The 72,089-nt window shown below is 38.5% G+C and overlaps 2 protein-coding genes across 2 annotated transcripts; one reads left to right on the top strand and one right to left on the bottom strand.

Annotated features, from left to right (window-relative positions):
- Positions 1 to 18,577: 18,577 nt before the first annotated feature.
- On the bottom strand, positions 18,578 to 24,325 carry drc9 (dynein regulatory complex subunit 9). Its single transcript, XM_079465256.1, has 9 exons — positions 24,067 to 24,325; positions 23,902 to 23,948; positions 23,603 to 23,731; positions 23,409 to 23,490; positions 22,975 to 23,136; positions 22,370 to 22,444; positions 19,798 to 19,929; positions 19,605 to 19,706; positions 18,578 to 19,291 (listed from the first exon to the last, which is right to left on the bottom strand). Exons 1-9 carry the CDS (start codon positions 24,160 to 24,162, stop codon positions 19,190 to 19,192), a joined length of 927 nt encoding a protein of 308 aa, XP_079321382.1. The 5' UTR covers positions 24,163 to 24,325; the 3' UTR covers positions 18,578 to 19,189.
- Positions 24,326 to 27,375: 3,050 nt separating this feature from the next.
- hipk3b (homeodomain interacting protein kinase 3b) lies at positions 27,376 to 63,625 on the top strand. The gene is made up of 16 exons (XM_079466406.1): positions 27,376 to 27,733; positions 35,200 to 36,469; positions 51,471 to 51,594; positions 54,263 to 54,382; positions 56,027 to 56,113; positions 56,779 to 56,963; positions 57,049 to 57,205; positions 58,916 to 59,033; positions 59,138 to 59,259; positions 59,339 to 59,466; positions 59,580 to 59,747; positions 59,947 to 60,231; positions 60,563 to 60,709; positions 60,896 to 61,125; positions 61,901 to 62,043; positions 62,151 to 63,625. Exons 2-16 carry the CDS (start codon positions 35,202 to 35,204, stop codon positions 62,631 to 62,633), a joined length of 3,765 nt encoding a protein of 1,254 aa, XP_079322532.1. The 5' UTR covers positions 27,376 to 27,733; positions 35,200 to 35,201; the 3' UTR covers positions 62,634 to 63,625.
- Positions 63,626 to 72,089: the final 8,464 nt, after the last annotated feature.

Genomic DNA, 72,089 nt, shown 5'->3' with positions numbered 1-72,089 from the left:
TCACCACACAAATCGCCTTCCTCGCCCAAAACACACAGGAGACTCACAGCTGATTCCAACGGGTTTTGGCATTTGCATCTGTCTAAGGTCACAACATGGCGCACAAAAACATAATATGGCCAATTTTAGTTAGACTGGATTATTTTTGTTGTTACGATTTCTAATCCTAAAGATGATGTGATGGCTCAGTTACATGATCGTGTGTTGGTGTGTATTTCATACTGAGGGTAAATGCGCATTATACTGTTTCACCCCCAAGCACATTAACAATCTGTTGGGCAGGGGCCATTCGACCTCTGGGGGCCATGATCCCTGACCTCTCTTCGGACTACTGTATATGCCATGCAAAGTGCATGATGAAAATCCACAGTGGACACAAAGGATTCATATCTGATGTGCATGCATCAAACACGTATTACACGGCTCGTTGGAATGCTTGATTCTGATTGGCCAGTCACTACATTTGCAGGTTCCTTATTCCCAGATAACAACCTCTCAGTACTATTAACACACAGTGACCCGGATGCAGCGAATCATTTTGACAGTTTTTCACGAATTAATTATAAATATGTATTTTAATAACATATATGACATTATATTTACAACTGATTCAACCAAATCGCCTGTTCCAAATATTTGAACGTTGTTTCATTAAAACCGAAACTAAAGGCCTTTTCCTCACGGAAGGTCTGCATTATGTAAAAATGTGCTAATAAAATATTTCAAATATTAATGTACAAGCAGCCGGATGTTATCTTCAATGTGATACGAGACCCTTATTTCTGCAATAACAACCGGCTGCCTGTACATTATCCTTTACTTAAAATATTTTAGTTGAAGCATGTCTGTTGAAGTCAGAATGTCGAATTATTGCACTTCAACATAACTGCACTTTTAATCTGCACATATCGCCAGTTTAGACTGTTCATACTGATACATCTGGTACTGTACAACATTTAATATTTATGCATATGTATATTTCTTATATATTCATATATGTCCTTAAACTAATATATATTTAGGGTTCGAGCCCGTAGGGCTAGAAACCTATTGTATTTGTTGGTTTTATTCTTCTTCTTATTATTCTTCCCTAAAACTGAATGGGCAGCCCAAACCGTAAGGCCGACAGAGCTGAGACTTGGTCAGATGGTAGTAGTCTTGCTCGCTACTCAGATACACGGAGCCAGCCATGTCGGCCCATAGGTGGCGCTACAGTGATAAAAAGCGCCTTTACGCTCATTACTCCTAAACCGTTTGTCGCACACCCAAGTGTCTTATATCATTGTAATCATTGGCTCAAAACTTAAAAAACGTATAGGTCCGATTTCATTTCCGGTATGCAAATTTTTTCGGTAATTTGCATTTTATGCAAAAAAAAAAAAATGAACTAGTCTCTGGATTTTTGCCGGATCGGAACCAAACCAACGCTGATGAATTCTGTGGAGTGTGAATGTAAATAATTATCGAAAAAAAGTTGAAATTTCGATCCGTGGTGGCTGGGGGGCGACAAAACGTCTGAACCGGAAGGGGCATATTTGATTAAAATGGTTATAACTCGTGAACCGTTTGAGCTATCTTCACGAGGCTTGGACCATATGTTTATACTCTCAGTCCGAGGTCACGGTATAAAAAAGTCGGCGTTTGGCCTCAAGGTGGCGCTATAATATACATTTTCTCGAAAAGGGCAATAACTACCCAACAGTTTGCCCGATCGACTAATTTCTTGGTATGGTGTGTCTTTGTGTCATGTACCATGATTCTAGAAAAGGACATTGGCGTATCTAAAAAAACATGGCCGCCATCGGCCAATGAAGTTTGAGCACTCCTTAGACCGACTTAACGGAGGCCGATCGAAACGACACTCGCTGGGCTTGTTCCACTGATGGTCAAGAAGGTCTGTAAGAAATATGAAGTCATTCGGCCACTGGGGGCGAAATAACGTTTTTGGAGTCCTTTAACAATTGTGTGTCACGTGACATTTGACAAATACTCAAACTATTTACATCAAATGATAGCTCTTCTCATTCTGAACAACTTTGCCTCTTGAACCACTTCTGTCGATTAAACGGTTCGTGAGTTATCGCTGATGATGTCAAAAACCTACTTTCGCGAACTCGTCCTAGGTTTTTCGATTAATCGGAACCAAACCGATTCAGATGACTTCTGTGGAGTGTGAATATCAATAATTATCGAAAAAAAGTTGAAATTTCCTTTCAAGGTCGCTTAGGGGCACCAAAATAAAAAAATGGGCGGGGCCTATTTCATTTAAATGGCCATAACTCAATAACTATTAGAGATATGATCATGGGGCTTGAAAAATATGTGAAGACCATCACTCAGAGGTCACATACGTAAGGGCGCGGCGTTTGGACACTAGGTGGCGCTATAACAGTAAAAATGGCTAAATTGACGTGTTTTTGGTTTCAAAAACAATTGTGTATCACGTGAAATTTGACATATACGCAAACTATTTACGTCATATGATAGCTCTCCTCATTCTGAACAACTTTGCCTCTAGAACCACTTCTGTCAAACAAACGGTTCATGAGTTATCGCCGATGATGTCAAAAACCTACTTTCGTGAACTCGTCCTAGGTTTTTTGACCGATCGGAACCAAACCAATGCAGACGACTTCTGTGGAGTGTGAATGTCAATAATTATCGTAAGAAAGTTGAAATTTCCTTTCAAGGTTGCTTAGGGGCATCAAAATAAAAAAATGGGCGGGGCCTATTACATTTAAATGGCCATAACTCAATAACTATATGAGATCTCATCATGGGGCTTGAAACATATGTGAAGACCATAACTCCGACGTCACAAACCTAAGGCCGCGGCGTTTGGACACTAGGTGGCGCTATAACAGTAAAAATGGCTAAATTTACGAGTTTTGGTTGCAAAAACAATTGTGTATCACGTGACATTTGACATATACTCAAACTATTTACATCATATGATAGCTCTCCTCATTCTGAACAACTTTGCCTCTGGAACCACTTCTGTCAAACAAACGGTTTGTGAGTTATCGCAGATGATGTCAAAAACCTACTTTCGCGAACTAGTCCTTGGTTTTTTGACCGATCGGAACCAAACCAATGCAGATGACTTCTGTGGAGTGTGAATGTCAATAACTATCGAAAAAAAGTTGAAATTTCCTTTCAAGGTCGATAAGGGACGTACGCCAAAAGTTCTTAATATGCGGAGCCTTTTACATTAAAATGGCCATAACTCAAGAACTAGCTCCGAGGTCACCTACTAAAGGCAGCGCCTTTTGGCCGCTAGTTCTCTTCGTTCTGAACAATCTTGACGCTTTAGACTGCTCGAACCCGGGAATCGCTGCTTGCAGCTATATTTAGGGTTCGAGCCCGTAGGGCTAGAAACCTATTGTATTTGTTGGTTTTATTCTTCTTCTTATTATTCTTCCCTAAAACTGAATGGGCAGCCCAAACCGTAAGGCCGACAGAGCTGAGACTTGGTCAGATGGTAGTAGTCTTGCTCGCTACTCAGATACACGGAGCCAGCCATGTCGGCCCATAGGTGGCGCTACAGTGATAAAAAGCGCCTTTACGCTCATTACTCCTAAACCGTTTGTCGCACACCCAAGTGTCTTATATCATTGTAATCATTGGCTCAAAACTTAAAAAACGTATAGGTCCGATTTCATTTCCGGTATGCAAATTCTTTCGGTAATTTGCATTTTATGCAAAAAAAAAAAAATGAACTAGTCTCTGGATTTTTGCCGGATCGGAACCAAACCAACGCTGATGAATTCTGTGGAGTGTGAATGTAAATAATTATCGAAAAAAAGTTGAAATTTCGATCCGTGGTGGCTGGGGGGCGACAAAACGTCTGAACCGGAAGGGGCATATTTGATTAAAATGGTTATAACTCGTGAACCGTTTGAGCTATCTTCACGAGGCTTGGACCATATGTTTATACTCTCAGTCCGAGGTCACGGTATAAAAAAGTCGGCGTTTGGCCTCAAGGTGGCGCTATAATATACATTTTCTCGAAAAGGGCAATAACTACCCAACAGTTTGCCCGATCGACTAATTTCTTGGTATGGTGTGTCTTTGTGTCATGTACCATGATTCTAGAAAAGGACATTGGCGTATCTAAAAAAACATGGCCGCCATCGGCCAATGAAGTTTGAGCACTCCTTAGACCGACTTAACGGAGGCCGATCGAAACGACACTCGCTGGGCTTGTTCCACTGATGGTCAAGAAGGTCTGTAAGAAATATGAAGTCATTCGGCCACTGGGGGCGAAATAACGTTTTTGGAGTCCTTTAACAATTGTGTGTCACGTGACATTTGACAAATACTCAAACTATTTACATCAAATGATAGCTCTTCTCATTCTGAACAACTTTGCCTCTTGAACCACTTCTGTCGATTAAACGGTTCGTGAGTTATCGCTGATGATGTCAAAAACCTACTTTCGCGAACTCGTCCTAGGTTTTTCGATTAATCGGAACCAAACCGATTCAGATGACTTCTGTGGAGTGTGAATATCAATAATTATCGAAAAAAAGTTGAAATTTCCTTTCAAGGTCGCTTAGGGGCACCAAAATAAAAAAATGGGCGGGGCCTATTTCATTTAAATGGCCATAACTCAATAACTATTAGAGATATGATCATGGGGCTTGAAAAATATGTGAAGACCATCACTCAGAGGTCACATACGTAAGGGCGCGGCGTTTGGACACTAGGTGGCGCTATAACAGTAAAAATGGCTAAATTGACGTGTTTTTGGTTTCAAAAACAATTGTGTATCACGTGAAATTTGACATATACGCAAACTATTTACGTCATATGATAGCTCTCCTCATTCTGAACAACTTTGCCTCTAGAACCACTTCTGTCAAACAAACGGTTCATGAGTTATCGCCGATGATGTCAAAAACCTACTTTCGTGAACTCGTCCTAGGTTTTTTGACCGATCGGAACCAAACCAATGCAGACGACTTCTGTGGAGTGTGAATGTCAATAATTATCGTAAGAAAGTTGAAATTTCCTTTCAAGGTTGCTTAGGGGCATCAAAATAAAAAAATGGGCGGGGCCTATTACATTTAAATGGCCATAACTCAATAACTATATGAGATCTCATCATGGGGCTTGAAACATATGTGAAGACCATAACTCCGACGTCACAAACCTAAGGCCGCGGCGTTTGGACACTAGGTGGCGCTATAACAGTAAAAATGGCTAAATTTACGAGTTTTGGTTGCAAAAACAATTGTGTATCACGTGACATTTGACATATACTCAAACTATTTACATCATATGATAGCTCTCCTCATTCTGAACAACTTTGCCTCTGGAACCACTTCTGTCAAACAAACGGTTTGTGAGTTATCGCAGATGATGTCAAAAACCTACTTTCGCGAACTAGTCCTTGGTTTTTTGACCGATCGGAACCAAACCAATGCAGATGACTTCTGTGGAGTGTGAATGTCAATAACTATCGAAAAAAAGTTGAAATTTCCTTTCAAGGTCGATAAGGGACGTACGCCAAAAGTTCTTAATATGCGGAGCCTTTTACATTAAAATGGCCATAACTCAAGAACTAGCTCCGAGGTCACCTACTAAAGGCAGCGCCTTTTGGCCGCTAGTTCTCTTCGTTCTGAACAATCTTGACGCTTTAGACTGCTCGAACCCGGGAATCGCTGCTTGCAGCTATATTTATATTTGTATCTATCATTATTTTGTTGTTCTTCATTTTATATAAACTTTCCTAATCTATTGCTTGCACGTTGACCTTTTTTCTTGAAAATGGTCATTTTTATGCAGAAAGATCTGAAAGCTCTTCATCAAAACAACTATTTTAGCCATTCTCTCATTTCTGCATTTTATTCCGCACTTTTATTAATATAATTGTCCGTGGCAACAGTTTTGATGACAAGACCAGAGAAAAATCTGATCCCTTAATAGTCTGTGGGTTTCTAATGCGTTTTATAATCTGATTTATCAGCGCCTTTCAAGTTAATATCAGAAAATATCATAATCAATAACTGTCGTAACTGTGGTGTTTTGGCAGAAACTACTCTGTGGTAAAGGAAATGTTCAATCCTGAAAAATGATGCAAATGTTTTGTTACACAGATCAGTCTCATGCAGTGCTGACGTTTGCATTATTAATTATAATTTAGATTTCTTCATTGATCAGAGATTGTAGATGAGTGAGTCTGCATTGCTTGTCTTGCTAGACAGACATTGAAACAGCCGGGTTATCAGAGTAACAAACTCCTGTCTGATACCCACATTTATCAGCAGCTTTTCTGTACAAATAGGCTCTTATTCTTAAATTGCTAATGCTAACCCCCTGGCTCGAATCCAGTCACGTTAAATGCTAATAAACTGGCCGTAACCCAGCTATGCTAATGCTAACGTACTGGCCGAAACCCAAAACTGATAATGATGAAGGTCTGGCTCCAACCTTCTTACTGCCTTTACTGTATTTCATAGCATTCTGCATTAATGATCAGATCAGACCATGTTAACATTTAATTCCACTGGGTTAAATGATTTTATAGCCTAGTTCCAGTCAGCAAAGACCAAAATATTAACCTCCGATAAACAATCCCTTACAACTGACAAGCGGTAGTTAAAATAGCCATGTAAGCTAGTTAAAGAGATCTCACACGAAAATGAAAATTCTTACATCATTTATTCACCCTCTGGTTATTCAAGCCCGTATTAATTCTTTTTATTGGAGAACAATAAAAAATACGTATGAAAAAAATTGGCCCCCATAGGAGATTGCTCAAAATATTTTGTGTTCCAAAAGAAAACTTCTAATGACTTTTTGTAGAACTATCCTTTTAGTTGTTTTTTGTGACACTTATTTTTTATCATTTTCGTCTAGAAATGATAATAAAATCACTCTAAATGAATAGAAATCTGACATTAAAGGCTAATAAATAAACCACCAAAGTGTTTCTGTTACAAAAAGGTTGAAGTCGTGGCATTATACTGTACTGCAAGTATCGGATCATAGAATCCACAATTAAAATAGGTAATATAATAAGCATCATGTCTACAGTTACGGTCCATTACTACAGCAAGAACATATTGCTCGTAAAAAATCTGACACTATACAGTCAAATGAGACTCTTTATCTTGCGTAAATAATTGAGAAAAAAATATCCTCAGCACGTGGCGGACCATATTGTGCGTGTGTATTAGTGACGGCTGTGCCCAGATGTCCACTGCACTCATCTAGCGGCCATAAGGTCAAGGGCCATCCTGACCTTTGTCAGTTAGGACGATCAGCGTGGTCACTGCTTTAGTGCCATATCTGGAGGAACAGATGGACAGAACGACCCCCCCTCTCAAAAAACCCATCCCACTTAAAAATCAAGACAGATGAAGCTATGCTTTCCTACTCTCATCCAGCGTCTAATATCATATAGATGTACAGCAGGGAAACAAGTGGAAAATGATTGTGGTAAATAAACATTAAGTAAAACCTTCTATCAGCTGCATGTAATTTTTGAAGGTAACTGCAATATTATTGTGCTACCAATATGTGTTTGGCTTTAAGAGTGGTTGTGATATTAGAATGCCAGTATGTACGCATGCATGGATACGGAGGACGGAAGCTGTTTCTGAGAATTAATACTGCAAATTTATTCTGGAAAGTATTATTTACTTAAAGTGATAGTTCATCCTAAAATACAAATTCTGTAATTATTTACTCACCCTCTTGTCATTTAAAACCTTTATGACTCTTTATCTGCAGAACACAAAAGAAGATATTTAGAAGAATATTGTTAATTGGACCCCATACACTTGCATTGGTTTTGTGTCCATATACAGTAGAAGTGAAGGAGGTCCAGTGCTGTTCAGTCACCAACTTTCTTTACAAAAATCACCTTTTGTGTTCTGCGGAAGAAATAAAGTCATAAAGGTTTGAAATGACAAGAGGGAGAGTAAATTATGACTTTTGGGTGAACTATCCCTTTAACACTGGTAATATACTCAAACCATATAGATATTTAATTGAATACATTATGTAAGGTTACAAGAATTTACATTTTTCCTATTACACTCAAACATATACGCAAAAATACATCTGTTTTAAAGATGTCGTATAGTTTGGCAAAATAAATAGGTTGAAATGTTTTTATCATGGCAAAATAAAAAGATATACTGAATCCTGAAGACGTAAAAAACAATTTTGTTTAAAATGAAAAAAGTATTTCCTCTGAGTTTTTATGATTATGGGAAAAATACACAGTATTCAGGAGAGCACATTCTCAAAAGGATTTATGTAAGAATCCTTTAAAATCATAAAATAATTTGCACTTAATGGACGCTTTGAGGAACTGCTTGAACAAATGTATTTAAATTAAATACAGATGTGTACCGCTACACTTTATTTTACAGTGCCTGTGTTACAGTGTAATAATACATTAAGTACAGCGTAATAAACATGGACTACATGTAATTACTATAGGATTAGGGTTTGATAGGGAGTTAGATGTGATTGTGCATCATTTATAGTAAAAACAATAGTAAATTCATATAACATGTGTAACAAGGGCTCCGCAAAAATAAATGTACTGCATATTCAAAGACAAATATTGGTTGACACATCCATTATTATTAATATTACTGGTATTATTATCACAACATTTGAATGAATGTGACATAATAAAAAGTCCTGCATATTATTTAGTCAATTTAGCTAAAAACAGACACATACATCAGCGAGCATTTCTAGAGTTAAGCTGTAAACAACTGTAGCAATTCATTTGAAAGATATGGATCTTAATGGCGCGGCTTTGAGTATCTGGTTGTGGCTTCTGTGTGTGTAGACAGTTACCGTAAGACATCATAACAATAATGAGAGCCCGGGACCTGTGAGTCTTTCACGGTATTAGTGAAGTGTGCAAGACAAAACTATAGTATAAGTGACAATTTAACCAGTAGGGTCATTATCCTCTCACTTTAACCCTCTTGCAGTGTAAGTGTGTGTGTAGCACCCCCGGCCTGATAGCCATTGTAAAGCCTCAGGGAACAGCTCAAAATCAATACTGTTCCTCCATCTTTCTCTTCATTTAATAACTCGCAACCTTTGCATCATTGTATCAGCTGATCTTTCTTCATCTACGAAACCTGATTGTCTCAAATTTAGCCTGTACCCTTTCAAGACGAAAGAGGTTTTCTTTCCTTCTGGCTTGTGTTGTCTTCATATTTTCTGCCTACTTATTGAATGACATGGGTATTTGAATGTGCACATGAGCGTTTTATTATCATCTTCTAGATTTTAGATGAAAGTGAAAGTGTGTTTTAATTTCTGTAACGGCGCTCCTTTACAAGTTAAAATAGTCATATCAATTGCGTGGTCAACTGAAATCATAAAAGCTGTGTGCCTAGCAATAAAAAAAAAGAGAAATGTTTACAGTTTAGCATGTCTCACGAGACAAGGGTTTTCATTTGAAAAACATGTCATTCAAAATTATAAACAGCATGAGGTTGGTTGATAAACGAAACGTCCTCAACGTTTAATATTTAATATCATACTTTGTTTTTTTTAATTCACGGGTGCACTTGAAAATGTAAACACACATTTCAGGAACCTTGAAAGGTCACGGTTGAACTGTCTCTTTCTGTCTAAATAATAGTTCTTTTATATATTTTGTATCTAAATATATTGACTAAACAAACAAATCCTTTGCCTGGCTTTTTAGACACTCGTGGATAAAATCAATACAAATAGGTTTTATTTATACATATAGCCTTCTGTTATGAAACCCTTTACAATGATGTTGTTTTACGCAGAATGTGGAGACGTATTTTTTCAGAAGCGTTTGAACCTTTTTTCCTCACACAAATGTAAGCGGCTGCATTCTTTCCATGGAAAACCCAAAGGTTTTCTTGTATAAATCAGGGGAGGGGAGAGACGCAGGCTGCCATGAACAGGAGTCTAGTATTGATTTCTTTTTGTGGTGCAGTCCTATTTAGCTGCTGTCAAAGCTACTTTCCACCAGCCGGAGTCAAATTGCCGTATTTACAGCAAGAGCCCTCGTGGAGTGGACAGCAAGCATTCGAACAATAAGCCCATTCAAACGGCATCCTGGCAGACAATCCAGCAGATCTGACAGAAAAGCACCCACTACAAAGGATTTGTGCTCCAACTTTCTTCTAAACAAGTGTCTCACTTATTATCATACAAAAATAAGAAACGCACCGGGCCGAGCAGATTCACGGAGCGGGTGCGTGTCAGATGCTTAGAAAGTTTACACAAAAGGAAGTGTGTGAGGAGGAGTGATTGGTCACACTGCTCCTCGTTCCCTTCTGACACGTGCGAGGAGAATAGGACGCACAGGGAAGGCGTCGAGTGTGAAATCACGGCACTCATCCATTGTCTTTCTGATGTATTGTGAAGAGAGGCACCCCTCTTAAACACACACGTGCACACAGGGTCATGGGGTGGTGGAGGTCGCTGCCGTGGACACGCACATGTTAAACGCGATTTCTGATGCATTGCTTAAATAGTTCTATGAACAACATTATCTAGTATGGCTTTTATTGAAAATAACCATCTTTATTTGTAGTTTATCCATGAAGAGCATATTTGCCAAGACTCTGTTATGTTCAAACATCATGTTTTTATTGTGCATTCCAAGTCATTTCAAACTGCAGTTGGGTTGTTTCCATTATGTAATAGTAACTAAAAAAATTCTGTGCAAAAAACATCATCATATCTACTGTATATATCTCTATACATCTATATATCTATCGATCGACCTATGTTTCATTTTTTACAGTATAATAATGTAACAGTAAAAGTAAATGTGCCGCATCAAACTTGATGTAAAATATTAAAATGTTGCTTGAATAATATAAGCATGATATTTAATAATTGTACTGGTTTTAAGAACATATCCTCTGACCCGTTGATATAATAATAATAACAATAATAATAATAATAAACTACATTTATTTTATGTTTGTTTGTCTCAGTATTTGTATAGAAGAAACATTTTATTTTGTGATTTGACCAGTGTACTTGTTTTTCTACAAAGAACTGCAGCATGTGTCATATTCTTTTCGTTATTACTATATTTTGACTGTGATCTATTCATTTTAGTCTACAGAATTACACATCTTACAATTCTGAAAACAATTAAAAGCACATTCACGGTATAACATGCTTTATAACTTGATAATAGTGAATAGATATTTTTTAAATCTTACAATTTTTTATATTGTACATCGTTGGATAACTTATTTTGTTTATTTTCCATAAACAGTATAGATTTGTCGAAACTAAGTGGCTGCTCTTCAGCAGATTTATATATATCATGCATTAGATGAGAGCTTCTCATTGATCCGCCTGTCTGTAGACTTCAGTGTTGGTGCTTCTTTGTTAATTTGTAAAATGTGATTACAGAACGACTGCTTTACTTCAAATAATAGAGTAAAGACATGCTGTGCGAAAAAATTAAAAAGGAAAACATCACATTTATATATGTACACACAATTTCAAACAAAAGCCTCGAGTGCTAACCGTTCTGCTTAATTTATTCTGTGTTATCATTCAACTCCATCTAATTTCGGTTTTCGCATAACAATTTGATATAATTCAAAATCGGCAGGATTTATGGGCAAAAATAACTACTAAAATAGGACATTTTTATATTTCTTATTTATTTATTTTACTACGGTAAATATGTTTCGATATTACATGTTATTTAAGGAAATGTTTGAACCATAAGACATTGGACATATTTTATTAACAATTACAAATTTCGTATTTCTCTACAGCACCAGTTTTCGATGTCGAGTGCACAAAACCAAGCGCTCTGTTAATACATGTCCCTGTGCTACACAAAGACAGGCAAACACACACACTAGAAAAATCATTGATCTGCACACATAAGCTGCACATTTGGCTCCTCCCCTTTCGACAGCATCTCTCTCACAGACACACACACACAGGCATAACACAGCATATTGAATCTGCAAATCTTGGCTGATTCACATGTAGGTACGTGTGAGTCATAATGGTTTTAGTTTGTGTGCTGTCTGCCCAGTGTATTCCAAAGCCTTCTAAAGCATTCACAATAAAATAAAGATCCCGGATTCTTACCTGAGACGGAGACCGCTGCCGTGTGATTGTTCCTGTCGCCGCATATTGTCTCGCTTTATTTGCTTGGCTCTCTCTTTCAGCATAATGGTGGTAGCCCACCAATCAATTAGCCCTGCCTTTGATTGATCAGGCCTTGTTTTGGTCACACGCACGCACGCGCACACACACGCACACACACACGGTTTCATCAATTGGTGGTTGAATTGACACTGGTGTGGAATCAATGATTCTTTGCAATTCTGTGACTAAGGGAAAATGAGGAGGCTGTGCATATGAGAACGGTAATGTCCCCATCACGACTTCCAGAGGACTTCTGTTGTTTTGTTCTCAGCTCATCATATTTTGTGTCCTATAGCCGTAAACCTAAACCTCACACAAACCACTCTTTATTAACATTATTCAGAATGGTTGTAAAGCCATGCGCATCATGAGCTACTGAAATAACACAATAAAACATTTCAGGAACAATCTAGGTGAATTATTGCTACTGTAGCAAACTTGATACTACACATCTGGTTTAATAGCTCAGAAATGTTAAGGTATGCAAGTAGTAAGATTCGTTGCCACCACAATAGCGCATAACCCTGTTACATACTTGATGTGCAGCAGGACTGTTACAGAATGCAACAACAACAAAAGATCTGTGAAAGACCTACAGGTAAAAATGCTGTCATCATTTATTCACCCCTGTGTTGTTCAAAACCTGTATGTGACAAAAAGAAGGTATTTTGAAAAATGTCCTAACAGGGACCGATGTTGTTCGGTTGCTAACGTTCTTCAAACTATATTATTTTGTATTCTGCAGAAAAAAGAAAAGGCATACAGGTTTGAAATCAGAGTGAACATGATTATTTCGTTTTCGTTTTTTGAGGGAACTACCCCTTTGATACAACAGGATTGTTAACATGTGCAGTAAGGACTCCGCATGTAACACACTTAACACTGGGTAAGCATTGGTGTAAGGTTCCTAAACAGCGTGATTCTCCTCTTAAAACTGCAAGTTTCCTCACTTGAGAACAGAAATGTGTTTCTCGTCTATTGTGTGTCCGTGTATATTTGTGGTCGGTTGTTTATAAGTCACCACCGCGCCAGAGGTAAACCAGCACCATAACAAAATGTTACATTTCTCTCTCCGTCTGTGCCTGGTTTTATATTCATCCATACGCTGTTCATTCTTACGCTTTATTGTTTTGATCCCACTATTTCTGGCCATTGATCGATTGTGAATGAGATCAATATCCAGCCACTCAGGACATTTGCGGTATTTTCAGGATTTATGGTGCTGCCCATTCAAGTACGATTGATACATCATAAAGCAGTAATAGACAAACACCCTCTTAATAACAAAGAGCTGGAGGAATTCTGATGGTGTTCTGCTGGAGAGAGTATACAGGCTAGAACACTCAGGGATTGTTCATAAGTGATTTAAAGTTGTGATTGAGAAACATTGCGTTGGCGAAAAAACCCTGAAGAAGCAGTATTCCTCTTTACCATAGGAATCGCAAGGACATTCTCTGAATATGTTTGCTACTGATATTCCACATAGGCTACAGAGATGGAGATGTGAAGGTTTTTGTGTTGCTCGCTGTCCAGACATAGGCCTACAAAGCCGCTGCAGATTAAATAATATACACATCTCAATTGAACCTATGAAATATTGTCATGCCAGTTGTGTTGTGGGCATATTTGAGCAACAGAACTTTGGTTACAAGCTCACGAATGTCATTACAGCTGTACAGTATAAATGCTCATGTAACCAATAAGGACAACACCACAGAAAGGTATTTTGAATGCTATTCTGCATCTTATCTTTTCATATTTTACCTGCATATACGTAGATCCACTTCTTTGTAATATTCAGCTGTACATATTCAGAGAGTACGACAAGTCCAGTCGCATCTGCGAAACAATCGCCAAAACACACGATATTAAAGTACTACTTTGCTACTACAGTGTGTAAACCCATTAGATATCGATTACATCATACTTATTCATATTAATCTATATTACTGTGGACTCTCTGAAGTAGAAATGTAGAGACCTGTGTTTCTGGAGGAATTAAAAGGACTAGTTCGGTCACCAAAGAAAAGTCTGGAGGGGCCAAAGGGGGTAAGTTTGCATTCAGCGCGGTCACGCCTCTTAAGCCTTCGATATGTCTTGAAAACTGACCACTGGATCTGGAAAACTGATGGTACATATTACAGAAACATGGCAAAACAGTGATGTACCACGTACTCCAGGAAGCAGAAAATATTACGGCATTGTTGCATCACTTGACAAATCAGAGGGCGTTTCTAACAGCTTTTGTTATTGTTCAGGAGGGTGGGGAGAGGAAAGCGAATAATGGAGGGAGAAACAGTGTGATGTGTTTAAGCGCGTACAACTGAACCATATGATGAATACTAAACAAGGAATATTTTACTTTGAGTGGTTCTCATTTGGTGGATCATGATCGCTCGGCCGCAGGCCATTTATGATCAATTCAAACTAAAAAGACATCCAGAAATATGCACAAGTGAGGGCAAGATTAAGACAATATGGCAATTATTATGCATACAGCTCAGTAAAAGCACATTGTTTAGAGTTAATCTATAAGCTGACATTGACACAATGGGGGTCAGCTTTGACCCTTCTGAAACCTTGACCTATGACCTCTGCAGGGAGGTCAGCCTGCGCGATTATATTGTTCGCGTGGGTGCGGCAGGAAAAAACACGAGAAGATTAAGAAAAAATAGGATTCCATGTCACCACGTGTTTGTTAACAGTTTCACACAGCACGAACACACCAAAGCGGCATTCAGTGCATGCAAGCTAACTCAAACTAAAAACCACAACCTTCTGCACCGCCATGGACAGGAACACGCGTCCACAAACAGTCAATGTCAAAACCCCATATAATTAAAGTTTTACATGGAGGTTCGCCAGCTGAATGGCTCATTGAAAGCGCACACACACCGCGTAAGGCTCTGTTGCAGTGGTGCACGTCAGTAAATCATCCTTGTGTATTGATCAGGTTTTGCTGTTTTATGGCCCGATGTTGTAAATGTCATGTTTTAACTGTGCGTGTTTGATATCAATCTGATTAAAGCAGTTACTTCCACACACAGCAAATATTGTGAATCTGTCATCAGTGATTACTCAGTGATTAAATAGCATGTAGATTACTATATGACCATCAATTTGTCAAAGCAAACATTTCTCTGGCTTTTCTGTTTGTACTGTAGACTTTCAGTAGCAAGAAAGAGTAAGAATCAATTCAGCAGGCTTGCATAGCAAACAGTGCTGTCTAATCTGCGCTTTCTTACGCAAAGAGCAACAGTTAGCCGATGCTTACTGGGCAAGAAGGGACATTTTAGACCTCCCAGGTAAGAAGAAAGGGATCTTTTTCAGTTCTCTGAGACTTTAAGGAGAGCAAATAAAAACCTGCATGTTGTCTCACATGTCTCTCCTAGAGTTTTATGCGACGGCTCGACAATGTCGCACACTGTGCTCAGATTTACAAAGAGACCACGTTCATTGAATGCATTTGAACTCAATTGACTGAATGGTCCATGAGCAATAATGTCTTTCCGGACAAACACACACAATGAAAGTAGAACCATAATTCGTTGTAAAATGGTAGAGACTCCTGATGATATGACATTGTGAAAAATGCACCGAAACCGTCACGGCTAAGCCTCACGTTAATGAAAGTTTATAGCGATGCACACATTAATGCTACACACACACACAATGTACAACAGCTGGTGTGCACAGTACAGGACTGATACCAAATCTCTGCAAACAAGTGACCGGACTGCAAGATTTAGCAAATGACCCTTAAACAATGCAAACACATATATTAAGCATTAGGGACACTCGTGGGCTCCTTCACGCTTAATAGGCAGCCTTAACTATCAGCGCATATAATAGTAACATTTCCAGGTTATGTTCATCAGGCTCCGAGATAACAGACATGAAGCGTGAGCACTATGTCAACATGCTGCTAGTGCTCTTATCATTACGGCTTAGTGGCACCTTAATAGGGACAGTGAATGACCACCAGCACTCCAGCGATTCATTCACAGACTGAATCTATAGAAAAAAGAGCCTTTGCCATTCATATATTCAGAAGAAATGTAGATTAGAGATCATCGTCCAGGGGAAATTATTAAAATTCAGATGTCGTCCTTTCATTGCTGAGGAGATTCGATGGCGGTCTCAGTTGTGTTTTTTTACCTGGTCTCGTATGTTTCTCCTTAAACTCCGAAAGAGGAATAAAGGTATAGAAAAAAGACAACTCGTAAAATAACACGAAGAGAATGGAGGAGTACAACGAAAGTAGATTGTACTCTATAGGTCAAATCATCTGGATTTATGTAAATGTGATGAGAAATGTTTGTGACATTGTGGACATCAAAGCATACGCAGTTCATTTAACAGAAACAAAAATGTCCTTTTCCTCTAAAACGCCACTGATGTCAAGAAGAAATGATTGCGATTATACAGAGATCGTGTGATTTTTCTATCTTCCAGATAAATGTGCCGTGTGTCCTCTTGTTCACACGGAAACCAAATAGCTCACGTCCAGTTTATATTTATTTACTTCATTTTTGTGACAAATTGATAATGATCTAACTTCCAGTGTCCAGTTTGGTCCGTGTACATTTTATAAGTGACTGGATATTGAGTGAAGATCACACACGTGTTCGGTGTCTGGGGTCAGTTTCATCAAAAAGAAATGAACGGAACATCGCGAAGGAGACCTGGTGACAGCGGCTCATAAATTAGGAGTCCAAACTTGGACAGCGTGACCCCAGAATCTGTCAGCTGGAGGAACGGATGGCACGAGGTGCAGATATATTCTGCTGAAGGCCTTGTTTGGGTTCTCACTGACCTTGCGCTCGTAGTTGAATCCTGACACTTTTATTGATCAGCAAACCGAAGTGAGGTTCTGCTCAAAAGACTCTTACCTACACACTCTGGACGCCCAATCCCTCAAAATGAACCATATTACGTTGAGGTAAACCCGGGATCGGCTGACTGACTTTAACATGCCAATCGGAACATGAAACATTACAAACAGTAACTGGAAGGAATTGAGAAAGTCTGGTGATGCTGAGAAGAATGAAAAATACACAAATAGAAACTCATCCGCAGAAAAAGTAGTCCCTTTACATATGCGCTATTTAGACAACTGAAATTATGGAAACAATGGCACAATTCACAGTACTTCCATTGTCGGTGTGTTACTTTGTAACTGCATTTTACACTAATACCATAACACAATGTAATGTAATTTTATATCCATGCCTATCATGAATCATTTCATTGCTCAGAGGTTGCTCTTTCAGAGGAGGAGGTTTTGATGGAGCTCTCTGTTGTTTCAAGAAGAAACTTAGTCTCAGATGGTACTTCCATTGAGCAATCAAAATAGGAACAAATAAGAGATATATTAAAAAAAGGTGTACATTATATTGAGATATTAAAGAGATCGGAACTGTGACTTTTTATGGGTCTCTACGATAAGAATGTGACGTGTAGTGTCACACAGCGAGGGGGGGGTGGGTGGTCTTCACTCTGATGTCTTGCAGAGAGATAAAACAGAAGAGGGACAGATGGTTTTCGCTTCCTGCGGTCAGGAAACACCGGATCACTGATCAGAACACAGGTCACAGATCTCAAGCACACGCCTGACGTAATGGCATTAATTTACAGTTTGGCTTTGTCAAAAAGAAAAAATACAATGAATGCCAACAACAGTCTGTGATCTTCTTACATGAGCTTCATAAACTGAGTGCTGTGGTTAAAGTGTTGGTAGTAAGAAATTGCACTTTAATGCTACTAAAATACGATATCAAGCATTTGTGGAAATAAATGATCTCCAGTTTTGCGATGTGACTTAGTAAGTATTTTGATATGCTACAAATGACATGCTTAAACCAGTCTTAAACTATTCTATTAAAACTATTTTATTTGTGAAATATTGCTTTAACTTATAAAAAAGTTGATGAGTTAATTTAGAGAGTTATTATTTTAAACACTGCGATCTTTTGTGAATATATTTACAGTAGGCTAAGCTTTTATCAGTAGACCTACATTGGCATGCATTATTCCTCCAGAAGAAAATCGAATTGCAGGAAAATATCCTTTACAGCTCGCATGAAGCTATGCTCTGAAATATTTAAGTTTTTACGTACTACTTACCGACATCCTCCTGTTTGTTGTATCATGCATCAGGCAGCAAGATAAATAAACCGTTTTTTTTACAAAATTGATATGATGTACTACAAAGACTTTCGACTTATAAATTCAAAAGTAAAAATTGTCAGCAGGCCCATATGCATGTGCCTTTATATTTATAGATCTTATGACACTCGATGGTTTTTTTAATCATACGACATGATGTTGACGTAGATGACGCAGAGACACGCTCTGAAATAAAATATGGTGTTTGTGCGCCATCTAGCGTCAAACAGTCGGCATTGGCATATTTTCTGCTTGTATTACATACACGACTGTAGTGATGTTTTATGACAGTTGACATGTTAAGCATTTTTGGATTTGACAGTGGTGTAAATACAATATTTTGGGGTCATATTCTGGGAAACCTCTCCCAATTTCTTAAGACACTCCTATGAAAAAGACACAAAAATAAAGGATTTGTCATTTCCTAAAGTCTGTTTTTAAAAGTGCATACTGAGGAGCACATTACTGCAAAAATCGTTCTTGATTCCAACAGGTCTTAACTAAAAATGATTTTTTCCTCTATCCTGTTGTATTCAGTTATTATTTTACAGTAACTAAAGTGTAATATCCACAGAATTACACACACATGAAATCGAAGTTTAATTTAAATGTGTATTTGGATTATTAAATGTGGTTGAAAGACTGTAGAGAGATGTGAACAAGAACCTCCTGGAACGTTTTGATTCGATGTTATGACATTCTTCAACAAAAAACTTTCAAATATTTAGTTGGTGGTAAAAATTGACATCTTTTCTAATAGCATTTTCTTATTGATTCAAATACTCCTACATGAATTGCATTATTATTTAATACAGTCGCCTACAGTATAATAACTATTCTGCAGCCACTAAAATATCATAAGTCATTTCTTCTTCTTTTTGCCTTTTTTAGGCTTAGCTTGATCGGATTTCTTAGGAGAGCCCAGTCCCCTGCGAACAACAGTTCCTCGCCACCACGACTGGATCTGAGAAGAGATACAGAAACGAATTATGTCAAAGGATCCAACATACTGTACCTATAGTTCATCTGTATTATATTACATAATGCAAATCTGTCTATCAAAAAGCATTTCTGGAAAAGACAACTTTTACTGGAGGTATCCTTGAAACTAAAATAGCTATACAGTAAATTTGGAATTTGGTTACGGTGCCACCTTTTGTTTAAAGATTGTAAAGTAACAATGATATACTATAATGTATTTTGGTATATCCGATTATAGCTTTTCAAATGCTTCAAGCACCAAGGATGTGAGAGGTGTGTCTGCAGGTGCGTTTTACCTTTATCGCAGCATCTTTCTCTCTCTGCTCTTTCTCCAGCTGTATGCGCAGCCATTCCTTCTCCGTCCTGTCTTCAATTATAACCTGCTGCATGTCTCTGCACTGTAAGGGTGAATTCTTCATGCGTTACGCTGACCAGCTTACTGAACATAATGACTAAATATGTACAGCAGGTTTTTGTTTATTTAAAGACCTTTTTGGAGAGCTCGTGAAGTTGTGCCAGGTTGTTGGCTCTTTTGTTCTGCAGAGTGGTGAGCTCTTGCTCTTTCTCCTCCATGTCTTTTTCATACCGCTTTATCCAAAACGGCTTCTTCTCTTGTAAGCTCTGCAATATCAGCAATTTATCATAGTTTCAAAAGATTCGCCTTCATTGCAACATTATAGAGATACTCCTTATTCTCCAATATTGTTGGTGGGTACCTTTTACATCTACCCCCAACTAAACAACTGCTTACAATCACGTTTAGAATGTTATTATGAAAAATAGTTTGCTTGGCTAATCGCACCTCGGGATATGGAACACATACCACTTATTAAACTTCTGTAATTCATTCTGAATACACCCCAAACAATGCTGGGGTGTTTCAACCAGTGGCGCCCCCAGGATTTTTTTCGGGGGGGGGGGCCCAGTATAAATGTTGACACAATACAAAATATGTACTACGCCTAAATCTAATGGTATAGACAACAGTTTTGACATTGGCATTAATACTGAGAGCATACAGTTACTACTATTTATTATATAGAGCCAAATAGACCCCATTAGCCAAATAAACTTCATGTTGATTTGGAGTGCAAATTCAGAGTTTAAAAAAGAGTAGACAAGAAAAAAAGGATGCTTAACCCCGACATACAGTAAAACTGCCATTGCATTGTTGCAGTACATTTCAAGACAAGTGCAAGTCTTGCAACTCTGATTCAAAACTCCTGCATGCATTTTACAGTAATGCAAATTGTGATCGGCCACAATAGTTATCAGCCCATCAGAGATGTGTCTTCGTCCGTATGTCAGGAGCAATAAAATAACAGGGGAAAAAATATTTCCTTTCGCACAAGAAATATAGGGGCTAACCGCTTCGCTAAAGTGACAGTGTTGCCAGATATTCATAGAAAAAACTGCAAACAATGACAAGCCGAAAATAAACCTTAAATCTACAAATATTTTATATTTTATAAGACCAAAATATAAGATATCTGCAACTGATCATTTTAACATCCAAAGTGCCAAGCGATATGATCTAAGAGCGAAAAATAAGCACATAATAATAAGCGAACAAGGAGCAGCTTTCCAAACAAACTAAACGAAAAAGAGCAGATGTGTGCCAATCATCATCATCCTAATAATCATATGTCATGGATCGTGGAAGGAAGAACCCAAGTGCAGGCAGACACGGGGATGAAGGGGTTAACAATAAAGACTTTAATGACTAACAAAACAGAGTGCACAATAAACTGATGACTGGAACTTGACTAGAACTTAAACTACAAAAACACCTAGACTTACAAAACACTCACACTGACTAGACTAGACTAGACTAGACTAGACTAGACTAGACTAGACTAGACTAGACTAGACTAGACTAGACTAGACTAGACTAGACTAGACTAGACTAGACTAGACTAGACTAGACTAGACTAGACTAGACTAGACTAGACTAACAACTCAAAGACATGGCATAGCATAAAGCATGAAGTAGCAAGGCATACCAGTACAACGAACGAGCACAGGACAATAGACAAGAGGAGGCTTTAAAGGGAAACAAACACAGGATAATTGACAAGGGTCAGGTGCGGGTACTGAAACACTCAGGGAAGGTTAACGAGGAAACGAGATGGCGGGAAACACTGACGAGACACGAGAAAGCACATGGCAGTCAGAATCACAACAAAGCCATGTCTTTCTCACACAAAACCTAAGGCTATGCCATGACTCCGCTGCAAGACCAAGAATTAACATGACATGATAGCGGAATCATGACAACATATTGCAGAGTTTTACATGTAACCTAACTTGAATGTATATATGAAGAGTTTGGTTCCAAAATTAGATTACTGGACAAAAATCTAGATTTTTATGATATTTTCTTTTGATTTATAGTGTTAGTTAGCTGTATTTCTTTTTGCTATTGTGGCTTAAATCAAAACAAACCAACTGCAGATTGATTGATATTAAAATAACTTTCTATTTGGATCAACATCACTTATTGAACTCTTTTTTTATTGACATTGCAACTTGCACACAGCACAGACGGCTCTTTTTTTGTGGCTGGTAAGTATCCACCTTGTGTGACCATCTGTTCTCTTACATTCTCTTACACATTCCTGCTCATGTAAATATATACAGTTTCATTCTAACATAGACTATACCTTTATCTTTATATGATTTATATTTTTGTCTTTGGAGCTCACCTGACCTAAATTCCACTTCTGGTTGTTTATTCTCAATATAAATGAGTATGTGAAAAATACAATCTTGATCTATTCATTGGAATGCACAATAAAAAAAAACATGATTTTTGGGGGCGCCATTGGTTTCAACCCATGGTTGGGATAAAAATTTCCAACGAAGTTGGGTTTGTCCATAAGTTTCTCCAAAATGTCTTTTTTTTGTACAGCTGCTTTGCAACACTACAAAACTGAGCTAGACTGTGAATTCGAAAATCATTTCTATAATGCATCTTCACAATGCATCATCAATCGGCAATGTAAATTGAATACTTGAAATATTTAGGATTCTGAACGAAATGACATTGTGCTTCACTCACTGCGAGTTGTCGTTCAAGGAAATTCTCCATTATTGTGTGAGCGCTCTGTTCCTCCTCTAATTTCTCCTGCAGCATCTGAAGAAGCAAAAAAATGAAGAAGATGGCATTATAACAGTTACTGTACTGACTATGAATGTTTGTGGGAACTTGACTTGTTGTGACATTATCTCAAATTAACCAATAACTTCGCTATTGGAGTTGCAGTTAAAACATATAAATAAAGTCATATAAGTTGGAAAATTGCATTGTAATTTAAATAAAATTACTTGTTTAAGTGCGCAACGCATCAGGGGTCACTTACTCATTCTTTATTTATTTTTTTACATTTTTGATTTACAGGTATTAAGTTTACACTTTTATTCAAAGCGAATTGGGGAAAACGATAAATATAAATCATAATAAGTGGCCTACATGACAGGAAAAAAACTAAATGAATGTTATATCTTTAGTGTTCTTCATTGTTTGATCAAAGTAAACCATATCAAATAAATACACTTCTTGTTTTGTAAGATAAGAACAAATGTTTTGCAAACATAAAATATCAATAAACACATCTCAGTCAAGGGACCCTATAACTATTTTAAACATCAGAGTTATCTACACACCATGACTTCGTCCTCCAGCTTCTTCTGCTTATGGGCATTAATGTTCTGTCCCTCACAGATCTGCTGTTGGGCACAGTTATTCACATACTCCACCTGCCATTCAGTCCTCACTCTCATGTCCTCAACTTGCTGCCTCAGGTGAACGATTGACTCCTTAAGCCTCTGGGGACAGAACAGCCTTTTCACATAAGACAATTAAAAAGAAATGACATATGACACCGTATGACTTTATTATGTGTGACTTTTTTCATTTGAGGTGAGAATCACTTCAGGGGTGAAGCACTTTCCGAAATTACTTTTTGGATTAACATCAAAAATATGTTTCTTTGCTATGAAATAAGGTGCACAAAAATAATGTGTGTGAATAATTTAAACGGGGTTCACTTCGGGTTTACTTTGTAGGCAATGTACAGTAGTGTAAAGGAATACATTACCTCACACTCTTCTGTTTTCTCCTTCTGGATGTTATGCAACTGTTTTTGAAGATTTGTTACCTTTTGTCTGCTTTCTTCCTCTCTACAGTTAGACGAATATGTACAGTACAATGTAATGTAGGTTAGCGGATTGAGGTTATGAATTATAGCACATGACATTTTGCTGTAAATATGATGTCAGTTCTTGTAAAGACCTGTTTAATATGTCAAGAAGTTGTGCTTTCTTCATCTTCTCCCCCTGCACTGCTGTTATCAAGCTCTTACATGTGTTAGTCTCCAGCAGCTCGACAATTAAACCATTAATAACATATGCAACAAAGTGCCTGTGGAACAGTTTGCAGCAATGAATGTGTGATGATGACAAAACATAACAAATCTAATATGAAATCAACACAATCACATAAATTATCTTTATACAATTCATTACTTTTGAAATAAGCACCCGGGTTTGTTGCAGTATGGCCAGCAAGACGTTTTGATATAGGGACTATACCTGTCTCGCTGCAATTTGTTGTCAGGAGGAGGTGACTTGCTCCCATCCTTCAGGAAGCAATAATGATACATGTAATGTAGCGCTGCAGTTGCATAAGTTGCGTTGCTTTACGAATGAGTGAAAACGGAAGAAATCGCGTTATTTATATCCGCAAACATTACTCACGCTGTCCGCTGCGGGTCGCACGATGTTTCCCAAAACTGACAGCTGATCGGCGCAGTCTTGCAAAACTACACACATCCTCAACGCATTTAAAGACATCTTGTAATGATATTTTAAACAGCCTGAAAACAAACAACTTTAGCTGGGTTTTCTGTCGGTAGCTATTCAAAATTCCACGGGACAACACCGTTCCAAAAAGACGCAAAACGTGCTGTCGTGGCAACGGCGTTGCTGGTCGTGACGTCATGGGTCTGCTTACGTCACAGGGTTTACGTTACAACAGATTGAAATAACAGAGCGTCTGTGTGCGCGTGTACAGGCCACGTCATTCAATTCAAATAAATGTATCGTAACATCGTTACCCTAATTGTTCATAGGTTATACTTTGTGCACTCAAGGTAGTAGGCCTACTTTTGATCAATTCCTAAACAAAAAAATGATAAAATAACGTAAAATATGATGTGTATATATAGTTGATGTGTATTTATTCATTTACCTGTTTGTTTGTTTATTATGTTCGTTTAATTGTAAGCATACGTGTATAAAAATAAATGTTGGATCAGTAAAGGGCAGCAAATGGAGAGTGGAGGAGTCACACATGTCAGGCTGTACTAGACGAGCCCAGAGTCCCTCGTTACGGAACTTCCCCACCTTGTGAAAGTCTGTTTTAAACGTGATTGCATTTATTTTAGCATATATAAGCTTATATTAAGCATATACAATTATTATAATTTTTTTTTATAATATATACCTAGCGGGCGTATTTCTCTAAATTAATTAAAAAAAAGGACAAACATTTTGAAGCAGTTCAACTTCAGGCAATAATATATGACAAAGTAACAGAGTTTTAACAAATGCCAGATACCCATTCATCGGGTTGTTTAGAGACTTTAACAGGCCGTTGTTGAGTGACGGAGATAGCACTTCACCAGCTGGCCAACGGTGACTGACCAAACGCCTCCAGTGTGTTCTTATGCACACACAGACACTCATGGCATCTGGCTTATACTAGAGCAAAGGAAGTGCATCACTAACAAATAACTGCAGCTGCTTTGTTTCGTTTCAGCTGCTTCGAAATAAATAAAAGTCAGGATTTAAGAAACAGGTTCACCATTCCGTGAGTTTAAACAACCTGGATTAAAGCACACTGTAGTCATGTTCATACTTTCATATCATGACTATGGTCATTTAGTTTTTAGTCCCTTTAAGGAAAGAGATTGCATTTAATGGCCATTAGAGAATGGGAACGTGACGTCAGCGGGGGACACCGACATTGCAGTAGAGGAAATAGTGGAGGTGGATGTTTAAATTAATGTTTATATTATACCGTTAAAATTACATTAGAATGTAGAACGCTTGCTGTGTTATGAACTGCTATATCTGATCTCATGACCGCAGGGGAAACCGATCTGACAAGAAAGTTTCCGCTTTATTGTAACTTTAGCTTAGAAAACACACAACGGTGAAAGTGCTTTTACTTTTCAGTTCAAATAAAATGTGGTTTAAATAACTGCTACATATTCATAATCTCTAATCCGCTTGAATAAATTCTCACACCATGAGGAAAATGCGAAATACGTTTAGAAATGTAAATTTGTGATATAAATTGGCTCTTTTGCGATCACTCGTGTCCATAAGGGAGCTCTTTTTGACCGAACAAGGGATTCAAATATTAGTCCATTTATTCTGAGCAAGTGCAAGTGTAACCGGTTCACTTCTGATCGCCCAGCTCGGCGCGGGCCTCGAATCGGCGTCGGTACGGATGGCAGACTCTCTGTTGGTCGGGGAGTGAGGTTGACCTTTCACAGCACTCTCTCGCTGGCCTTCGTAACACGAGTACCTCTTAAAATGTTTGACGCAAATACAGTCGTTTATTACTCTCGTATATTTCTATTTGCTGTCATTGTACACCGCTGAACGTGTCACCAAACATGGCGGCGACTACCCAGAATGCAATGCATTTAGATACCAAGCTCTTAAAAACAACATTTGTACGAAGAAAACAATGAAACCCGACATTAACGGTAATGCAACCCTTCACTTTTCCTTAAACTTATAATTGTTTCCCGGTTTAACGTTACTTCTGTTAATGCTCATGAGCAAAGTTCTACACGAGCGTCATAATGCCCCATACAGAGCTCCTCCCCAATGAAATGATTGATTTAAGCCCTTTATTCAAAATTCCTGCTTGTCACGGATAAAACGGTTGAGAAATGTTAGCACGCTTGTAATTTTCAGCCAGTCTTGACACCTGTGTCTACGCTTGTTCTTTTCCTCGGTTACAGGTAAACAGAACCGCGGTGTCTTGTTTTCATCTGTCTTTGCTTATGGCAAGCCGAATTAGCTTTTAATCATTCTCATGATATGAATTCTTGATATCAACAATGACGTCATCATTTGCAGTAATGTATATTCTTGATATCAAAAATGTCATTTTTACAAGTGAAATATCACAATAGACTGCCATTCAAATTCAATTTCTGATATCAATAATTCATTTCTTACATGTTAATTCAATTCGATTTTTATTTATTTAGCGCTTTTCACAATTTGCATTGTTCCAAAGCAGCTGTAAGCTGATATATAAGATATCTGTTAAAAATCTTATTTTAGATATCAGAAATGCAATTCTTACTAGAAAAAAAGTACGTTTTTTATATCAACAATTAACTTGTTACTAGTAAAAATGATAAAATTTTCACTAGTTGAAATGCTCATTCTAGATATCTGTACATTAATTTGAACATGTTGCATAAGGTATTTCTGATATCAGGAAATATATTTCAGATATAAATAAATCTGAGAGTAATCACAATTCATTATTGATATCAAGGATTAACATTGTCGTTTGTGAAAATGTCATTTTTACATATAGTAATTCAATTCTTGATGTCAAGAATAGACATTACCACTAGTGACCACACCTTTATTGATATCAAACATTATGTTTTGTACTAGTAGGAATTGCATTTCTGATATCTGGAAAGACTTTATACATGAAATAAATACTTTTTTGATATCTGAAATTGAATTTGAATGGCAGTCTACTGTGATATTTAAATAGTAAAAATGCAATTTAAAGATATCGAGTATTACGTCATTTACTATTTGAAATACAATTAATGATATCAAGAATGTACATTTTTACAAGTGAAAATGTAATTACTGATATCGAAAATATAAATTGTTACCAGTAGAAATTCTACTCTTGATATCAAGAATTATAGTTTTCACTGGTAAAAATGTAATTTGTGATATCAAAATTGATATCGTGAGAATGATTAAAAGCTAATTCGGCTTGCCATATTTGCCAGGCTTGTTGTCATGTACGACTCGAGTACTCGTCGCGCGATTGTTCTCGTCTGACTGCAGTGTCATAAGCAGCGGACATGGAATGCTCCCGCAGCGGAGAGCCGATCTCCTCGCACACATCATGAGCTCCTCCGCCCGCATTACCGTCAGCAGCGCTCCCGCTTCACTGATGTGTCCTGGCCTTGCGTCGCTGTCGCCAATCGGCTCTACCGTCGACGTCTTTGACGTGTAAAGTGCGGCGGATCGAGCTGTAGACTCGGGACAAGATGGCAGCAGAATGAGACGCACTCCTCTACGTGCTGCGAGTTCAGCTAAAGTGTGTACGATGAGCGGAGTACACCTGGATTATATCTGACAGGTGAGAAATTTGGGATCTGTGATCTGAAATGACTCCCCTTCTTGTCCGAAGTCTTGTTGAGTGTGGATCGGTTTCAGATTTCAGTGTGCATGGAATGATCTCTTACAGTTTCCTACATAGACATCATTTCAGGAAATCAGTATGTAGTGTAGCCATCTAAAAATAAAACCAAGTTCATTTAGACTCCCAGTTCTTCGTCGTTTGCTTTAATAATGTCGCACGAGTTCGAATAAAATCTCACCATTACTACAGCGATCATTATTCCCATAGAATGTTGTTGTAGTTTGACACATAACAGTGTTTTGAGACAGCCAGCATGTAGCATGTAAAATAACTTGAATCAAGCCATTTTTGTTATCGTCCTCCAAAAAGTTAAATTTTTTTGTTTATGTTTAAAGTCTGGCTTGTGATGCGTAACCAAGCATTTCACAAGCTTTAGTGTTTGGTAGGTCAACAGTACCAGGAGATCATAAAGATCGGTCTGTTACTGTGTGCATGTTACAGAGTTTCTAGTGGATCTAGAACAGCACAGGTGAAACACATTCTTCATTATTCTGCCAATAACTTGTTGTTGCATTTATTGGTTCACAATCCAGAATGTAGATCTCCAGTCTAAATAAAGCTCAGAGAAAGTCACACAAGTATTGAGATGACATGCATCTGCAGTGGGATAGGTCAAGTGTTAAATAAAAATAGACTGCTTTACTATACACGAGAAGAACTCATGCGGGGTGTTGTTAACACCACCCAGAGAGCTCTACTAGTTAACCTGATTTAAATGAAGTCTATTTGGTTAGAGCCCAGTATAGTCGATGGTTTTGATTGCGAAAATTATAGATGTTTAGAAGTTTTTAATCGTGACTCAAAAAGAAGGGTTCTGTGTTTCTTTCTGTGGGGTGGACTTAACTCTGACCCGATGCGTTTTTGCTTTTTATGGAAGAATGAGCCGTTCAGTAACGATAACCTTGCTGCCGTCCACACCACGGCTTTGGTCTGTGTTACTCACTGTGGTGAAGCCTGCGACTGAAATAGACCTGACCACAGTGCATGCTGTGACTCCATGGAGATGGTTTTAAGGGACGCCACAGAAATGACCTCCTTTGTCTTTGCCTCCCAGGATAGTTTGCATTAGGGTCTCTCTATGATCTGAATTCTGGCAAATGTGTTTGTTTGGAGAACCGTTTTTCCCAATGGCCCTGCGTTCCTGTGTGAGTGGTTGAGATCACCAACCTCCCTTGCTTTGTTAACCCTGTTATAAGGGGTCCGGCCCTGCTTGAAACTAAATGTTTTTGGCAGTATATAGTCAACCTGGTTTGAAGCTCCTCACTTTATTGTTGATTTATTGCTTAGTTAAGCATTTGTAGCCAGAACGAAAGAAGTTAATACACGCAGTATGTAATGACCGTGCCACGGACCTACCGTTTGCATTTTGAGGAGATTTTTGCAAGTGATCAAACATGCAATGTTCTCAGATTGAAGGAGGCAACCGAGCCATGCCTAGCAACCACAATATCATCGAGATTTGGGTGAGAAAGCAAGCAAGCAAGCAACCGGAACACCCTCCAGCTTTCATGGTAACAAGCTGAAAGAGACCCACAACACTTGCATTATGGTGGTGATTTTGCATGAAAAAGCACCATTTACATATTTCTTTAGAATTTATTAAAATTTGATTATTATTCTTCTTGGAAGCAACAGGGAACATCTAAAGTGTGGAGTTTCCGACAAACGTTTGTTTTCAATTGCAGAAATAAACCTTACTGCACTCTCCGACTTTGCAGTTTGACATTATCACCCGGGTGATTCTCACAAAATCTTGGTTTCTATTGTGAAATTTCCTAAAACAAGGTATGACAACATTTTTAACGAAAAAGGCCTTAACAATTCATGTTTTGTTCAAAATAAAAGCGAAGCCAGGATGCCTGATGCCAAGTTTTTTATCATAATAACTAGGGCTGTGCAATATGGAAAAAATAATCACATTGCGATTTTTATAAGCAATATTGCAATTGCGATTTTATTTGCGATTTTGGTAATTGTTTTACTTTTTCAAGCATGTAACATTCTAAATGTACCAGAAGTGCATAACAAAACATTCCACAGTGGAATAACATAGTATTAACAGTAATAGAACTTTAAATAAATGTCTTTAAAACAGACAACATAAAATAAATTCTGGTTAACTTACATAAATAAAATAAACTTGTCACAAAAGTGTGATCTTCTGGAAAGAATGCTGTTTGCAAGCATCGACTTTCCATTTCAAAGTTGTCATTAATATAATGCACCGTTAAGCTCATATACGGCTCCATCGTTCTGCTGGACCACATATCTGTGGTATTGGCATGTTTACCTGCTAAGTTCGCATTCAACGTCTGCCTTACATTTCTCATACACAATGGCGGTTCTACATTGAATTGCACCCCGGGCAGGAACACCTTTAAGCTTCCAAATAACGCACATCTTCGGCAAATACCTGACAGACAAATAAAAACAAAAAAAGCTTTTGTTGAAACTAGTAACTTTGTATATTGCTCTTTGTATGACATAGGCTATCGCTTATTGCTCCCCGAACTCTTTGTAAGTCGCTTTGGATAAAAGCGTCTGCCAAATGACTAAATGTAAATGTAAATAATCACGGCACTACTAGAGCAAGCTCCTGATTAGCAAATGTTCAGATTTTTCAACTCGCGCGGAACAGTGCGTTAAAATCAGTGTTTTTAACAGTGTTTTCATCAGGTCTGGTGATTAAACTCTCTTGTTTCCAGCATCGCATGCATCACATATAGATTATTCATAGGAGGGATTTCCAAGTTTTATGCGGGGTGTGTGAAAGCAGACAGGGAAATTCTGCGACATGTTAGCGTAAACGCCCACAATGAACAGAAATGAAAGTACTGTGGGATTACAAAATCCTCTTTTGGAAAGAAAATAAATTTGAATCCGTATACTAAAATAAGCTGAAACTTTTCAATGTTGCTTTTTGCTTTATTGAGTGTTTTAGAATACTTGATTCTGATTGGTCGGTCGCAACATTACAAAGTCAGTTAACCATTTAATGGTTTCTAAAATTGATAACATATTATTGTTTATCCCTACAGCAAGTCCTTTTTACCGGTTCTTATAGGTGTAATGTTTTACTCCGCCGTCTCTTTTTTTTGTGCCAGATTGAAATGTGTTATTTTAAAAAGTTATGGTTGATATTAAACATTTTAAATCAAATTTTTTGTATTTTATTAAATCTTTAGCAGTAAAATTAATAAAAGCGTTGTTAGGTTGTACAACAATCTCATGGCAGTGTCTTGCTTATAGACCACTTCAGATGACGTAACTTCCAAGATTACACAAAAGTTTGAACAAAATACAACCAACAGAACATTTATAACATGAAATATTGACTTAATATATTTAAGATTTAATTATGTAAGGTTAAAAATTAAAATGTAAACAAAATGATTGCGAAGTTCTCCATAAGGTGTCTAATTCATAAATGTGTGATCTCTACTGTACTGAGGATTTTGAGCTGTAAAACTCAGCCCTGCCACGTACCACTACGTCCTGAGATTTGAGAGGCAAAAATGTCTTATAAGTGCTAGTGCACTACTGAGGCAACATGTTTCCGGTATAGATGAAAAATGTCAGTGTAGTTGATAAGAGGTCATTTCACTGGAAAAGGAAGCTGCCCTCGCACTTCGTTTAGTTTGATTTGAGCCACGGCATACTTTTTGAAACTCAACATCGTTTTCCGAGGTGCAATGTTCGGTGCTGTCAACATAACACAAGGAAAATGTCCCGGGACAAATCTGCAAAGTGCAAGCTTTGTCATACCGCGCAAGCAAGATAAAAAGTGACCTATGTAATATAATTGTGCAAAGCTTTAATCCTTTAAAGTTATAGCTAACAATTTGTTTGGAGACAAGGGCAGCCAAAAGACCCCCGTTATACCTAAAACGAAAGATAGGGATGTGCATTTTCCACAAAACTGAATATTTGAGCTCATAAAAAACACGGACCGTTGCTGGTCATGCGTCTTACTCGCTACACCATTGAAGGTTGTTGGTGAGCATGTGTTTTAAGTCAAGTGTGCTGTAAGCTGCTGCAATTGTTTGCCTACTTTTCTAACGTTAACACCTCCATTGACTCTTTTTCTCGATGTTTTTATTTTCAGTTTGCTTTTCTTGTCTAGTTTGCTTGTCTTGTCGTTTGAAACTGGTGTCAACTGAGGTCACGCAGCAGGAAATTAAGTTCAGTTGTAGCTTGAGGAGGGTTGACCCTTAGGTCATTTAGAGTATGTTAACGCGATACATTTTTTTTATTTCTCATTTATTTCATATGGTATGGTTATTGGCATTAGAGTGCAGCCTCTGTTATATCGCTTGGCCTTTGATGGCTGTTGCTCTGAGCTCACGAGCTTCAGCTGAGCGACAGCATCTTCTCAAAATTACCGTCAAGTCAACTTTATTTATATAGCGCACAATACAAATTTCATTGTTACAAAGCAGCTGTACAAGAGAACATATTGACTATAAGCAAAACATATAAGGTTATACAAGTCAAAACAAAAAGGTGAAAAAGCAAATGACAGACACAGACACACCCACACACAAAACACTCCTGCATGCAGACTCACACGCACAGTTGCCATCACCTCGAACCACACACCCAAGAGCTTAAGGAGAGGGAAACACAGGTCAAATATCAAACAAGACTATAAATTCCTATATGCAGTGTTAATTAAATAAAACTTTAAAATTCTAGCAGCCCCCTGGCCAGGCAAACAGTGCAAAACAGTATGCAAACAGTGGCGAGGAACCCAAAACTCCATTGGAGGAGAAAAAAACCTCAGAGGGAAACCAGGCCTAACCAGGGGATTCCAGTTCAGTCTCTCAAAATCCTGTGGGAAACATTGCAAAAATGAATCCCGGTTGTGAATCCTGAAACTCTGCAACGTGTACGTGATCATAATGGATCAAATAATCATCATAAAGAGTTTTTCTGAGTTTGGCAATGTGACGTCACGAGTGTCCATGAACGAAGTGTAAACAACTCGCTATGTGTCCTTGAACCTCCTGCATGCAGTGGCTTGGATCATCAGGCTGACATCACTCTTGACCTTTAACCCTAGGTCTGAGCTGCAGACTAGAGACAAATAAAAACTTTGTTTGTCGTAAAGAGAAACAGCTAACATCTCATGGGTTCAAATAGAACCTTTATATTAGTTTCCATGTGTTGGCCAGTTGTAAAAAACACTCTTATCATGTTGCTTTTCATAATAATTTTATCTTGGTACACAAATCAATAGGTAAATAGTCTTAAGCAGTGAAACAGCTAAAATGGACCAATTACTTCATTTTGTGAACGGCAGAAACGCGTATGTGAATAATAGTGTGTTCAGTGGTGTTTGTTGGAGCAAAATCACCATTATATGTGCATAGACTTACATCAAGTCCTGAGTAAAATAATGGGTTATATTTTCATTTTTGTTTTAATTACCAAACCCATTTGAAATCTGTCAGGACACTTAAAACGTATGCTACGAAATCCATACTACTTTTGGAAGAATAAGATAAGGTTGTCACTCCAAAACTAGTTTTATAAAAGTCTATTGTAAATATCCAAAGTAAGACGTAGATAAATACTTGTTATTTTTAGTGAACTATTCCTATATTGTACCTTCTTTGATTGGAAATCTTATTGGATATAAAACTGCCTGTTGTGTCTGTAGCTGTAACCCCATGCTGTAAGGCTCACTTTGAGAGAGCGGTTGCCTAGAGACCTGAGAGTGGATTCATGGAAACTGATATAAAGGTTATATTTGAACCCATGAGAGGTTAGCTATTTCTCTTCATGACAGTAACTGAAGGACGGTTTGTGGGTGTTGGATCGAGCAGGTCGGGCCTTGTGTTGCAGAATGTCATCGTCTGTAGTCTGCAGCTCAGACCTAGGGTTAAAGGTCAAGAGTGATGTCAGCCTGTGATGCAAGCCACTGCATGCAGGAGGTTCAATGACACATAGCGAGATGTTTACACTTTGTTCATGGACACTGGTGACATCTCATTGCCAAACTTGTGAAAACTCCTCTTTATTATGATTACTTGATCCACTATGATCACGTAAACGTTGCAGAGTTTCAGGATTCACAACTGGGATTCATTTTTGCAATGTTTCCCACAGGGTTTTGAGAGATTGTGGCACTGATGACGTCACGCACTTATTAGCATAGCCTATGTGTTGCGTTATCACATGCGTTTTCTAGTGTTGGCACTTGAAATCTGTTTCGCATCTACTTTCTCTTGTAAACGGCCTCTCAATTTTATGGATATATAAAGGAGGTTGTTTTCTCAGAATATAAACACTTCAAGTTACACACAAGTCAACACATGGTCACAGATAATGTGATATTATTTAGAACTGAACATTTCGAGATCAGAAGAAACTTGGCAGAATAGGAGGATTTGTTTTGGAATTATATTTGCCAGTGTTTTTTGTGTTTGTTTAGAACGTCCTGTTATTTCTCAAATATCTCATATGGTATGATTATTGGCATTACAGAAAAGCCTCTGTTTTCTCGCTTGGCCTTTGATGGCTGTTGCTCTGAGCTCATGAGCTTCAGATGAGTAAGTGTCAACGCTTCGCTTCTACTGGCCGATCTACCACAATATATTGTATTTTAAGACTGAATGCTATTTTCACATATTATAAACGCACAACCCACTAACATCTTGTGTTTAATCCAACCAGCTGTTACTCTAACTGCTGCTTAAATCCTGATTTATAAATGCAACATAGTTTGAAAAAGTCACCATACATCTACGTTGAACAGTGGATATGTGATTTTGACTTTATACTCGTTTAACAGATGCAGCGCATATCCTTTGCGGTTGCTCTTCTCATCAATATGTTGTTGTGTTATGAGGGTTTTTTCTTTTTTATGCATGTGATAGTTATTGTAGATCGCCGATTCAGAAATATGGGAAAATAGGCTGTTGTTGTTTCACAGTGATACAACTAGGGAGGTCGAGAGCTCGGATATACGCTCGCACCAAGCACATAGAGAAAGGTTATGTGGGAAACTCGCTAACCTTTCGTTAAGTCGTGATAAACTCGATCAGCTGTCTTCTCTGTCAATAACAATTGTGACTGTTGACGTTTAGGTGGAAAGGCAAGTACACGGAGTAACACATATTGAAAACACCGCCACCTTTTAATTAATTCACTGTCATCTAAGAGAGAGGCCTTGTCGAGGCGACTGACACAGTGAAACCATAGCAATGTTTTGATGTCGCACATATTCTTGGCTCAACCAACTGTTATTTGCAGCCCATTGTAAGAAAAGACCATGACTTACTTTCTGCTGCAGAACAAAAGGTGTTGGTTACCAAACAACATTGACCCTCATTAAATTCCTTTGTATCATTGTAAGAACATAAAAGCTTGATTAAAAATCTCTTTTGTTTTTTTTACAGGTATGGCCTCACAAGTTTTGGTCTACCCACCACATGTTTTTCAAACTCCGACAAGTGCCTTTTGTAGTGTGAAGAAACTTAAAGTTGAGCCCAGAAATTGTGTTTACCATGAAAGGGTCTACCCGCAGACTTACTTGAATGGTAGAACCCTTGGCATTGCATACCCGACGCAACTTACAGCTTCGTTCAAGACGCAAGATTCTGTGGTCGGTAGAATCCGAGGGCAGGATTTTCCCTTGCAGACCGCTGCTGTACAAGGCGTGCAGCGACAGCATACTACCGCACCGTTGCAAAAAGGGGGCGTGCCCTCTCAGGGCAAAGACGCGGAGCAACAGGACAAAGGAAGGGGTTGCCGCAGTGGAGCTACAGGGGCAGCCGAAAGGGGTAGGGGAGAGGGACGTGACCGTCAAGAAAAAGGAGAGGTTGAAGGAAAGGGTGGTGTTGACGAGGGTGGCGGAGGAGAGGAGGAGGAGGAGGTGGGTGACGGAGAAGATTGCAGAGGCTTCAACTCGCGAGACGGCTCCAACAGATGCGGGCTGAAACGTAAGAGCGAGGAGCTTGAGAACTTTGGGAGCGCCATGCAGATTGTGGAGGACCTGTCAATGTTGCCTGCAATGTTGCAATCGAACGTGGGAAACCTGCCGGTTGCGGTCCCCGGTGCGGTCGGAGGAGGGCCCGCGAAACAAGGAGGAAGTTCTGGGAGTGGAGGTGGTGACTACCAGTTGGTCCATCACGAGTTGCTCTGCTCCTTGAAGAACACCTACGAGGTTTTAGGCTTCCTTGGTCGCGGTACTTTCGGCCAAGTCGTGAAATGTTGGAAACGTGGAACCAATGAGATCGTGGCTGTGAAGATCCTGAAGAATCATCCATCGTACGCTCGACAGGGTCAGATCGAGGTGGGCATCTTGGCTCGCCTCAGCAGCGAGAACGCCGATGAGCACAATCTGGTGCAAGCTTTCGAGTGTTTCCAGCACCGCAGCCACACCTGCCTCGTGTTTGAGATGTTGGAGCAGAACCTGTATGACTTCCTCAAGCAAAACAAATTCAGTCCGCTACCTCTGAAGGTGATCCGACCTGTTCTTCAGCAGGTGGCTGCGGCGCTGAAAAAGTTGAAGGCCATGGGACTGATTCATGCTGACCTGAAGCCTGAGAACATCATGTTGGTGGACCCGGTACGCCAACCCTACAGAGTGAAAGTCATAGACTTTGGCTCAGCCAGTCATGTCTCGAAAGCAGTCTGCTCTACGTATCTCCAGTCGCGGTACTACAGGTATGTACAACTCTTATGCGTTTTGGAGCTATTACTGATATTTTCTAAATATTAAAAAAATATGAATATTTTGCTTTTATAACTGAATGTTTAAGTTTATGTAGGCACCTTTAAGTTTTTGTTGGGTGTTGCTGGGTTTCTCCTCATATCACTGTCTGTAATGGTTACTTTTCATATAGTTAGATCTTATGAATGAATGGCTAGAAGTCCTTGTGGAATTACAGGAAACGCCGCTGATTTTAAACAATGTCCCATGTGTTATAAAGCTACATTGACCTTGCAAAACTATTTGACCCAACATTTTAACCGGTGGGGGGTAAACCATTCATGTCTTGTCTCATTGCTATGGGAAAGGAAATGTGTTTTTTGTAATATGACATGGGACGAGGATGAAAATGACTGGAAAAGTGAGTTCCTTAGAATGATGCATTGTTGCATACAAAAATGTTTTGCATTATGTTTGCCTTAGTGTTTTAACAGATTAGAGTTTAGAAATGCATTGGGAAAATGTGGGGAGTTAACTTTTACAGAACTGAAATAACAATCATTGCATAACTAACACCCAGTGTTTATTGCTTAGTTTTGACAAGAGTCTGACCAGTCCAACATGCTTTTGGAAAACATACACACGTTCAAGTACTAACCAGACACTTCAGTATTAAATGTTTAAATGTAAGAAATATGACTATACTCTACAATTATGTTTACATTTAGTCAAATGAGGTGAACAACAAAAACAATTAGAACAACACAAGGACAGCAATGCTTTTGTGCAATAAAACTGCTTGCAGTATACGAAGCTATGCAAGTACTTCTATTTCTTTTCAACTTTTTCTTTCCTTAAAAAAAAGAAAAGTTGAGAAGAGTTGTCGAGAAGAGATGTTTTATCGATTGTAAATAAATGACATGGCATTTGGATATCTTATCATTCGTATTTTGGCGCGTGAAGCATTTGTGTTTACATTCTAAAGATTACAGTTATCAGCCCTGCGGTGTAAAATGAAACCCATTACGCACTGGCTGACCCGGATCGGCACGGAGTGGAACGATTAAGCACGAGAATGATTCTGGAAAAGAATGATTGTGGAAAAGCGCCCCAATGGAATATTAAACGTGAATATCTGCTATCAAAAACAAAAGTTTTGCTCATCATTAATCATGATTAATAATGCTTAATTAAAAATTAACTTGATATATGAATAATAGATGACATTTTCATGCAGTGCAGAAGGTTATCCTTCATCTTCACCAAAGCGATGACATTACAGTGTGTTCACAAACCTCAATCAATATCTGCGTTCGTGTTCCTCTTTTAGATGTGTTTGTTTCCTCCGAACATTCTGTCCTTTATCCAGTGATGTTCAGATGTAAACACCCGTATGTACAGATACGAGATGTGCTAGAGATAAAAGTCAGCAGAATCCTATCAAGTGTTGGATGAAGGTTTAATTTTTTATTATTAAGATGAATCATTTCTACTGTGACAAAACATCCGGAAGCTATATGAGCCGTATTGAACTAAATGCATTGGGATGTAGTATTCTGTACAGTGTGTCAAAAATGTGCAGTAATAGTATATCAATTTTTATAAATGAGACACCTCTGTGATACTATACTCCAGGGTGCAGAAACGTGGTGTGGTGTTCTGAATGTGACAGTCATTCAGCATACTACAGAAGAGCTCATTAACGTTAATGTTGGAGAAAATATGTAGTAGTTGTAGGTTTGGCTTGTGGCATGAGGATTGTGTGCAGGTCACTAATCCACTCAAGATCCTGCTGCTGCGGGCTGGATTACGTTTCAACTCCCGATCTCTCTCAGGGCGTTCACTTTACCTGCGCTTTATAACGCCCGATACGGGTGGGAAGTTTTTAACCGTGGGATGAATCATTTTATTTCACAGTTAAAAATGTTTTTACCAACATGTTTTACTATGGTAAGAGAACAGATATTAACGATTGGTGGTTCAAATACCTCTCTTCAAATCTGTAAAGCATTGATTTTATTTTTAGGACATGAATTTTCATAGTCAGGTAAGGGCCTGTTTTATTATTGTCACATCCATAACGCTACATATTCCTCATAAATGGACACATGAAATGTATATAAAGTTACTTTTTATGTCCTATTAAGAGGCATGCCTTCTCCATTCATTGGGTAGTATTGTGTCAGGATTGTGCATTTTATTTAACCGAAATCCTACAAAGTTTGTCGTCTGCCAAAAACCGCGTTCTTTTTTGTCACATCGATAACGCATGTTTATTTCCCTTTTTTAAAATAGAAATTTTTTTCATAGACATCTTTTTTTTAATGTTTAGACTCCATCAACAAGGGTTTTGTAAAATATAAACAGAAGGTTCAATATATTCGTAACATATATTCATTCTCTGAGTATTTTTATGTCACTACCATAACGAAAAATGTCACGTCCATAACGTTGGAATTGCCCAGTTATGGTACTGCAATTCTGATGTTGCAATTAAAATGGGTTTGAAATGTACAAAGAAACAATTTGAAAAAAGTAATCTTGGTTATTTACTCTTGTTTTTATGTTAAGAGAAACTAAAAAAGTTATTTGTTTGGTCAAGCCTACTACCATTCAAAGTCACTGCTTAACAAGTTTTTATTATAATAAACTATGGAGTGCAATAAATGTAACTTTGGACATCGTTTTGACTAAAATATATCAAGACGATTTTATATTTTACCATCCTTAGTATACGTTCATAGCATATGAGGGGTTGTTCTTGAATGCTATTGTACAGTATAACTTGTTGGCAAGCCAGCATTATAATATGATTCGCTGTTCAATGAATGCATGATTTATCTTTTATTACAGAAATGGTCTTAATTTAGAAATGTGTCTGTTTTTGTTCTAACCTTTAAACCAAATGAGACCCGTTCACACAAAGCTGTTTTTCCATTCACATGAAGGTGATCACGATAGGCTGTTTTGCTGTTCTGGGGAAAGTTGCGTGAAACTCTCAGCGGGGGCTCAGCGCCGGAGACCGCTGCCTAAAATTAGCTTATGGGAGGACAGCCAGCTCAGTTTGACTTCTATAGATGGTGAAGCGCACTGGCAGTCAAAGTGAAATAAGGCAGCGCAAAATGCTGGAGATCACTTTCGCGCTCATTCAAGGTCTTTCAGCGTCAGCTGTTTTGTTGCTTTTTAAAGAGTGAATTTAGACACCTTCTAGTTTAATAAAGGGCTTTTCAAACAGTCTCTAAATGTATTGATATTTTCCAACTCTGTACGCAATAGTTCACCCCAAAATGCCACATTTATTTGACCACACTTTTTTCTGAAAATGTATTTTTGTGTTCCTTTTGTGAAACTAGAACAAACATTTAAATTCTATCAAATTACATAGTGTCGAGTTCTTTTAAATAAAGAATAAAATAAAATAAACTCAATCTTCGTTTCTAATAAAATGAGGCGAGAAATAATGAGAAGGGTTTACATTCGCTTTTTTATGAGCTGTGAATCTGGCTTGTGTTTGTAGTGTATTGTCATGAATAGCAGCGGACTCTGTATCCTGTGTTGCGTAAGCGTTGAAACCTCATCAATCATTTATCAAAAACATGTTAGAAACATGTTGTCTTGCAAGAGAAGGAAAGTCAGAAGTCTCAATTGTTTTATTTCATTTCATTTTCATCTTTCTTGGAGGCGTCAAGGTGTATTTGTGCAGTGTTATCACAGATCTTTGCTTGTCAAGGACACAGGAGATAGAAGTAGCATCACTACTTATAGCTCAGCTTTGTTCCATTGTGTTCTGCCATGATGAAGCTCTACAGCTGTGCTTTCAAAGCCTAAGTAACATGCAAGCTGTGTTATGTTTATCTTAGTTGCTTTTATTTCAACCCATCGTTGGGTCAAATACGGAGAAACCCAACTGTTGGGTTATAAATTAACCTATGATGGGTTGTTTTAACCTAAACTGCCTAGTGGTTTTAACCCACTGTTGGGTCAAATATAACCATATTCTGCGTTAATTTAACCCAACGATGGGTTGAAATAAAAATATTTGTTGCATAACACCTTTTATATCATTAAAAATATTAATGATAAACATGTCTGATCCTGGTCCTTATCAAACACAATGCGATGCCGCGGCACGCAATAAGTTATCTTCAGTAGTTTTGTCCTAACCAGCCGCGACAATGTGCGCAACAAACAACATAATTCTATTTTAGAAACTCATTCTGATCTCATTCGATGTAAGTTCTGCACCTCATGAATATTAATCGGCAAACATGGATGAGGACATGCTATATACGTTTGATTACATACAGTACGTTTAGGTTCTGAAATTATAGCATAGCGTCCGATGAGGCATCACTGAAGTCATGAGAACAGGACGCATCTCTCTACGTGAATTTTTCAGCTTCTGGTCCGAAATCTGTTCTGATTGGCTGTGTTTTGTGATTGATTGTAGGGTCCCGCCCCTTTTCTGCGTTTGGTATGGACAGACAAATTGCTTATCGTAGGAATCACATCGTGTTTGGTTCGGATGTGGTGTTTGATCTTTCAAACAAACTTCTTTCGCATTGTCATTATGGGGTATTGTTTGTAGAATATGGGGGAAAATAATTAATTGAATCCATTTTGGAATAAGGCTGTAACATGACAAAATGCGGAAAAAGTGAAGCGCTGTGAACGCTTTCCGGATGCACTGTATATGGTTTGTTAATCCAATTTACATTATTAGACAGCAATCTATACAGACATTGTAAGCAGACAAAAAAAAGTGACGTAAATACTGCCCACGAACAAGAGTGTACTGTATGTCGACGCATGCAAATGGAACTTTAAGATAAAATAGTAATTGTATGTTTGCATGGGTTAATCTGATGCATGTTCTGTATAAAGAAAAGTGACGGATAGATTTCAAACATTCTCCTGTCCCAGTTGACTCAGTCAAAATGTGGTTCCCATCAAGTTGTTTATCTTTGTTTGCTGAAAACACAATGTACGAATAAAAAAACGAAGGTAATAACTTTTGTCTTTCCCTCCTGGTGCTTTATCTCTGACAGCATTATTATTTTAAATGTGATGTCTGGTATCGTCATTTTATTCCTCTTACTGTAATATTTTGACTGCATAAGCTGTTTAGATGGATTAAAGCCATGTTAGTCTTTCTTATTGTTCATCATTGACTCACTCTTGTTATTGTTTATTTGACCTGAGTAGGATCAAGGTTAAAATAGTGTGATATGGGATTCCCGTTGTCATAAAGGATAACTGTGTGTGTTGACAGAGCGTGTTCATGTCTGTTCAGATGTTCATGTTTCTGATATACACACATCACAGAACCAAAATAATTGTTTGTGTACCTATATTACAGGGTTAAAATGAATGTTTGTCCTTTTGAAATATTTAAATAATTCTAGATGATACTTAATGTCTGATTGTTAGGGCAACTAATCTCTTTTATCATTCTTGCATGATGTTGATAGTTCTGCAGACATTACACAATTTACATAGTCGGTCCAAACAAGTAAACTTTAATTCAGTGTCTGTTGACATCTGTTTAGATGTTTAGACTCCACAAAGTCACTTTAGTTCAGATTCCACTTGCTTGGTCTGGGATCGAGCTCTTTGTCTTTGAGAAAGCTTTCTGGGAAGTGTATCGAAACAAAGTGGAAAAGGGATGTAACTTTTCACACATCATCTTTTATTTGTGGAAGCAATATCCAGTTTATAATCTCACAAAGAGAGATGTGTCTGTTCTTGATCTGAGCAGGTTTGCTTTGGGCTCATGTTGAAAGGTAAAGCCACTTCATTGTACCTTGGCTCGAGTATTAAAGTGATTTTGTTTCCACAAACTTGAGCTCAGATGCAGTAGATGTGGCTTTGGTTTGAGGATGCATGGCAGGCATCTGGTTTTCTTGGTTCTTAAAGATCTGCTTAATCGTCGTAGATATTTAAATCAAGAATATGTCCACAAACTGCCACTGAAGCCATTTCCTGAAAAAAGCAGCTGGGAATTTCCTACAGTCTTTGAAGTAGACTTTCCCGAAAGGACTGTCATCTAGTCCCAGCCTGTCCGTAAAACACTGTTGATCAACCAGAAGGTTTAACATTTCAGGAAGTGCTTGCTCTTTTTTGCATTAGTGTCAAAACATCTTTAGGCACTCGTGGATATTTTAGGTGTTCAGATGCATTGTTGCCGCGTTGCTATTTTGAGGCAACTGAAATTATAGAAAGTATTTTTTTCGTTCTTTATAGAGCATGTTAGTAATCTGCACCTATAGCCGTCTGCTTATTATATTCTGCACACAGAGGAACACACAACAGCACACAAACATAATTATTACATTAATATTACAATGGACAAGATAAATATTCTGTATCCTATATAAAGATAGAACATCTGGCTTGTCCTGTAGATGGTCTGCTTGCTTGCTTTAACATCACGCAGACCTCACGCACCAGAAGCCTCCAGTCCCCGTCCTTAAACTAGCAAAAGTGGATTCGGATACGCCCTTAGTGGACTAGCGCCTTGCGCTTTAGACCATGTGCTTGGATCGTAAAAGTAGGGCCCATGTTTTCTATGTAAATTAAGCGCAGATGTTTAAAGATTGCTCGATTTTAGAATAAGCAAAGTTTACACAAGCACACAAGGTTTATAACACATATATGCTTTTCAAGATCATCACATTAAAGTATCACACAAGTGTGTGATTTCACAATTGTCTTGATGTCCTACAACAATCACTTTCACTTCTCTTTTGTGTGAGATGTAGGAAGCAACATCAACTTCATTTTACTCTTTAAAATGATCAACATCTTCCCTTGTAGAATGGAGAAAATGGCTTGGAAACCTCAGTCCAAGGTTGAAATCCGTCATTTGTATTGTATTGTGATTTCTAGCTATCCTGTGTCCATGGGAAGTCTAGTCTTTAAGTTTCCTGAGCGTCTCCACACTTCCTGAATGGACACATTGTTTCGGAAATTCCTTTCTTGAACTGTTATGTCGAACTTGCCTTATCCCTTGGCTGTGCACCAGTCTTCTCCCTGATTCTCCCTGAAAACTTACGCTACACGTAAGTTCTGGTTCCGAACGTGGCATTTTTCGTTAGTTCCAATAGGATACAGTCTCTGTGCGTGAGCTTTTGTCACCGTCCAGTGTTTCCCACAGGATTTTGAGAGAATGGTGCTGATGAACTCATCACGTTGCGTTTTGAAATCTGTTTTGCTTCTACTCTGACCACATTATATTGTATTTCAACACGACTGAATGCTATTTTAGTGTTTCAATTTAGCCGCGTGTCTACTAAACAGAGAATAACATCACATGCGCTCTCAGGAACATTATTTTAATTGATCTTTTGCCGCTATATCCTCTAATATCTTTATCTAGCGCCAAGTTGCCAAACTTCTTATTATTGTGTTTATCAGTATATTCTCATAATGTATAAAGTATACGATAATGGTGGATGATGATGTCTTAAATAGTCCTAACGGTCTTAAAGACTATGATATGATTTAATGCATGTTTACCTTGAACAAACGCTTACTGAACTCATTCTTCTGTTATGGCTGGCTGGCTTACTGCCAACTACTGTCCTTGTGTATTTATATATCTGAGCTTGTGTTTGACGTTTCATATTTTACTTGTATATATGGAAAACGTGTGTGCTTCACTGTGGCGTTTAGGTTGCAAGCATTTGATGTCACAGATTTTGACACTAACAAACAGAGTAAACATTTTTTTCAAAGTTTAGGAAAACTGTGACGGCTACACTGCTTTTTAATTTCACATCTATAAAGTCAATTCCATTGTTAATATAGTAAGCCATATACCTCTCTATATACACAAGTAGGGCTGGGCGATATGGCTTAAAAAAAAAATCTCAGATTTTTTTCACACCAAACCCGATTTTCGATTTTAATCGATTTATTTTTTCTATTTAAAAACAAACTACAACTAACAAAGAAATTGCTCAAAACAAATGTACTCTTAATTGTGTTCTGATTTTCCTTTATACAGTTTAATCTAAATTTCCCATTGGAGCATAAGTGTAACAGGAAACAAGTCTTAAAACATGCTTGTAAAGGAGATGGCAGGCCCTGGCATTGTAAACAGTGAAAATGTAGCTTATCAGTTTTCTAATAACCTCAAACTTACAAAGACACAATGCACCTTCAAAATAATTAATATATAAATATAAATAAATAATTTAATTGTGTGTCCCTTTTTGGTCAAATAAATGCAACAAAAATGACAAAATTAGATTGTACAAAAATACATACAGCGGAGGTATTCATAAAGTGCAAACAAAACTTTAAACAGCTTTCCTGAATCCCTGAAATTGTAAACAAAATGAAACATCTGCATCCATTACTTTAGTTTCAACATTCTTCATTTACACATTTTTAGCCAGGAAGACAAGCCTGTCTACTACCTCTGGCTTGAGACATGCCCGGTTACATGTAACAATGCCCTCTCCCACACTGAAAAGCCTATCTGATGGGGCACTTGTAGCAGGGACAGACAAGTGTTTTTTGGCCAGATTACTGAGCCTTGGGAAGTTTGGTTCGTGACGCTTCCACCACTGAAGTGGATCAGTGTCTGGGTGTGCCGCTACCCTCTCAACAAAATCCATGTCGCAATTAGACGAGAGCGGCTTGCCAGAAGCCCCTCCCATGACGCATATTTCACTCATGAATGGCGCGAATTACACACGCAAATGCACGAATTACACGCGTGAAAGAAGCGAGTAAACTCAAAATGTTCAAGCGTCCAACTACTCGCGAATAGCGCGTTTTGTTCGCGCAACTCGCGTTTGGTGTGAACACTCGGGAGCGTCAGTCATAGAAGTTAAAGAGAAAACCGATTTTCATTAAAAAAAAATCGCCTTAAACGTCAAACTCGAGTTAATCGATAAAATCGATTTATCGCCCAGCCCTATACACAAGGTTATTTTTAATCATTTCTTTGCAATGAAGATCAGTACAATTCTTGCATAGGATGCGTTTTATAAAAGCCATTTAAATAAATCTGGGCCTTGCATGTCATTTTTCTTCAAATGCTCCGTGGTATCTGCATACTCATTTTTCTCACGACCTCGCAAAATCTCTAACATTTTTTATCTACGCTGTACTGTAACTCAAATGAATCGAGAGCTGAACAAATGCTGTTAACAGAAGGATTGACTTTGGGACACATGGTCCCAAACTTTTAGGGGCTTCGAGCAGAGAAGGTCTGTGTGTTTTCAGAGCTGTGGTATGTGCGAGGCATGCTGCTTATTGTGTTATGCTTTAGTGTTAATGGAAAGCAGCTCTGTGAGGCTATTTTAATGTCAATGCAAAACATAGCTGAGCACTGATGCCATCACATAGGCTCTATATAGTGTTCTGAGAAGAGTCACTGTGACTGCATGTGCATTCAGCTGAATTTAGATCTGCATTGGGTTAATCTCTCTCTCGCTCTCTTGCTCTCTCTTTTATGAATGTTCTTCATTGAATCAGATTATTTGTGCTTTAATTTGATGTTGCCACATTGGTCACAGTTAAAAATAACACATTCCCAAGACAATTCAACCTTTCTTCAACTGTTTAAGGTTGGTTATGACGAACAAAATGTGAGGGCTATCAGACTAAAGACCCCTGCCTACATCTACATGTTAGCTAGAGCCATCCTCCACCCCAGTGCAGCTCAAAATAGCCCAGTTTTCATTACTGTAGTCACTCTGAGCAGATGATTTTTCAGCATGTCCATCCGAGACAGATCAGATGTATGGATGAAGATGCCATTATTAGATCTGCTCTCACGTGTTTATGAGGGCGAGATGATATGTGAGATAGATGAGAAGTGTAATGGAGAATCAGATGCTGGAGAACGATCTGGAAGATCCCGGAGATCTCTGAATTTATAATCGGAGTCAGAAATGTGCTTGCACACAAGAATCATCTTTTTTGGTACTTGAATCAACACGTCACTTCCAAATACTGCGGCAAGACGCATAAAAAAAGAAAGAGTAACATAGAGAAATAGAAATGAAAGGAGACGTGTGAATATTTACAGACGATTGTACACCTGTGCAAGGGCAATGAGATGTGTCAATATGTAAAGGAACTATGCTTTGGTGTGATTAATGTGATGTGTAACTAAACCTAATTTCCTAAGGGATGAATAAACTACTACTAAACTGGAAGGAACGGTAAGTCCAGTTCACACAACATCCAGGACAGACTGGATGTGCTTATTTGCATGTCACATTAATATTGCACCAGTTCTAAACAAAAGCACAAAAATTAGTGCAAAACACTAGACTCTAAAAATCCATGTCCATGTATTCAAGTGTTTATTAGAGGTTCATTTAAAACCAAATTGTAAACCTAAATAAAATATTTTCGGATAAAATACGAATCTACTAAATAGAATGAATGCCATTATATTCTGAATCACTGAAAAACACATGCAATGCTAGTATACAATTACACATCTTATTCTTTAGATATTCAAAGTGTTTTAGAAGCAGGAAACCTGGAAAACACTGGAATTAGATTTCACTGAAATCAAAGTCATAAGTCATGAAAAAAATCAGTTTTAATATTATTTATCTGCTATAACAGTTGTGAAATTTCACATTAAAATCCCCAACAACTCCAAAGGCTTCCGGGATGAATTTGTCTGTAAGCTTCAGCAATGTTACCTAGAATTTGGCACACACTGTGTGTGTGTTTGTCCAAGAGTGCCTTCTGTGTGAACGCATCTCGGAATTGGTCCTGAAAAGTGATTCCGGAAAGGGGACCTTGTAACATTAAAGGGATCGGTCCCGGAAAGCGCCATGTGTGAACATCAAGCAGAAACAATTCTGTGTAGTGATGACGCACATCTGTAATAAATTGTAAATAATTTGGCAATGAAAACAAATTTATAGTTAAGCGAGTCATTTTTGTTTGCATTCAATATAAACATGATGGTCATTAGCATTATGTGTAATATGCTTTGTGCTTTGTTTTAAAAGCTTATTTTTAAACTCACATTTTTGTACATCATGTTACTGAAATATTATAATACCGTGCCTTTTGTATTGCAGTTAGGCTATGTTGCAAACATGCTGGCTCATTTTTACTGCGCAGCATCCGGTTTTATTTTTAATTTTGGCTGTGTACGTTTGCATCGAACAAGCCTGAACAATTCACTTTTATTTGTTTTCGTATTACATTTTATATTTAGCTTAAGCGTTGTTCTGCATTATACCAATAAAAATTATAAATAAAGAGTTTGTTTTAAAATTGCAAAAGGCCACAATATATGCTGCAGAATAATAACCAAGAAAAGAGAGACTATTTTGGCACTAAATAAAGGAAGGCATTAATAATAACTAATTGTGCTATTTAGCCACATAAAAACACTGCAAGGAAATATTTTTCATTTCTTTGCCGTATATTACATCAAGGGATCCCGGGACGAATTCCTGGACACTTTTTCCAGGATCTCTGTGTGAAACAGGCTTTTTTGTAACCCGAGTGTTAGTCATCTGTCAGACAGCCGCAGCACGACCTCACACGAAGAGACCTTAATGCTCTTCAATGAGATCACCAGGGCGATTTGTTACTAAGCAGTCACTTGGGCTTCCTGCGTCCCCATGGATGCGTTTGAAGCCGGACTCGGTGATGATGTCAGAGCAGGTCTGTTGTCAATGTTTCAGTGTAATGACGCAAATGAATCATCGAGTCAATGGTCTGTTCAGTGCAGACACTTGAATGCATACCCAAATAAAAATGTATTTAAATATTCATCAAGTTGGTTCATTTTATATTGCCAGTAAAATGTAATATTTATGATGTGTTCGTTGTTTAATGAATCGTACGACTCTACTTTGAATGAAATCGTGAGCGCACTGGCTAGTAAATGAGTGAACAATGTTTTTTTCGTGTTGGGACAGCTCAGATTTCAATGCCTTTTAAAAAATTTGCTATAATCTAAAAAGTGTTTTCTTTTGCAGGAAATGTTTATTCGCAACTGGCTTGGTATATATATTGAATTCAGAAACATTTTTCACCTTTGTACACTACCAGAGGAAAATTCACGATGACACTTTTCTTTTAAACACTTGGCCAACAAGACCACCACTGGTTCGGCACCCCCACATCTTCACTAATCCAGATGTATTCACCTGCCAGATCCCTGCGCTCTGCAAATAAACGACGTCATGTGGTGCCATCCCAAAAAGGGAAAAAAATCACTCGCGTACCTTCTCTGGATGGGTTCCACATTTGTGGAATGATCTGCCCGCTGCTACAAGATCAGCAGATTCTCTAGCCATCTTTAAGAATTGGCTAAAACACATATCTTCTGTCAACTCCTGAGCGATCAGTTCTGACTTCTGTCTCTTTTCTACTTTTTCCATCCTTAAAAACAAAACAAAAACCTCAGCTCTGTATACTGTGGTAGGCTATATGAGACCATTTTTGCAGTGCTTATGCTTTTTGTTGTCCTTGTGTTGTTACAAGTGAGGTAAACAATGGAGGCAATTGGAAGTTGTTTTGGATAAAGGCGTTGGCTAAATCAGGGGTTCTTAACCTTTTGCAACTCATGGCCCACAAAGGACAGTTTAAATAAATTCAGAGGACCACCTTTCCAAATATGATAGTATGAACACAGAATATTCAAAGTGTATATATACTCTGCTGTTCATCTTTTATGCCACAGTAGCAGACCTGGTCATGTTAGATATATAGATGAAAACTGTTGTTTAATCATAGAAAAGACTTTGCAGGTCTGTTCCGTAACCATTTATTCCCGTAACAATAACAGGGCAGGTCAGACCAGCCCGGGTGTTTTGTGTTCAAATGTCTCTGTTAGTTTGATGGTTTTAGCGCATAGTTCAACAACATTTCTCCACATATAACACACTGTGTCTTCCTTCGGCTTAGTCTCAGTACCTGCCATTATAAAACCAAACTTAATGTATTCTGCCGACGGCTGTGATGGTGGCAGCTTTTTTACAACCGCGGTGGAAATGGACAAATCAACAGCGGTGGTTTGGGAAATATATATTATTCATATGACTATAATTGCGTATAGCAACCACATGGCGAGTGGAGAAGACATTTGGACCCTATTTAAATACTTGAAATAGTTAAATACTTGAAATCTGAAATGAATGAGGATGAAACATCCGTCCATATAATGCGAAGATCCATCAGTGAAACGGCACACTACAGCATATAAAATATAAAAAAAAACATCAGAAAATAATGAGAACTTAAAGGATCAAAGGTAAATATTAAAAAAAAAAGCTCTTGTTGCAGTGACAACTTCTGTCAGTGGCGTCTTGACTCTAACAGTCCTTAACAATTCCATTTGAAACAAACCTGCCTTGGCTTTTCAATTCAGATAGGCAAAATTAAAATGTTGACAGTTGCAATAAATGCTAAAAGGAGTGCAAACGAACAGATGTCTATCAGCAACCGTGGCAAAACCTGCGCAAAACCTATTTGCTACATTAACAGTAACCAACTGTTTATGCTTTTGACAGTATTTTAATGTTTATTCTCAAGTGGTTCCTAAAAGGCTAGAAATTATTTATTTTTACTTTTTATACTATCTATAATCCTTTTAGCAGTCTTGCTGTTTTGTACAATATATAAATTTGTCCATTAACACAAATAAAGCATCGTCACTTCAAAACATGCATCTTTATTTTTTAAACATGTCTTAAAAGCTTAAAACACATTTAGAACAAAAGTAACAATAAAATGCAGCCATTTCAATAAAATTAAATGTTTAAAGTGCAGTTATTGCAAACAGCAACACAAATAACAAAATATTCTCAAAATTAGGGGCTGTGGAAAAATAAGTGAATGGTCAAATAAATTTGCCACAAATTCAGTATTTTATAAAGCTGAACATCAGTCAACACAAAGAACCACAAAATATTCTCAAATGAGTAGAACATGTAAAAAAACTAAACAAATGACTTAAAGTAACTACGAATTAAAGGTTTACAATTTATGGTCTTCAATACTGAACACATGAAAAAATTGTGAAACTAACACACAAAAGGATAAAGGATAGGGTTCACTCCAAAACACAAGCAACTTAAAACATCCACAACATTAGTAACAAAAAAAAGTTTGGAATAGAGTTATGTACCAAGGTAGTCACATTTGCAAGCCAAACGACACGTTGCGAAATTAATTAAAAGGTAGCAAGCTAATATTAGCAAATAAGCTGTCTATAATTAGCGTGATACAAATACATCAACGTGTTTTTGTTGCAGCAGTTCTCGAAAGCTTATCCATGCAAAAGAGCATATAGTATATCATGCACTTGTTTAATAAAAAGCTTGACAAAACTCACCTTGTAATCGGAAAATATCTTTTTCGAAGTTCAACTCCGCGCACGTTATCACTGAAACAGGCGTATAAAAGAGTTACAATTCACATCATCCACAATTAGTATGTTTTTACAACGCTATTTGCACTTGCAATTGCGAACTTATATTTAGTCTATGAGCAAAGCAAACTGGCACTCACCTAATAACTCGGAGGATGCTGACGATGAACTTCCACGTGCTCGCTGCTGTTCTCTATTTCTAAAAATACTGTATATACCTGTTTTTTGTCCTTTGTGCAATAAATACGGTGAAATAATGTTAAAGTTTGTTTACGTCTTTGTAATCTCCATGAAAAAACATTAGTGCCCTGTTTTTAGACATAACAGGATTATACTGTTGAAATTTTGACGTAAATTAACAGCAATTTTTAACAGTGTACATAATTGAATGAATCCAAATGAACGCGTTGGCACAAATGCATTTCGATTACAAACTGATTTCCTACATTTAAGCTTATACAGGCAAGAAGCATTCAGATTAACATTTTTAAGATAATGCAAGTTTAAGGTCACCCAAAATGTGTCGTGTTGTAGACCTGAATGTAACTTCCTTGTATATTATATATTCTGTATGTCTAACCATTGATATTTTTTCTAAAGCTAGATCTAAAGGGTTTTAACAATGTTGTCTGTGTCTTGTGTAGGGCTCCAGAGATCATTCTCGGTCTGCCTTTTTGTGAAGCCATAGACATGTGGTCTCTGGGATGTGTGATCGCTGAGCTCTTTCTGGGCTGGCCTCTCTATCCAGGAGCCCTCGAATATGATCAGGTAATTCTTTTCTTTCAGCGTCCCTCTCTCTCCTGTCTGAAGGTTTTCTAAACATTTTTGTATTGCGAGTAGAGTAAAGCCTTGTTTTTTATAGATTTATTTTCTTTGACTCGGCCAGGGTATTGAACTAGTCTTTTTTGTCAATTGCCATTGCTTTTTGTACATCCGTGAGTTAAGGAAATGTCCACGCATTTAAAAAGACCTTAGTGATTCGATATTGATATTGACAGCCTTTCTTAGGTTTATTTTTTTATTTTAGGAAGGATGTGACCGCTCTCTCTCTCCTCTTGTGTTTGGTAACAATATTGTCACACATTATTATACATATGACAAAAATAACGTGGCAGGTAAACAATGAAATATTCAAATCTATTAATGTATCAGAAATGGTTCTGTGTCTTTCTCTCCCTCTCGGGTCCTTTCTCTCTCTTCGTTTATTTGTGATTCAGGTCTGGTTGTATAGTTTCTTTGATATACACAGGCACACACTGAACTTCTCTCATATTTCTCCTCTTGACGTAATGTGTTTAGAACAGAGTGATGGTATGTGCTCTCAGGCCCAAACAGTCTGCAGAAGAATTTGTAAGGCTCAGTTGTGCACACTGCTACTGTGCATGTCCTGATCCTGCATGCTTTATGATCGTTTTCATCTAGTGTTCAGGCTGCCAGCCCCTAAATGCTCGGGGGTGAATCCGAGAGGAGGGGCGGCTAGAGAATGTCCTTGGATTAGAACACTGTTTCTGGGGAGGGTTTGGAAAGAAGTCCCAGCAGCTTCTGACTCGACAGCAGTAATGGGGTATGATGGCTTTCCTATCACCCCAGTGGGCTGCTGGATCATGAATGCATGTGGGGTGGGTGATGGGAGGTTTATAGTAGACCCCGAGATGCCGGCGGGTGCCATACGATCTAGTCTTAATGTTGGATTCCCCCTGCCGCCTCGTATGCAGGCTTTGTGTGCCATGCATCATTTTTTATTATGATCAACAACCATAAGAGATGTTGCTTATTTTCTAAAAATGAGTCTCTGTGAGCATGACAGGGAATAGCAGAGTCTCCAGCTCCATATGGATGGGTTTCTCTGTTCTCTCAAATGAAGAATGTCAACATATGGATCTCCCAGGGATGGCCGTGTTGTGTGCTGTAAACTTCAAAGTTTTTCTAGATAGGAACTTGCAGTCGTGTACAAAGGATCTTTCACATCATTGGTCTACCAGGGAAGAGTTATAAATGATGGGATGTGCTTCTGTCTTTAGTTTTGTCCGGTTCGGTTTGTGTTGTATATGTGTGTGTTAGATCCGATATTTTTGTGTAGACGCTAAAATATCCGTGATGTCCCTTCCTGTGTACACATCCACGCTCCTCCTTCATGGGTGTTATCAATTTATTCCCACACAGCAAAAGATATTTATAGGCGACATGAACGCCCCATCATGACACCAATAGCAGGGTGTCTCACAGGGCATGTGGACTTTCAACACTATCCTTACATTAAAGCAAGTGCCTATTAGACCTCGTAAATGAAAATAATTGTCTGTTTGTGGACCTGGCTGCAGGTCTGGGCATGCACATAGAAGTATTAAATTGGCACATCCCTGGGTAAAATGAAGATGTTATCCCTAGAGGCTGAAACATGAACAAAAACAATTATCCAGATCCCAAAAGTCTTTCTGGACAGCTGGTCAGTTATTTGTATGAATCACAACATATCTCTTTAAGCATATCAAATGGTAAAAAAAGACAAAAAAGTCTGCTTGGCCGTCGTGCACCGTATAACAGCTTTGGTATATCTTTATGTACGGTATGTAAATGTAAATCCATTAAAGCGGATGTAACACACAGTTTCTGCCAACCTCATATTAATCTCGAGTACCAATAGAGTAGTATTGAATACTTTGTATCTTTGAACGGTTTTAGGATTGATCACATTTATAAAAGAGAGATACAGCAGTACGATTGTTTCTGAAAACAGGTGAGCCCTGAACCCGTGCGGTGCGGGGGGGGGGGTCAGGGGTTGGTGGACTACAGCATGAACACTCAATACATCATCGCATTAATTCTGCATTTGTGTTGTTCACATTATGCACATACATACCGATTGCCAACAAAACACAGACATGACTCCGGTTCTCAGGTACATTTATTCATTGGGCAGACGCTTCTATCCAAAGCGATTTTTTTTTCTGTAATAATCCCCGTTCTTTTTACTTTTAGTGGAAGTTTGAGCAACACAAGGAATACATTTTCAGTTTTTGATAAAGTGTGATGTTTTGGTCTGAAACACAAAGATGTCAAGATCATGTGGCTCTAATGTTCTAGATTTTTATCGTGTTGTGTTTTGTTTGTATGGGTTGGTCCCATGAGACACGTTGGCCGTTTTTCCCAATTTCTGAGGTCAAAGGTCACATAATCCTGCACCTCTGGAGTCACTGTATAATAATGGATGTTTCACACACACCGACACTGACGTCACAGCGAATAAACGTGACTTCACCAAGCATCCGATCTCTGGGTGTTTCTCTGAACACGTGCTGAGTTTAAATGTGTTATTGAGAACACAAGCCGTTTCCATGGATCTGACAGGCTTTTATTGATGTATCTGTTTCTCTTGGATGGTGTTAAAACATTAATGATGAGAACTGTTTTCTTCTTTCCATCTGTCTCCTCTCAGATTCGCTACATTTCTCAGACTCAGGGGCTGCCGGGAGAGCATCTGTTGAAAGTGGGGACGAAGACGTCACGGTTCTTCTGCCGGGAGTCAGACTCTCCTTACGCTGCCTGGAAACTCAAAGTAAGACAAAAAACAACAAATGTAAACCTTTATTATGTCCATAAATCACATGACATGAATCACCTGAGTCAGAGACTGCAGCTTACAAATGAACTCTTGTATTATGAACATTGCAATCAGATTAAAACATTAGTTTACATCTACAATATATGGAAGATTGGCCAAAAATAATGTCTAGTGGGCTATATACAATATTTGTTAAAATGCACCTCAGGTTCGTTTAAACAATCAATATAAGAGATGTGCAGAAACATGAATTATTCGGCCAATAATGCACATTGCAGCATATCAGAAAATATGGGTTTAAACAAATGTGTAGAAAAAATGGATAGAAACACAAAAGAAATAACAGTTTTTCCAGTCATTATTGAGAGAAGATTGGTGGGAGGCTTGTTGTTCTGTTGAAGTGATAGTCAAGTCAACGTTATTTATATAGCGCTTTTTTACAATTTTCATTGTTACAAAGCAGCTGTACTATAAGCAAAACATATAAGGTTATGCAAGTCAAAACACAGAATATCAGACTATCAGACTATAAATTCCTATATGCAGTGGTAATAAAACAAAACTATAAAATTCTAGCAGTCCCCCCAGCCAGACAAACAGTGGAAAACAGTATGCAAACGGTGGCGAGGAACCCAAAACGTCATTGGAGCAGAAAAAAACCTCAGAGGGAAACCAGGGGATTCCAGTTCCACTCTGGCATAAGCTGCAGCCTCTGCACAAGCTCGACAGTGCTTGCACAACAATGCAAAATAAAAAAAATCGATTTAAGATTATCATTAATAATCTAATAGCGGCTGAAATGTTGTAGAGTCGCCACGTCCTTTGTCATCACAGCTTTTGTCAGGTTGATTTTGACATTCCAGGTATTACCAACTGACCGGACGCTTGAGACCGTGGTGCACTTGAAGGACTGTAATGCATGAGAAGTTCTCTCAAGTAGTGAGGAGCTAAACCATGCAGGTCTTTATAGGAAATAAGCAAGATTTTAAAGCGAATGCGACGCTTTATATGTAACAAGTGCAAGGTTGACAGAACGGGGCTAATTTTGTACGTGTAAGAACTCGAGCTGCCGCATTTTGGACCAGTTGGAGTTTTTGTAATAAGCCTGCTGGGCAACCACCTAATAGTGCATTACAGTAATCTAGTCTTGATGTCATAAAGGCATGAATTAACTTCTCTGGATCTGATGGTGACAGCATGTGACGTAGTTTAGATATATTTTTGAGGTGGAAAAACGCAATTTTAACTATCACCCTGATAGTTCACCCTAAAATGAATATTCTGTTAACATTTACTCATGCACTTGTCATTTCAAACCTTTATGACTTTCTTTCTTTTGCAGAACACAAAAGAAGATATTTTGAAGAAGGTTGGTGACCCTGGCACCCATTCACTTCCATTGGATGGACACAAAACCAATGCAGGTCAATGGGGGCCAGTTAACAATATTCTTCAAAATAATTTCTTTCGTGTTCTGCGGAAGGAAGTAATGCAGGTTTGAAATGGCAATACTGTGAGAAAATGATTTGGATAATTTATCACTTTAAGCACATTCTACTAATGTTGCAGTAGTTAACAAATTCAAATATACTGTGTGTTGTAAACATATAATCGAATACATCATTTTGTTCGATTCAGTCCACAGAAGAGCACGAGGCAGAGACGGGGCTCAAATCGAAGGAAGCCAGGAAGTACATCTTCAGCTGTTTGGATGATATAGCGCATGTACGTACAGTTTATCACCAAACCTTGATAGCACACAAACATCTGGCTTACGAATATTTGACATCTGCATCTGCAAGACATCGACAATACATAGTTTGCTCATCTGCAATACGTCTCAGAGTCGTCTGCCGTCCGACGTCATATAAACATCTAGATGTCTGTACGATGTTTATGATTTAGAATGGATGAACAACAGCTCTTTCTAAGATGTTTAGCAGATGTTTTTACGCAGTAGATGTTTCCAGATCTTTAGCAGACGTTCAGACGTCTCCGAGACGTATTGCAGATGAGCAAACTATGTATTGTAGATTTAAATGCAGACGTCAAATAGACGTAAGCCAGATGGAGTGGGCTATCATAACGTCTCGTGAAGACAGCTGTTGTATCACATGTAACAAATGTGTAAACTGATTCAGGAAATGTATTTTGTACTTTCGAAGTTACATGAATATTCTACGTGTTTCCAAAAAGACAGCAGATATGACTTATATCGTGACGACGTGAAGTTTAAATGAAATGTTAGATCTGATAAAAATCTAAGGGTACTCTACTCTTAGTGGCAGCCTAAGTAGTATAGATAAATGTACCTACTTTACATTGTCTGTTGAAGTGCTTAATAAAGTTGGAATTTTCCCTCACTGTCCTGTGATGTCTGCCTTTCTCAGGTGAATTTAGTCATGAATCTGGAAGGCTGTGATTTGTTAGCAGAAAAGGTGGACCGTGCAGAGTTTGCGAGTTTGCTGAAGATGATGTTGCAGATAGACGCGGAGGAAAGAATCGCCCCGAGTGACGCCCTCAGCCATCCCTTCATCACAATGCAGCATCTGCTAGATTTCCCCCACAGCAACCAGTAAGCGTCTCTTCATTCTCAAGCCGTGCTTCCAAATCTGACTTTCATGGGGTTTGAAATTCTTTCTGTACTGTTTCCTTCACAGCGTCAAATCGGCTTTTCAAATAATGGACATGTGCTGCTCGCGGCCAGCCGGATACGAGTCTCTCGGGCTGACCAAGTTTGTCAGGACGGCTCCGAGCTCCAGCACAGCTCCCGGCCTCACGCTGCCTTTTTGCAAGATGACCGCCATTCACTCTCAGGTATGGAAAAAGATGACCCGTAGGTCTCTCAGATAAACCTTTAATGACAACACTCCAGATCATTCACTTTCTCGTCTCATCTGTAGTGAAATGAGCTGCTCAACCTTTACATGGTTCAGGAAATGACTGAACGCATCTCTTTAGTCTGTGCTTAACTACTGTATCCTTTAACAAAACTAAATTGACGTTAAACAACTATAGAACATTTCCTAACGCTTTTCTGTTCACTTGAAACTTGTGATAGTAAAATGTGTGAAGTATTGGCTTAAACCATATTTAGCATTTCTCAAAAAATGAACCATGTACAAAGTAACCGATGTTTTATTTAAAAAAAATTCTGATAAGGTCAAACCAAAAGTAACATGATTTTACGGGACTTGCCGAGACTTTCCCACAACACCGTTCGTGCAGACTTTCACTGTGTACTCATTGTATTACATCACCTATTCTTTACTTGCTGATCTGTAACTCGACGACGGGACACAGGGAGAGGTGCAAGATGAAGGATTTTTCTCTTTTGTATCGTTTTGCCTGTAGACGTGTGGGGAGTCACGTTGAGTTTTTCCTCGTGATGAATTCAGGTCATAACGTGCTGTCAAAACATGGCCGCCGTTGCACGAACATGTCACAACACACGCTGCCTATGCTCTGACTACATTATAATCATCTTCAGTAGATATTACACCTTTTAACACAAGCTGTTAGACATACAAGCATTTCCTCGACATTCCTGCTCTGCTACGGTTAGTGTACGTCCATGTGTGGTTTGGTAGATGATACCGATCACCTTTGCGTTGTGATTTTTTTGAGATCTCGTACATATGTAGCCTTATTGCCTTATTGGCGTTGTCAAGGCAACACTGCTGACATCATGGCAACGTGGAGAGAGAGAGAACGTTTGGTTGTTAAGGAGAGTCACGGCAACTTTCTGCCCACAGCACTGACCTCGCGCACACGCATTTTTGATGTCGTATGTTGAATGAAAGGTTATTTGTTGTTCAAAGCATAATGTTGGATTTGTGTTATTGAATTAGCTGGTAAATGAGTAATATACTGTGCTGGAGCACGTGGAGCTGGACTTCGTTCGCAATGTTGAAGTATTATTCCTGTTATTCAGTAGACGGGCATCATGCTCGGCTGGCATGAACAAATGAACTTTGATCTAGAGATCATAGACGTGTACAAAACGTTTACTGTACTCTGTGTGGTTATTTCATACTGCCACCTACAGGACACTTAAACACGATGCATTTTTATCTGTGTCCATGCTCGCCACCACACATTAGTAAACATCGTCATTAAAAATGAAACGTTGACAAAGCTCATTTTCTGTTTAAAGGATATACCAGATTCATTTCCTGTAGAGCATTGTGTTAAGACTCGTGCAAACAGCATCAGGTTCCATTGCCAGAAAACACGTATGCTGATAAAAGATTGTATTGCCTTGAGTGCAATGTGAGCCACTTTGGAAAGAATTGTTTGCCAAATGCATGAATATCGTTTATTAGTGATGTACAAAATCTCTTTTCTGGCTTGTTAAAGTTCATCCAAGGATGACAATTTTAAATCATATTGTAGTCCCCATCATGTTTTTGCAAACCTGTTTGACCACAACCAGAATATCATAGAAACGGGCACTTTTTATTTACTACAGAAATATCAGCCAAACTTAAATAAAATAAAAAAAAGTTTTCTCTGCTCATTCTATAGGCTTTAGCCTCATCCGCCCCCTCAGTGATGCATCATGGGATACCGCTTCAGACAGGAAGTGCTCAGTTTAGTGACTCATTCCAGCAGGCGCTTATCCTCTGTCCCCCGACCATACAAGGTTCTCCACCTTCAGCTACACTATATTATCATAATTTATGTTTACTTGCCATTATTTCTGTTTTGTTCCATTAAACTACATTTTGATAATTTACTGTATATCAGGTCTCCCTCCCAACCCAAATAAGCCAGCGTGCTTCCCAGTGCGCATGGAGAACACAGTACCACTGGTGACGCAAGCGTCTGCCATGCAACCGCTACAGATCAGACCAGGAGTTATTACACAGGTAAGCGGCTTACAAACTAAAACTCATTTAGGTTGAAGTTAACCTTCGATTCATTCAGCACGTGTTACCTTTTGTACAGCAAACATGGACAAATCGTGGCCAGCCGATCCTGGTGCCCGCCTGGCCACAGGTGACCCCCATGGCCCCCTCAGCAACCTCTTTGGGCTCAGATACAGTGGCAGGTCCACAGAGACAAGCAGATTGGGGGTGTGTGGGACGAGATGCTTCGTCATTTGTGTTGCTATATTTATATCAATTGTTTAGATGTTGTAATTCTACTCGCCGTCTGAACCAAAAACCTTTTGTATTTTCTTTCGCAGGAAAGTGCATTCCCGTGGCAACCATTACAACTCTATGATGCCCCACCATCAACCACTACTAACCAACCCGTTGGCGATGTCCGCTCATCAGCCAATCAGCATAGGGATTGCTCACGTGGTGTGGCCACAGCCAGCCGCTAACAAAAGAAATAATGTGTCTTCAAACAGGTCAGTCTCCTCATGGTACATGACTGTGTATTATTGTCATTGATATCTTTCTTATGAGTCAACAACAAAAATGTGAATGTAATTTAAACAAATGCTATACAAGTGTATACAGGACATTTAGGACGTTTTGTTTCACACAAGTTTATGCCTAGAATGCAAATCACACCTAATCCGCATTAATCATTTTTTTCTCTAATAGAAGTAACAACTTAATGCACGGCACAAACGCCCAAAATTTTGCATGCCAGTTCCCAAAGACAACAGACGGTGCCAAAAGCACAGAGGAGGTGGAGTGTGTTGCGGAGGCCGTGCAAGATGAAGAAGCTGTGCGCTGTAAGGCAGAACCAGAGTACGAGAACTCCGAGACGAGGAAACCGAGACAGGCTAGCTCCATGGCCGATTCCCGGAGCCCAGCGGGCAGTGTGATCAGCATCAGCAGCGGATCAGATGAGGACGGGCCTGATGCTCAGAAACACTCGCCAGAGTGAGTCAACCAGAGGATTTATCTTCAGATCATTTCACTCCAAATGTGCATGACATTGTTTTCTAAACGTTGTCATATGATGCAAGCAATGTTGATCTATTCCAGGCTGTTGTGCTCAAAAATACCACCAATAGAATAGAGCCGATAAAAGTGTTATAATATATTTCGAACCTTAGCACTGACATTTAAGTTTTTCACAAAAAGGTGAATAAAATGTTTGACTATAACCTCACACAAAGCTGTATGAGGATGTAGAAAAAAATATAATTTCGACTAGAATAAGTTTTTGTACAATGGCACAGTTTGTATAGTCTGTGCGTGTATGTTTCAGGTGTAAGGGTAGTCCAGAGTGTGAGGCGTGTCAGAGTACACTACATATGGAGCGAGTGTGTTCCCTCAGCAGTCCTGATTCAACCCTGAGCACTAGTTCATCTACATCACAACAGTCCAGCACTTCACCATGCAAGAGACCCAACAGGTCAGTCCACACACACACAACATGACGGTTAAAAAGCTTTCATTTTCTTTTTATCGACTTCGTTTTAAAGGAATGATTCACCCAACTAAATGAATACCTACCCTCACACCATCCCAGATCATCACTTCCTTCTTTAGCTGAACTCAAACAATTTTGCATTCAAATGCCTTTACATTCTTCGTGCAGTATGTCGGACGATGAAAGGGAAAGCGGTTGTGACATGGTGGACGGCTCACCGGCCTCTGTTTCCTCCAGCCGAGCTGACAGCCCCTTCCTGCAGGACCCTTACATTCAGGACAACACACAGAACCGCAAAGCCAATGGAAGCGCAAAAACAGAGGCCGTCAAGCTGTCTGTCCGCACCATGGTGGTGCCGCCCATGAGGGTCCCAAAAAGTGAGCCAATGGGACGTACAGGTAACCATCACACCAACCCTCTCGAACCCATTTTTTTCCATTTATTGAATTCTGTCGACATGATGGATAGTACAAGTACTTAATCCTGGACAGTTAGTTAGGTCACATCATCACTGCTGCTGCTGTTTACTTTCAGCTCACAGTTCTTGGGACCGTGTGGCTTCAGTAGCGAACATTTGCGGTCACAGGTGATTATAGGTGCTGTGATGCCTATACTGGATGTCGGAGTGTTTCCTTTTCTATAAAGATCTTTTCATCACTTTTTTGTATATTTTGTGTCTGAACTGTACATAGGAGGGTTGACCTCTAGAGATTTTAGGAAATTGACACAAAATACGAGTTGTCTTGCAGTGTATATGCGAATGAAAGGGAATAATCTGTTATAGATGTGGTTATATATGTTAACCTGCTGACCAGCAAGAACATGGAAGCTGTTGGTCAAGGAAAGAAAGCAGGGAATATTAATGCTTTTCACCTGTTTGAAGTGATGTGGTTCCTTCTTGTCCGAGGCTTCAACAACTTATCACACGGCGCTCTGAGCAAAAATGATCAATTATCAACATTATTAAGTGCCAAAATATTTAAAGTCATTTCAAGTCTGATTATTTACTTGTTGCATGTAGCCGTGTAGTGAGCTGGATAATGTACAAATAGACCGTTATCACGAAATAAACCCACTTCACCCGGATGTTCATTACGTCTCCCTGTAAGGTTGGTTGCCATGATACATAAATAAGTGATTATGTAAGTTTTCTTACACTTTCTCTTGCTATAGTTGTAGAGTCATGCCCACCCAAAGGCCGCAGTGGATCCAACCGACAGCCGCCCTATTCCTCATTACTTGTGACCCGCCAACAGAAAACCACTCCTGCCTTCCCGCCCCTGCTGCCCCCTCAGCAGCAGCTTGCTTTTGGACAGGTCAGTTCCACTCCAGTCGCTTTAAACCTCTTAAATATAAGGAATCAATCCCCTGAAGCCTGATATTTTAACATGACTTGTTTTTGATATACTCATTTGTGCTTCAGGTCCAGCATTTTGGCTCCTCCCATCAGGAATGGAATGGCAACTACAGGCACTGCAGGCCTCAGGCGTTCATCCCGCCCACCATACATGGCCACACCTTCAGTATGCCTCATGGCAGCCCCACCCACGCTTCGGCCCATCCTCCTCAGTCACACCTGGGTGTCCACCCCCTTACCCAGCCCACTTTAATTTCCTACCCCCCTTCTGGCCCCTTGGTGACCAGCGCCCCCATGGCCCACCTCCTGGCTTCCCCTGGGGCTACGCGGAGTCACGTGTTTCAGACGCCCTACGGCCTCACCCATCCAGCAGGCCACCTGGTGCACCAGGTCACCGTGGGGCTCAACCCCCGTCTTTTGCCCTCTCCCAGCCTCCACCCTCAGGGTCCGTTTAAACCGCTTTTCCCCCCACACTCCTTCATCGCGTCGCCGGCGTATGCCGGTTTCCCACTCAGTCCCACCAAAATAAACCAGTACCCCTACGTCTGAGACTTGCTCGCTTCGCAAGCCTCTTGAGTCCGGACGGTTGCGCCCCTTTATCGCTCAGCCACAGGCATAACGCCGGCATACTGTCTGGTTCTGGTACCCAATGCCCTGGTGCAATAGAGAAAGCAAGCAATTTTGGGGGAATCACGTAGACTTTAGTGCAATTAAATTGAGCTTTAAAGAAGAACATGTTTGGAAAGTCTTTAGCAAGTAGGGTTGAGAAAAGTTTCAGGTTAAAAGAAAAGGAGTAAGAGATTAGATTTTGCACATGTGACGTATCACTTTATCGGATTTCAAATCGGCGCTCCTTTAATGAATATCGACGGCGGATGGTGTCCAAAATCACGTGATGGTCAACTTATTTTTACACATTGCCTTTAAACTTGTATAAGACACGTTTTGTGTTTGTAAAGACTGATGCCCGATGTAGTGTTCACGACTGTCCACCTGCTGTTTTCTTGCGTTCACAGTATTTGAACTTTGGTGTTTCTCATCATGGAGTCGTTCATTACTCGCTGCATGTGTTGCATGAGCTGCAATGTTGTTCGGAAAGAAGCCCGAGGTGCATTGTTGTCCCAGCCATAGTGCCTTATATTCCGGCAGTTGTTGTGTTACTTCTACACTTTCACTCTCTCTGTGTATGTGTGTCTGTTTAAACGTTTATGTACTGCGGCACTTGCAGTTCGATTCAGTCCGTGTGTGTGTGTGTGTATATTGTATATACACACAGATGTATTATTTCATGCATAGATGGCATCAGTGTACCTCAGTGCACACGCCGCAGTACTTATTTTTGGATCCGGTGTATATTTGAGATGATGTGAGGACAGCATGCTTTTGCTGCAGCGAACGCCCTCTGTTAGTTTATTTTATTTTAGTTTTCACAAGTTGTATAAAGAATTAATTAAATACTGCTTCGAATCGATTTCTATTCAGAAAAATCTATAATACGAACAGTATTTGTACTGTTTAGTGAAACTGCAATACAATCTAAATACAGTAGTCGGGGTTTGTTGTTCTTTTTGTGTGTTTTAGTTGTTTGGGATTGTGTGTGTTTGTTTTGTGTGGTGGGCATGGCTTCGACTAGATGAAGACACACATGCAAATGGGTCTTTGATTCAGGGTAATGGATTCATCTTAGCCTGAGCAGACCATGCATTATTTTGTGTATAAACACATACGAGTGTATATATATATATATATATATATATATATATATATATATATATATATATATATTCTCACTTAAATATGTTATAGAGCTGGTTTATTTAGTGCTGAAGCTTGACAAGGTGTGTTTACAGTGTGCAATCCTCATTTATATATGCATGTGTGAACTGATTTAACTGCTTTTTCCTAACTATACTGTTATATCGTACGATGAAAGCTTGTCGGTGTCAACTGCATTTTATACATTCCGTCAGGGACAAACAAGTATATATATATGTGTGTGTGTGTGTGTATGTGTACTGTATATATGATGTGTGCATTTTTGTTTCGGTTCATTCAGCTTGATTTGTGTTTTAGTCTTGAATGAAGTCGCTTATGCGCCACCAAAGACTGTAATTCATGGGCTACGTTTTAAAACCTAGGGAGCTGCCTTCGTAGGTAGCGTTCTATTGAAGGCAAACTTCTGATGCAAACCTATGCTGCCTCCCAAAATATCTTGGTTTGGAGGGATTATAAAGCAGCATCGTACTTTTACAAAGAAGAAACAGCGAAAACAAATCCAAGATGGCTAATGAATTATCGAGTTTGTCGATTATAAATAAAGTCATTGGTTACAGAACGGTAAAGTTTGAGAAATAGTTGAGTTTGATGTAAAACATACTATTTTTAATCTAGTACACGTGTGTTGTGTATTTTAAGCCTGTTTGAGCGTTGCACAGTTAGCATAGTAGCATGCTAATGCCAAACACTGTTGAAATCAAAGTCTCGTGCACTTCACGAGGAGCACGATATACAAATATGTGGTTTGCCTTTGTATGGCTTTCCAAATTCTTGAAATTGAGTTAGGATGCAGCGTATGTAAGCAGCAGACAGCAAGGCAGCTCAGTAGGTGCTTGGAACGGAGCCGGTTTCTTAGCAAGGTAGCTACTCTCTCTGCAAAGACCTCACGTATACTGTAGTAAATATAGTCACGGGGTAAATTTCAAACTTTGTATTTAAGATAATGTCTGAGGTTATGTTTAGCTTTTTGGACAAGTAATAAATCGTATCGTATCTTGAATGTATCATAGGCAAGCTGCTATATGCTGTATGAATTGCCATTTCAGATAGCTGTGAAATGACATGGGTTCTTATCTACGTTTGTTTATTTGTATGGGTCGCTCTAATATATTAAACTAGAAGTGTTTTTTTGATTTTTGAGTGTCATTTTAACTGCTGTATTGCTACTAACGGACGTTTAGTTTCTCTTTTCACATCAGTATTGCATCTTCATTAACCATTCTAGATCGTCACTGCATATTAATGGGTGTATCGGTGTAACTTCATTTTTGTATGTTTACCTGTTGATCTATGTTTTTGACTCGTAATAGCTTGCAGAGTTGATTTGACTTCAGCGATATTAACAGCTGTTATTTAGAACAGTTCTGCTGTGTTTCGGAAATACAGATGGCAAAAAAAAACGTGTCTTTGTTATGGATTATTCCGCGTCTCATGCCACTGAGCACTTATTAAAAAAATGAATGTGCGGTCGGCCATGTTTTGATATGAGAGGACAGTAAATAAATAAACTTATTTTGACATTAATGTACGTCGTTGACAATTTTGTGTTAAAAATGTTTATGCTAAAACCATATCTTGTATTTGTGTACGGTGTGAACAGCACTGTATGTGTGTGCCTTGATTGAGATATTGGTTATGAAACAAATTTGCAAGTATTCAGTTCACCCTGTTACCCACACAATGTATGAGCAAGCAACTCTCCATTCCAGGGATCGAAATTGTTGTCAAATTAGTATTTCAATTTTTAAAATAATCCCATTCCGCCGATGACATTTATTTAAATGTCCAGCATATGTTAACTGGCTGTTTTCTAGACACGGCGATCATGTTTTTATGACATTTAATTTCAACCGTCAAGGACAGAATGTCAAACATGTTGTACTCCACTTTCTTTCAAATAAAGGATTTTGTAAAGCGGGGAAAAAAGAATATAAGGTAATAAATGATCCTTTTAAAGAGTCCTTCGACTGAAAGGTTCTTCTATGGAAGAACTTTTCTTAGCACCTTCATTTCGAAGAGTGAAGTTATTCTACATGTTAATCCTGTTTTTCGATCCCTGCAAGTGGCGTTCACCAGCATTTCTTCTGAAAATCACACCCAGAAACCAAGTTGTTGTATATTGAATAATTGAATATTTATTGCCTGTATTAACTGTAAATGAAATCAATCATTTCTGTGGAAATCTTTTCTAATATTACAACATTCAATAAACATCATAACATAAAATCAATTTTAATGGCATATTTAATGCTTTATTCAAAATCTGCACTAATCTCATAAAAAAATAAAGACTTCATGTTATGATGCTTTAAATCTACTCGGTCTAACATCACATTTCACCATCTGTCAAAGTTATTTTACACTGCAAGTTATGGACTTCATGTGTGTTTTTGTTTCATTAAGAGTTGATAATAGCATTGTTATTCGCTGTTTTGACGTATGTACACTCTTGTTTTATTTTCTGATTTTTGACGCTACACTGGTTTGTCATGTAGCACTTCTTGCACTGTGCATTATGAGGACCGGGAACACGTAACCCACTGGATATACAGTAATGTTTTCATTGTAGACTGGCGTTTCCTCCCTAGTTCTCAGTGAATAAAGATGTGACCAAGCATTCTCTACTTAGTCACGTTAAACTGAATTCTGGTGAGTCGATAACCGTTTTTTAAACATTCATATTGAATACAAAAAATGACCGAAAAAATATGAAGGGTATATTACCATTCATTTATCTTCACGTTCACCATAGCTCACAGTTTAGAACATATAATTGTTTGTTAGCACGTATACAAATGGCTTTAAGTCAACTAAAATACCATTTAAAGCACAGGTCTGATCAAGGCCTTATGGTTAGTTAAGATTACATTTTTTTTGCTTACAGAACACACCGTGACGCACAAATCGAAATATTTTACTTGAGTGTTGGAAAACTTAAATATAGACCTGTATATTATAACAAATTAATGACATTTCTACAAACTGACATTTATGAGAAATACTTGTGTCGTGATGACACAGTTCAGCTTTTTAGGTAAAGGTGTACACTATAAAGTCTTGCAAATGTTTCATGTTGAAAAAAACAAAATTCTAAACGCAGTACATTGTGCATTTGGATTGGATTGGATTCAATTTATTGTCATTACACACATACAAGTACAGTGCAACGAAATGTATTCAGCATGTTAACAACAACTTGTAGGTGCTGCTCAGTAAATGAACAGGTGTTATTACGGACAGTTTTGTGTATTTCTCAGTCAAACAGTACTGAATGATGGAAGTGTGCTGACTGTAGTTTTACAAGGAGCTGGATGATGATAATGGATCAGTTCGATGGCAGTGCGCTTCTCTCTCCACTAGAGCTTGCACGTGGCCAAAAACTATAGCATCCACGTACCTGCATGCATGCGCTTTTTCATAAGACAGCTCATTGAACATCTGAACAAAGAGATACATGCGACCCACTCCGATGCTGTGGCCTGTAACGAGGCTCCGAGTCGTGGATGAACCCTTGAAGGATGCGCTCCCCAGTGTCGCAGTGATGGCTGGAGTGTCTAAAGGCACTGACTCACGCTTTTGAGCAGATGTCTGGACCGGTTCCGACACCGGGACCCCTCCTCTGGACACACAGATGGCAGGTCGTGTAGAAGGAAGCTGGAGGTGTTCGAGGAGGAGATGCTCGCGGAGACACGCGTCTGGAGGAATGCGCGGCACCAAACTCTCATCTTTAGGAATATTGCTGCTTTTAATACACATTGCGCAGGCTTCCGAGGGTAAGCCCACATCTCACCCACTGAATATATATTTGTGTTTAAGTCCTATTACAGCACAACCAGACATTTTTTTCCATCGGATCAAACTCGAGCCTTTGCATAAAGGAACGATCCTTATAATTGAAAACCGTTATGCGCGCACATCTCCTGCTCGCTGAACATGTCTGAGCGAGATTTACGCATTCGCATCAGATCAAACTTTGTCATCATTCACAATAAGAGCGCATGTCTTAATTGTTACTTTGACGATTTAAACGCGTCATGTCGGTGTTTTTGCTTTATACGTAAAAGTGTTTTGTAATCGTAATCGACCGTATTTGTGTTTCAAGTTGTGGTGCTGTATTTGTCTTGGGGGAAAGCGTAATCTGCATTCTATGAACTACTTTGGCTGCTTTATCATCGCGAGATGATGTGATGAAGTGAGAGTCCAGCAGTAATGCAGTGAAGTGTGTGTAGGCGCGTGCCGATGGAAACTGCAGCTCTCTTTTGTGCCCAACATTGATGCATGCAGTTTTTTTAACATGCATGACCAAACTGCAGAGATTCATGTCCAAAACTGTGTAATCTGGACAATAATCAGATTGCAAAGCAAGGTTCATTCACATTTATAAATGAGCTGTAAAACTTTCTACAGCAGTGTCTGATTTGAGATGCTGAGCTTACCGATATGGTGCTCTAGGAGCATCTGCAGAGTCTCTAGTTTTCTACACTGTCTCTCTCTTTGTGTGTGTGTGTGTGTGTGTGTGTGTGTGTGTGTGTGTGTTTACGTGCTTGTGTGTTGTCCGTCTACTGGAGAAGTAATTTAACTGGGTCACTGGGCTGGGACCAAGCAAATAACGATTATAGTTTGACCCTTTTTGGACAGCCCTACTTCTTTCAAACTAACCACAAATGTTAACATTTAGAGCACATTACATGTACAATACCATCCCAAGGGGAAAATGAAATTGGACACGGTATTGCTTTTCACAGATCGAGAGACTTTCGAGATTTTGTATCAACTTAGTTTTTTCTAAATGCAACAACTGAGATATTTTCTATTTTTCTTTTCTATGGAATTTAAAGAAACTATTAAACTAATTCTGAAATAATAATATGATGTTTGTACAGTGTACAGTGGCCTATCCGAGGTTATGTTTCCGTAGCTCAGTAGATTTCTCACTTGTGTTTCACCCAAAATAGATTGTGGATCTGTAAAATGAATGTTGATTGTAGATGTAAAAAAATCTGGATTTGAGTCAATTTGATGAGAAATGTTTAAATTGCGTATTGAGATCTTCAATGATTTTACTGACCTACAGTACAGTATGCAGAGCTGGTATTTCTAACCCTGGATATCCACAACACTTGATGTACCAAGCCTGCTCTAACACACCTGAGTGTTTTTAAAGGGATAGTTCATCCAAAAAGCTGTCATCATTTACTCGCCATCATTGTAATTTTCAGTTCCGTGACATGATTGACTGCAATAGTAGGAAGAATTCAGTGTAATATTTCATTGTGTTCAACAGAAAAAAAACTTTTTTTTTCCTACTATGGTAGTGGATGATGTCCCACTCCCAGAACTGAAAATTGCTAACATTCTTCCAAATATATTTCTCTGTGTTCTTTGGAACACATACATGTATACAGGTTTGAAACAACTTGAGGGTGAGTAAATGCTGACAGAATTTGGAAAAACCATCCCTCTAATAGAGTATTCAAGATGATGGTAGAGAAATCATTTGATGCATCTACAAACGCATAATCAAACAGTATCTACTGAATAACACGAAGAACCCATTTATCCACTGTTAAAACAGTACATTCTCTATAGTATGTGTGGGTACGGTTTGTTTTCATTGTCACGTGACTCATATGTAACATATTAACACCAGCTGTGAAAATAATTAACTCGGTTGTTGTTGAAGTACAAAACACCTTGTAGGATTTGCATTCACTTTGGTAAAGTAAATGTTACTGCTGAAACTAAGTAAAATCTACTCATATTATTCACAATTTCAAATTAAATGAAACAAAGCTTGTTTTACCTGTATGTGGAAAGTTTTGTAAATCTAACTTAAACATTCTACATAAAAATTATAGAGGTAATACGTAAAAACAATATGTTATGTGTATATATGTCTGATTATTTTTTACTAAAAATTTTTTAGTAAAAGTGCAATTTATACTGACATGTATTGTATTTATATTCAAGAATAACGTGAACAAATTTTATTACATTAAATTTAAATCATATAAAAATACTTCCATTGTTGCTGATAACGAAAACAATAATTGGACCCAACTGTATAGAATGAATATTAATTAAATATGATTGCAGCATTTAGTTCGTTTTAAATGTATCAATATAATGCAAAACCATATACAAGCAATAACAAAAAACAAAATCAAGAATGGTGGCTATTGCAAAACCATGTGACCACTTAAATCAATCTCAGCAAAGTATTACAAGCAGCAACATTGGTGTCTATTAAAGCAACATCATAAAATCAATCCAAAAACAGTCTTTCTGATTCAATGTACTGTATTACAGTACATCAACATTGGGGGTTATTGTAACAAAAGCATGTAAGCAATTAAATGAATCCCAAAACTGTAAGTACTACAAGCAACGACGTTGGTGGCCATTCCTTCAAAATCACGTATCCTAGGAAATCAGTCCCAACACAGTATTTCTGCATCAATGTGTTACACTACATCAACACTGGTGCCTATTATTGCAAAATCATGTAACCACTGAAATCAATCCCAACACAGTAACAAGAGCAAGATTGGTTACATGGCTTTGCAGTAATAACCACCAATGAAATCAATCCCAACACAGTATTTCTTATCACAGTATTATTTTTCAACTGTTGATGAACTTAAATGCGTCAAAAGTAGCAAATGTTTTGATGCAATTTTTATAGCGTAGTCATTTTTGCAGTAAGTAAAAGGCTGTATTTAAGATCATTTAATATCTAAAGTACGTATATTAATGATAGATAATCCGCGCCAGAAGTAATACAATTGACATACAAGACAGATAAATCTATACAGATTACAGAACTTCAGATCAGACTGTAAATGTGACAGGTACCGTATATTTCAAAGTAGGCCTATGTCTCGCTACACTTTCTATTTTAAAACGTTTAACTGGCGTGGTCAATAGCTCAGGTTTATTCACGATAAAGGACAGCCAAACCTCTGTAAGCAACGATGTGTGCCAATGCACAACACCATTAGCAACGTAAACGTATGTGAAGAAACATTTTATTGCTGCAGTCGGCCAGGGACTATTTATTCCAGCGGAAGGATGGCCATTAGTGATTTTACTACATGAGAAAGCAAAGAAGGGGTTGCAGGCACGATGCGAAGCGGGAAAAGCCCTTCAGACATGATTTATTCACTATACAACACAACCTTCCCTCCCCTACCTTATTTGCTTACTTAGGCACACTTTAATGCTGATGCTCCTTACCTGATCAAATGTATTGCTGCATGATCGATCAGCGGGTGATGCTCCTGTGGCGGCCGCTGCCTTGTATTAAATGGTAGACCGCTCAGTCAAGTTCAGAAACATGGCAGAAAAGGCCTACACGCAGATTACTGTGAAAAAAAATGTGACACCAAATGTACTGTTACGCATTGCATGAACCGCATATGGTAGGTTAAACTGAGTCACGTGTCTTTTGCTGCGTCTCAATTCGCCTACTTATACTATGCCCTTTAAGTATGTACTGTTTTTGTTATGGAAAAGTATATACATTTTAGTATGTAGAAAAACTGTATGCACTGGGACATACTTACGCAAAACGGAAGTGGCCATTGTTGCCTAGAAGACACTCTGATCCTTAAATGCAAGGAAGAGATGTATTTTGATGTCCGTGACAGTTAAGTATTTATTCATTCATAATTTCACATATAATGTTTACTGTATACTTACATTTATAAATTTAACAAAGCATCGTTTATTTCACTTTTCTAAAGCAGTGGAGCGTCACTAAGCTCCGCCCTCTTGTGGTGAATTGTGGGTAATATCAGCTGTTAAGTGTCCACGGATCCACACTTCGAATTTTCACTGGAAAGAGTAAACCATCCGTTTACTATTACTCATTTCAACATACTATGATTTGAGACACACTAATTCTATTTTCGAATACTATTTAGTACGGAAAGTATGGGAATTGGGACGCAGTGCATGTTTTGTTGGCAATGGGTGTGCATGTGCCCCACCCCCCCACGCACACATATACGAGGTCGTATGTTTTCTGAATACAATCGTACGGTGTATCTGTCTTTTATAAATGTTATCAAACTAAAGACTAGACAGATTTTTAAGGGTGTAATACCATTCTGTAATTACTCGAGATTAACATGAGATACAGAAACTGTCAGGGTTACGGCCATTTTAAATCGCATTGTGTCTTGTGACTAAACGTCATGATATAATGGCATAAGAAGCAATAAGATC

Source organism: Barbatula barbatula (assembly GCF_947034865.1).
Source record: "Barbatula barbatula genome assembly, chromosome: 10".
In the NCBI taxonomy this organism is placed as follows: Eukaryota; Metazoa; Chordata; class Actinopteri; order Cypriniformes; family Nemacheilidae; genus Barbatula; species Barbatula barbatula.
The sequence above is the reverse complement of the archived record's forward strand: the minus strand, read 5'-3'. Positions and strand labels throughout refer to the sequence as shown.

What these genes read in the sequence shown, in the direction of transcription:
- drc9 (XM_079465256.1), bottom strand. Translation starts at nt 24,162, where the DNA reads ATGTCTTTAAATGCGTTGAGGATGTGTGTAGTTTTGCAAGACTGCGCC. An exon ending in AGAAAACAGAAGAGTGTGAG is followed by an intron (nt 23,137 to 23,408) that starts GTAATGTATTCC and finishes TTCTGTCCCCAG; the next exon opens with AGGCTTAAGGAGTCAATCGT. An exon ending in TTCACGAGCTCTCCAAAAAG is followed by an intron (nt 19,707 to 19,797) that starts GTCTTTAAATAA and finishes TCACCCTTACAG; the next exon opens with TGCAGAGACATGCAGCAGGT.
- hipk3b (XM_079466406.1), top strand. Translation starts at nt 35,202, where the DNA reads ATGGCCTCACAAGTTTTGGTCTACCCACCACATGTTTTTCAAACTCCG. An exon ending in GTTTGGATGATATAGCGCAT is followed by an intron (nt 56,114 to 56,778) that starts GTACGTACAGTT and finishes TGCCTTTCTCAG; the next exon opens with GTGAATTTAGTCATGAATCT. An exon ending in CCATGCAAGAGACCCAACAG is followed by an intron (nt 60,710 to 60,895) that starts GTCAGTCCACAC and finishes TTCTTCGTGCAG; the next exon opens with TATGTCGGACGATGAAAGGG.